This window comes from Scyliorhinus canicula, chromosome 2 (assembly GCF_902713615.1).
Source record: "Scyliorhinus canicula chromosome 2, sScyCan1.1, whole genome shotgun sequence".
In the NCBI taxonomy this organism is placed as follows: Eukaryota; Metazoa; Chordata; class Chondrichthyes; order Carcharhiniformes; family Scyliorhinidae; genus Scyliorhinus; species Scyliorhinus canicula.
In genome coordinates, this window is record NC_052147.1 from 128172830 (window position 1) to 128244918 (window position 72089).

The following is a 72089-nucleotide window of genomic DNA, read 5'->3' on the forward strand; positions in this document are numbered from 1 at the left end:
CCCTCCATTTTCCACCGACAGCTGGCAAATGGTTTAGCTAAATTTTCTCACCCCGAATGTCTGGTCCAGTATGTAGACGACCTATTACTGCAGACAGACACAAAGGCAGAGCACATCTCGCTTTAGTCAGAACTCCTAGAACTCCTGCAGCAGATTGGATGTAAAGTGAACCCCAACAAGGCCCAAATTTTGGAAAACAAAGTGGTATATTTGGGAACATTTATCACGCACGGTAAACGCGAGATCGAGCATAAAAGGATTGACTCGATTGTCAAATTGCCCCTTCCCCAGAATGTTTCAGCCCTCCGGTCATTTTTAGGACTGGTTGACTACTGCAGAAACCACATCGACGGTTTCGCCACCAAAGCAGCCCCCCTCTCCGACCTCCTGAAGAAGAAAGCTCCTTGGGAATGGCTTCCGCAGCATACGGATGCCGTGGATGCTTTAAAACGCGCACTCATCGCGGTGCTATGTCTTTTCGTCCGACGTCATTTCGTCCAACGACACTTCGTCCACGTCTTTTGGTCCAACGTCTTTTTGTCCGCACGTCTTTTGGTCCAACGTCTTTTTGTCCGATGACTTTTTTCGTCAAAGACTTTTTGTGACTTGTTACGTTTTTTTGTCGGATGATTTTTTTTGTAAAAGACTTTTTGTAACTTGACTTTTTGTAACTTGCTTAGTAGCACTCCACTCCACTCCCCACATTAACTTTTTGTAAATAGAAATCTTCTCTAATGCACATAGCAAGGTATAATATGCAATAAAGGATTTTTATTACCGGTCTCTTTCCTTTAACGAGCCTCGTTAAAGGATAGTTATTATCGTTCTCTTTCCTTTAACGAGCCTCGTTAAAGGATAGATATTATCGTTCTCTTTCTTAATTCGCCCATCCCGAAATGGCAAAGTTCATTGTGTCAACGAAGAGTAAACGGAAGGTAGCTGATGGAAATAACTATATCTACGATTTTCATTCGAGCAGTGCAAACCTAGGAAAAGAATACTGGAGATGTGAGAAAAAAGGCTATGTTCAGTGCGGATTCACACGGTCACGGAAAACAATGAGCCGAAAATTATTTATTTCTCTAATGAGCACCTTCATCCAGCTGATGTTGATTCGTTAAATGCTAGAAAAGCAGTTGCAGAAATAAAGCATGAAGCAGTGGAAAACATAGCAGCAAGTTCGTGTAGCATACTAGCGGCCAAGTTTACGCAGCTATCAGAAAATACCTGCTCTCAACTCCCTAGGTTGCCCGTCGTCTCAAGGACTATTCAAAGGTGCCGACAAAAAAATTCTGGATTTCCCGCTAATCCAGCGGCTAGACACGGTTTTGAAATACCTGACAAATATTGTAAACTTGACAATGGCGAACAGTTTCTGAGATACGATTCGGGCGCCGAGGATCAACAGCGCTTACTAGTATTCGCATCAGAAAGTGCTCTTCAGGATTTAGCATCATATCGTCATTGGGCATGCAATGGGACATTCAAGATTGTGCCACAACAGTGGTTTCAACTGTTCTGCATTCATGTACAAGTTAAAGGAAGCAGTTTTCCACGGGTCTTTGCATTACTGCCGAATAAAAGAAAGCAGACATACGAATTATTCTTTGACCAATTGAAAATTATGCAACCTAATGCAGATCCGATTGATATCATGGCAGATTTCGAAGTTGCAGTTCACAAGGCAATTAATTCATCATTCCTTAATTCATCTGTCGTGGCATGTTTGTTTCATTTGAGCCAATCTGTGTTTCGAAAAATTACCGATTTAGGCCTCAAAGAAAAATACAATACAGACTCTGAATTCTGTCTTAAAATTCAATGTTTTTCAGCATTAGCTTTCCTCCCTGTTGAAGATGTCGAAGAGGCTTATAAAGATTTGATAGACGATGAAGAAATACCTGCTGAATTCATCGTTTACTTCGACTTGACTTACATAGGCATTGTGAGAGGACGTGGTGCCAGACGAAGGAGAGAAACACCTACATTCCCGACAGCTGTATGGAATGTTAATCAGCGTGTTCTACAAGATCTACCGAGAACAAATAATGCTGCTGAGGGGTTTCATTCTGCGATAAAGCGTTCGGCGGGTGGAGCTCATTTGAATATCTGGAGGTTAATCAAAACTCTGAAGGAAGAGGAAGGGTTCATAATAGGCAAAAAGGCTCAAATTCTTCGGGGAGATCAGTCGACTTCATGTACGCGATATAAGAAAATAACTGAACGCCTCAAAAGATTGGTCGTTGAATATGATTCTACAACAAAAATTGATTTCTTGAGGAATGTTGCTTACAATTTACATCAATTTTAAGTAATTTTGGGAATTTCCAATTTACATCAATTTTAAGTAATTTCGGGAATTTTAAGTAATTAGTAAACTTTTAGATTTTTTAACTGCATTTTTAGATTTTTTAACTTTTTAACTGCATTTTTCAACTTGCATTTTACTTGCATTTTATCAATTACTTGCATTTTAGCAATTAAATTCACTTGCTGTATTGTACTTGCATTTTATCAATTAAATGGTTTTATACGGAGTTAATTTGTAATTGGATAATTGGACGAAGTGACGTTGGACCAAAAGACAGGCGGACAAAAAGACGTTGGACCAAAAGACGTGGACGAAGTGTCGTTGGACGAAGTGACGTCGGACGAAAAGACGCGACACGCTCATCGCAGCCCCCGCACTACAGGTTCCAGACCCACTTTCCCCCTACGCCATAGAGGTAGCTACCACAGATCGCACCCTTTCGGCTGTGCTCCTCCAGGAACAGCCGAACAGTTAAGACCCGTGGCTTACGCATCAAGAGTTTTAGATCCTGTGGAGCAGGGATTTTCTGCCTGTGAAAGGCACCTGCTCGCAGTTTTCTGGGCAGTTCAATATTTTTCATATATCACCGGACCAAACCCCATCACAATCCTCACGGAACACACCCCCACACAACTTTTATTAGACGGACGACTTAAGTACGGCACAGTAAGCCAGATCCGAGCAGCCAGATGGACCCTTCTTTTGCAGGGACGGGACATCACTGTTAAAAGGACTAAGACCCACACTTTCCTAGCCGACAACCTACAGTACCCAGGCACCCCCCCATGAATGTGAGATTATCTCACCACACCATAACACAGTCCCCTTCATTGCTAAAACACTTCCCAGGAAGATAGGAAGTCCACCCCAGAGCCCCCAGCACACAGACACGTGCACACCCTTGAGAATATATGTGGATGGTTCTTCCACTATATTAGACTGAAAACGCATCACAGGTTGCGGAATTTATGTAGAGGATGCGCAGGGATGCGTCCCAGAAGAAATTTTGTTAAAGCTACCAGGACACTTAGGCTCGCAGGTAGCAGAACTAGCAGCCATCGCTTAAATTGTAGATCACCCAGATTCCTTTCCCAGCCCAGCAGACATATACTCAGACAGCCTCTATGTCTGTAACAGCCTTACAGAATTCCTACCCCTATGGAAAGCAAGAGGATTTGTTTCCGCGGACGGGAAACTCCTCCCATCGGCCCCATTACTCCGACATATTTTAGAAAAAGCAAAGGACAGGACATATGGAATTATAAAAGTTCGCAGTCACCACCGTTCCTCCCCACCTGGAAATGTTAAAGCAAACGCATTGGCTAAAGCAGGTTCCAGGCATGGACATTTTTGGAACCCCCCCCCGAAAGCGCCCCAGTAAACGCAGTTCAGGTCTCACAGACCAATATTGAAGATTTAGTGCAGGCCCAGAAGCAAGATAGTAATCTCAGGGAGATTTTAAAAGGAAAATTCCCAGCCCCGTACGATAAGTGTAGGAAATCTCTGACCACACATGACGGTGTGATCCTAAAATACACCCTTTATGTGGTTCCTGAACAGGACAGGAATCAGCTTATTTGTTTGTTCCATGATAGTCATGGGCATCAGGGAATTGATCCCACTACAGCCCACCTCAGTCAGCTCTGTTGGTGGCCGAATTTAAAGGAAGACATCGCCCACTATGTTGAGAATTGCCTTATCTGTGCCCAAAACAATCCGGACAGATATGCGAAAAAAACTCAACTCAGCCACACCCGCCCCGTTAATGGCCCCTGGACTAACCTCCAGATTGATTTTATAGGACCTTACCCCCTTGCAGAAATGGTTACAAATATGCGTTAGTGGTTATAGACACATTTGCGAAATGGGTAGAGGCATTCCCATCTAGGACAAATACGGCGAAGACCACAGCCAAAATTCTGACCCACCACATCTTTACGAGATGGGGACTCCCCCGCAGCATTGAATCCGACCAAGGCTCCCATTTTACGGGATGTGTAATGAAAAATGACCTCACCATATTTGGCATCACCCAAAAATTCCACATCGCATACAACCCCCAGTCAAGTGGTATTGTGGAACGAATGAATCGGACCCTAAAAGCAACCCTCAGGAAAATGGTCCAACAAAACAACACCACTTGGGACTCAGTTCTCCCTATTGCATTGATGTTTTTGTGTAACACTGTTTCCACGTCCACAGGATACACCCCACACACTCTCATGACCGGACGCCCCATGAAAGGCACGGAATTTTTATTAGGACTTGACTTGACCAGCCCCGAAGTGACGGCCCTCACCCACGAGAACACAGTGCGACAATTAGTAGAGAATGTTAAAACGGCTCAGCTAGCAGCCGCAGTAAAACTAGGCACCAGAAAGAAACAGAGCAAGGCCTATTTCGACAAGACAGTGCATGCAACTGAGTTTGATGTAGGACAGTAGGTTATGCTCTCCATTTACAACCCCAGTACATTCCTGTCACCTAAGTATTCGGGTCCGTACTCCATTGCGGACAAAGTAAGCCCCTCCGTTTATAAAATAAAGTACCCCAACGGAAAGACTGCGTGGTTACATGTAAACCAACTCAAGGCATATGGCTCGCAGTCTAACCACGCACACCACGTCATGCTCAACGCAGCAGAACCCCTCGCCCCACCCTCAGGAAACGTATTCCTATCCTCCCCAGTACGACCAGCCCATCTACGGACTCAACCTCGACTCCGCCCCCTAACTCTAGACTCCGCCTCGGAACGCACACAAGCAGCAGCAGCAGCGGCAGCGTCTGTGACTCAGACGACGGCCACAGCACTCCTCGCTACTGTCCCCATGCAACATGCCCCACTCCCAGCGACTCTGAACACGAATCGAATGATCCCTTCCTGATCACATTCCTTAACAACCCACACCCAACACCCCCGCCCTACGATGACGACCCCGACTCCGTTAGCTCCGAACTCGACACACGTTTTTGGCACCGTGATAATTCGTACAGGCTCGTCCGGAACGACGAGATGGACCCTAAGACACACCACGCAGCTTTGGCAACCCTTCTCCATACAAGAGTATGGCATCCGGGAGAAGATGATGACGTTGAGTCTGACTCCCAAAACGAGAATCCCTGTTCGCAACAGATAACTGAGGTGTCCAGATGATGTTTTAAAAAGGAACCGCTTGGGAGAAACGGTGTCCTTTCTGATGGAACCTGCACGATATTTGTTGCATGTTTGTTTGTTTGTGTTTGTCAAATGTTCTTTGTTTGCATTTAAACAGCCTTCCACGGACCCACGCCAAATTTGTCCGCAGAAACCTGTGAGAACTTGCCAGCAGGCTTATCAGCAGAAACCGCTGAGGACTTGCCAGCACCCCATTCATAACTGCGCTTACGATTTGTTGGTAGATCCTTTACAGCAACCTCCCACGATGACTACATTCTTGCCCGTTCTTGTCGGTTACTCAGGCAGTGGAGAAACGGCAGTGGTCCCCGCCCTGTCTGAGGACCCCCCCTCTGGTCAGCTAAGCTCGGGTAGAGCACAGCCCGCCCTATCCGGGGAACCCATCCAACTCTTACCCGTCGCAGCCCATACGCACCTCATTTCGGCTCTTTTTGTTCAAAATTTTTTGTTTGTTTTAAGATGACCCTTCGGTTGCTACCCCTCCTGATATTTACATCCTCAAACATTTGGATGGTAAATCGCACAGGCTGCGAGACGGCTCGCACTGTTTCAGTATTTTTAAGTATGTCTGATCCTGAAATTTGGTTTTAAAAAAAATAAAAAATGAGGGAGTCACAGATGGTGACCAATTATAAAGGGTGATTGGCTCTAAAGGACAGACCTGCTAACATTCAACTTATTAAACAAGATAATAACAGATATTATGCTTGTATCCACAGAATTCCAGAAGCTCCAGGAAGAGAAGGAAAGAAGAGAAGAGAGAAGACAAGGTGAAGACGACCTCCATCTTTTTGTACTGGACCCTTTGCATGTGGTTGCGCGCGAACGCGAACCCCCTCACCCCAAACCCGTTCCCCCCCTCCCCCCCCCCACCCCCCCGGCCGTCAATGATTCACTCCCCCATAGCACCCAGTGCCCAGTGACGAGTAACAACACCTCAACCTGGTGTGATAGGTTTATAACGTGGTACTCCCTTTCATATGTAGTGGAATCCCTCCTAGCATTGGCAATACTCTGCAGCATCGTGCAGACTATCCGCTTGAAGAAATGGCGAAGGAGAGCCTACCGCTCTCGCATCCCGGTATACAGGATAAGATCCCCTATTTTCGGTTTCCATCAGGCCCCCGAGCCCCTCGACCTACAATAAAGAACATTCGTTTTGCGTGTGCGTCATTTAAATGTGTTTCGTTCGTGACTGTAAGATTGTAAAACTATGTTCTTGACTGCCAAGCCAGAGGAAAATGTGAATGCTGCTATTATTTTTGTATTGTTAGGGAGTTAGTATGTTTGGATGATTTAAGTGAGAGTAGTTTATGGAGGATAGTTAGAGGTTCCGTTTTTTTTGTGTTGTAATGCATGCCCCTTTTTATGACATAGCGCCACTTAGAATTGTAAGTTAAAATTTTTATTGCATAGTTATGGTCAGTGTAGAGGCCAAGGGAGAGTGCTCGCTGGATCAGGGAATGAAGACACCGCAGTAATGTGATCCTTCACATTTCTCGTTGAGGATCACAAGGAGTGTAGCCACCTGGGGTGGCCGCTTCCCAATTCCACAATGGATGCCCGCAAAGAATGCAGGGAAAATCAGCCAGGCACAGGGAAACAAGCAGTTGCAAGGTTTCCTGTGTATTGAGCGGGTGGAGGCGGCTTCGTGCAGGGGCTCCAGTTTGGAAGCCCTGGTCACGGCTCCTCTACCGCTGCCGCCGGCCAAGTACACCACCAGCCCGGTAGTGGTGGCGACCCTGCGGATATGGGGCCAGTGGAGGAGGCATGTGGGGGAGATGGGGGCGTCTGTCTGGGCGCCAATCTGCGACAACCATCGGTTTGCCCCCGGCAGTATGGATGGGGGGTTCCGAGTATGGCGGCGAGCAGGGGCGGGAAGGGTGGGTGATATGTTCCTGGAAGGGAGCTTTGCGAGTTTGAGGAGCTCGGAGGAGAAATTTGGGTTGGTAAGGGGAAATGATTTTAGATACCTACAGTTGCGGGACTTTGTTCGTAGACAGGTCCCATCTTTCCCGCGCCTCCCGCCAATGGGGATCCTAGACAGAATAGTCTCTGGGAGGGACGAAGGGGAGGGTAGAGTCTCGGGTATTTATAAGGTGCTCATGAGGGAGGAAGGGTCCCAGACAGAGGAACTGAAACTTAAATGGGAGGAGGAGCTAGGCGGGGAAATGGAGGATGGGCTGTGGGCAGAGGCCCTGAGTAGGGTAAACTCGACCGCGACATGTGCTAGGCTCGGGCTGATCCAATTTAAGGTCGTTCACCGGGCCCATATGACGGTGGCTCGGATGAGCAAATTTTTCGGGATAGAGGACAAATGCGCTAGGTGCGCGGGAGGACCAGCGAACCATGTGCACATGTTTTGGGCATGCCCTGAGCTGAGGGGGTATTGGGAGGGATTTGCGGGGGTCATGTCCCAGGTGCTAAAAACAAGGGTGGTGATGAGTCCAGGGGTGGCAATTTTTGGGGTTTCGGAAGACCCGGGCGTCCAGGGGGAGAAAGCGGCCGATGTGCTGGCCTTTGCTTCCCTGATAGCCCGGCGACGAATATTATTGGCGTGGAGGGACTCAAAGCCCCCGAAGACTGAGTGGTGGCTTGCGGACATGTCAAGTTTCCTGGGGATGGAAAAAATTAAGTTCGCCTTGAGGGGATCTGTGCAGGGGTTCACCCGAAGGTGGCAACCATTTATTGACTTCTTTGCGGGAGAGTGAGCGTCAGCAGGGTGGTGGGGGGGGGGTAGAGTAGAGTAGGAGGGAAAATATGGCGGGTAGTACGGGTGGGAGGGGAGCGGGCTTGTGCAATACGGTACGATGGAAGTATTGAAAGTACGTGGATGTTTGCACATTTTTGCCTTTTTTGCTTCCTTTCTGATGATGTCTGTAACTGTTTATAAAGCCAAAAACTACCTCAATAAAATTGTTTATTAAAAAAAAAAAAGGTTTCCTGTGTATTAAGATTTGCAAAAACCCAAACAGAACCGAAACCAGCAACAATCTACATATTAATGAGCAAAATCCAGGAACAATTGGAAACATTAAAGCGATCGGGACCAATCCAGACTCCCTGGCACCAGGGGGAGCTAGGACAAAGGCCGGCCAACGGACACATAGGGCCCACCCAACGATCAGGGAACACCTCCAGTATTGGAGAAATCGATGAAAACGATTGGGACTTGATCCAATTGATTGGGACCAGGTCCGGGGTCTGCCCAAATGGGCGCGAAACCCCTGGGGACTATAAAACAGAGTCCCCAAGTTCAATTCATCCTTCTTGGCAGGTCTTCTTGGCAGGGTCTCTCAGCAGCTCGAAAAAACTCTTGACCGTGACTCTCAACAACGAGAGACCTGCCTAGCAGCTGCACCAACCAAGTAAGTCTCCAGTCAACGCACGCTACGAGATAGGCACTCCTAGCTATTAGTCCATACCAGCTTGAAACCCGCAGATGCAGAACCGAACAAAGGCCATTGTTCCTCTGACCTGGTGGGCCATTTCTAAAGCTAAGTATAGGTCTTTTAGTGTTAGAGATAGTCTAGTAAGTAGAGTTTTATGCATGAGTAGTGATTGACTGTGTATATAATAAATGTGTTTTGATTTGAAACTTACTAACTGGTGTATTGAGTTATTGATCAGCACTTGGCTTTGAACCTCGTGGTGGTATCAGAAAGATACCTGGTGACTCTAGAGCACAGGTTATTAAACAGAGCAAATTAAGTAAAAGCACAACAAGCAACAGTTTAAACAAGCCCGACACAAATTCTGCTACCTGGGGATCCAAATAGCCCATGACTGGAAAGGGAGCCACAAATGGAACCTCACCAGTCTGACCGAGGAAGTAAAAAAGGACCTGCAAAGATGGAACACACTCCCACACTCCCTTGCGGGGAGAGTCCAGACGATCAAAATGAACGTGCTGACCAGGTACCTCTTCCTATTCAGATCCATCCCAATCTACATCCCCAAGGCCTTTTTCCAAGCACCAGACAAACTAATCAACGGGGGGGAGGGGGGGAAAGAATGCTAGGATCCCAAAGAAGGTCTTACACAAAACAAAATCCGGGGGGGCTTGCCCTCCTAAACCTACAACTCTACCACTGGGCGGCGACGGCCGAGCATGTAAGGGGATGGATCAAGGAGCCAGAGGCCATGTGGGTGCGCGCAGAGCAGGCCTCCTTCAGGGGGGACCTCCCTCCGGGCCCTCGCCACGGCAGCACTCCCATCCCCACCCAAAAAGCACTCCAGCAGCCCAGTGTGACAGCCACCCTCCAGTCCTGGAGCCAACTACGGGAGCAATTCGGCCTGACCAAAATGTCGGGTAAATCTCCCATCTGCAACAACCATAGGTTCACGCCAGCGCTAACTGACGCCACCTTCAAAAGGTGGAGACAGGACGGAGGACACTGACAGTCAGGGACCTATACACGGATGGAAGGATCGCAACACTGGACGAACTGACAGATAAATTCCAGCTAGCCAGGGGGAATGAGCTAAGGTACCTGCAACTAAAAAACTTCCTAGGAAAGGAGACAAGGACATACCCACAACCACCACGACAGACACTACTGGAAGAGCTACTGGACGCAAGCATACTAGATAAAGGAAACTAGCGGCATGTATGACCGACTGGTAAAAGGGGCCGACACCGTACTGGACACAACAAGAATGAAGTGGGAGGAGGATCTGGGGATCAAAATAGGGTGGGGACTCTGGAGCGAAGCACTGCATAGGGTCAACTCCACCTCCATATGCGCAAGGCTCAGCCTGACGCAACTAAAAGTGGTACATAGAGCCCACTTAACAAGAACACGTATGAGTAGGTTCTTCCCAGAGATGGAGGACAGATGTTAATGGTGCCAAGGATGCCCGGCCAACCATGCCCACATGTTCTGGTCTTGCCCCAGACTTGTGGAGTACTGGGCAGCCTTCTTCAAGGCAATGTCCAAAGTCGTAGGGGTGAGGGTGGAGCCATGCCCGAAAGTGGCGGTCTTCGGGGTTTCAGACCAGTCAGATCTATTCCTGGGGAGGAGGGCGGATGCCCTTGCCCATGCCTCCCTGATGGTCCGCCGTAGAATCCTGTTCGGCTGGCGATCAGCAGCATCACGCAAAGCTGCAGGCTGGCTGTCCGTCCTCTCGGAATCTCTCCATATGGAGAAAATCAAATTCACCATCCGAGGGTCAGACAATGGCTTCCACAGAACGTGGGAGCCATTCACCCAATTGTTCCGGGACCTGTTTGTGGCCAACAAACAAGCAGAAGAATAGCCAGGTAGCCAAGAACCAGCGGAAAGCAGCCAAAGCATGAGAGAGCGAGATAGAGGGGGGGGGGGGGGAGGGACAGCTAAATCTAAGAGGAAGGAAAGGTGAACCATGGGGGGGGGGGGGGGGGGGGGGGGAGAGGGGGGGGCAGAACCGGGGAGGGGGGGTTAGAGGGAAGAGACAGGGAACAATAGAGGAGAGCCAGGGAGGGGGAGGGAGGAGGCAGGGAAACGTTAACTAACCTGGCATCCACAGGAACAGAGAAAACGGGGAAGACGGGAGGGCTGCAGAAGCGGAAGTGCGCACGAGACGATAACGGCAGCGAACTCCGTCCGGGAGAAGCAGGGGACAACACCATGGACAGATGCCTACCTATGTGTGTAAATAATTTTGCCAAGTGTACAGAGCTGCTGCTGTTGAGCGGGGGCATAATACCGTCCGTTGACTTCTCGGGGAAAATTAAAACGTCAGCAGCAGCAGCGATCCATGGGGGGGGTGAGTGCTCCATTGGGAGGGTGTAGGAAGACTGAGGCGCGTGGGGTAACGTCTAGTTAATTGCTATTGTATATTCTCTTTCTGCACTATGTTAATGTTCACTCTATTTTGCTGTGTTAGGATTATTACTATTTATTACGAAAAATTTTGCAAAACTTTAATTAAAATATTTTTTAAAAGGTTCTCTAAGTGTCCTGTTAACATGCTATTAACTGGCCTGTGATTCACTGGTTTCTTTCTTCTCCCTTCTTTAAAAAATTTAGTTATATTTACTACCGCCCAATCCATGGGGATTGTTCTAGAATCTATATGATTTTAGAAGATCAGATCTAGGGGATTGTTGACTTTAAGACCTATCAATTCATTGACAAAAGAGACATGATGTCAAAGTATTTTTGTCTTGCACTCAGGACCATAAAAGGGAGCAGTAATTTATACTGTGTGAGAAAATGGCACAGATTGGTGAGCAAGTCAACTCTGATTGCTCATGGCATTGCCATGGAAAAGGCACCAGTGTTTTGCAAGGCACCTGTTGATTCCCTTATTTCCCCTTTCTTTTATTTTTGCCTTTACATTTTTGATCCATGGATAATTAATGGACATCTGTCTTTAAGGCAAGCAGCTTAGATCATAGAATTTACAGTGCAGAAGAAGGCCGTTTGGTCCATCAAGTCTGCACCGGCTCCTGGAAAGAGCACCCTACCCAAGGTTAACACCTCCACCCTATCCCCATAACCCAGTAACCCCACCCAACACTAAGGGCAATTTTGGACACCAAGGGCAATTTATCATGGCCAATCCACCTAACCTGCACATCTTTGGACTGTGGGAGGAAACCGGAGCACCCGGAGGAAACCCACGCACACACAGGGAGGATGTGCAGACTCCGCACAGACAGTGACCCAAGCCGGAATCGAACCTGGGGCCCTGGAGCTGTTAAGCGATTGTGCTATCCACAATGCTACCGTGCTGCCTCTTTAATCTTTAATCTTGTATCTTTAATTCAAACAGTAGAATCAAAAAGGTGGTGTTGCTTTAAATAGAAGCTACCGACTGGCCAACACCACTGAGAGACTATGATTGGGACTCAGTTTGATTGATTTGGCTGATGGCCAAAGAATTGGCCCAGAATGCTGTGCACTACCTGGTAACTGGTGGTGATTGGAAATTATTCCACTGGGTTTCAGTTTGTTTTCAGTTTTGATTCTGGCAGCATGGTGGAGGAATCCAGCCAACTCTCCAGAAAGATCCAGCTAACTCTTTCAAGAAATATCTAGCTAACCCTCTCCAGACGACCACTGACAACCACTGTGAGGCGCAGCTCTCTCTCCAGAAAGCCTCTGGGTGTTGTTTTCTGGGAACTGCAGAGGCCTGAAGGCAAACCACAAACTGAAAGAAAAATTTAATGTGAAATAAGGTGTCTCTACAGGAAGGTTGCAAGTACTGCACTTTTAAACTACAGAGTACGTGAATGAATGAATCTATAAAGAAGATCATTGCAAGTTGAAAACAAAAGACTTTCTTCTGACAGCTTGTTGTGAAAAAAAGTGTGCTGAAACCATCATCTGGAACAAAGATGCTTCCCTTCACTTATGATTAGTTCTCTTTTCCACCCCACTGTGTTTGTCTACCTGGTGTGGGTGTGAGTGTAGCGGTGAGGGCAAGTTAAAGTGGGTATTAGGTATTAGCTTGTCATTATCCAGTTGTATATAACAACATATTATATTATAACTCTTGTTATAAATAGTAATTGTGTTTACATTTACATACCCGGTGACTGTGATTATTGGGCAGCCAAGGGCTAAAGACTTTTGGTATTTTATAAGAATCATTGATTAATTCCCTGTGTTGTGACTCCGGGGCACATTGGACTGGAATTGACCATGCATTAGCCCAGGGTGTTATAACGTAATTTGGGGCTCGGATCTGGGATATTTGGAACGGTAGAGGGTGTAATTTTGTTTACAGTATTAATTGAAAGAAACACCAGGTTTGTAGAGGTATAACAGAATGGCTCTGGAAACTGCTAAGTGTTTTCTTCAGGTAGATGACATATCTCCGGGATTTTTTAAGAGCTTTGAAAAGACAAGCTAGTTGAATTGATAGGTGAATTAGAAATAAGGGTACCAACTACAGCTAGGAAGGTAGTGATAACTGAAGCAATTGCTCAGCATTTAAATGTGAAAGAAATGCCAGAAGCACAGCCTGGGTCATGGCAACAATCAGTAGAATTGGCTAAAATCCCGTTACAAATGAAACAATTAGAGATGCAACAGAAAAGGAAAAATGGAAATGCAGTTGCTCCCCCTTTAAGTGTTGGCATGGACCCAGCTTTCCCTTTAAGCATGAGCACAGTCCTTGCCCCTTTAAGGGTTAGGCACGGTCCCAGTTTTCCCTTTAAGGATTAGCACAGTCCCCGCCCCTTTAAGTGTTGGCACGGCCCCAGCTTTCCCTTTAAGGATTAGCACAGCCCCTGCCCCTTTAAGGGTTAGGCACGGCCCCAGCTTTCCCTTTAAGGATTAGCACAGTCCCTGCCCCTTTAAGGGTTAGGCACAGTCCCAGCTTTCCCTTTTGAGGATTAGCACAGTCCCTGCCCCTTTAAGGGTTAGGCACGGCCTCAGCTTTCCCTTTAAGGATTAGCACAGTCCCTGCCCCTTTAAGGGTTAGGCACGGCCTCAGCTTTCCCTTTAAGGATTAGCACAGTCCCTGTCCCTTTAAGGGTTAGGCACGGCCTCAGCTTTCCCTTTAAGGATTAGCACAGTCCCTGCCCCTTTACGTGTGCGCGGCCCGGTTGCGATGGGAACGCTTGGCCGGGCGATTGCGCAACATTGCTCGCCATGTTCCTGACGAAGAAGGTGGTCCTGTCGAGGGCCAAGGCTTCCGATTTGGACACTGTCAAGAAGCTCAACTGTTGGTGAGTGTGGACCGCACGGCCTCGGTCTTTCCTGCCGCCTCTGACCGGTGCTGAGGCAGCGGCTCTCCGACTCTAGCATGGCAGTGATAGAGGGTCGGTAGCCAATGTAATGGGCCAATAACTGGTCCTGACTAGTGTAGCCCCAGCTGGTCTTCAGTGTAACCTGGAGCCCGATTGCAACTCCAGACAGTAACTGCTGGAACCAGGTGTTAACCCCGACTGTTGGAACTAGTTGCTAACGGAATCCAACTGCAGCTCTTCTAATCCTGGCAAACTAGCCAACAATTACTGTAGTCTGATCATTGAAACTAGTATCACTATTGTAATATGGTCATAACTTGTTTAATGCCTGCTCGTAAACTCTATAACCTAGTGAGAATGTGTATTTTTTGATTCGGTAACAGATCCTGTTTGACTAATATAATTGTAGCAGAGAAGGTTGGTGAAGGTAATAAAATGGTGGCATTATCTATATGGATTTTACAAAATAAAAAGTTATATTTGGTAACATGGTAGCTGGTAACAGGGGCTGGTTTAGCTCACTGGGCTAAATCGCTGGCTTTTAAAGCAGACCAAGCAAGGCCAGCAGCACAGTTTGATTCCTGTACCAGCCTCCCCGGACAGGTGCAGGAATGTGGCGACTAGGGGCATTTCACACTAACTTAATTGAAGCCTACTCATGACAATAAGCGATTTTCATTTTTCATTATGAATTAGGCTGTGTCAACTTGGATAAAATGTTTTGCCTAAAGGGCAGAAAACAGCAAATCGTGGTAAATAGCAATTTTTCAGACTGGGGAATGATAGACCGTGAAATTGAGGGACATAAACCTGCAGCCCTATGGGGATTGAGCAGGAAAATGGTACTGACTGGATTGCCCTACCTGGACTGGGTTGACCAGATGGCAAGGACTAGAGGGTGACATGGTGGCACAGTAGTTAGCATTACTGCCTCACCGTGCCAGGGACCTGGGTTCAATTTTGGCCTCGGGTGACTGTGTGGAGTTTGCACTTTCTCCCGTGTCTGCGTGGGTTTCCTCCCACAGTCCAAAGATTTGTAGGCCAGGTGAATTGCCCATGCTAAATTGCCCCTTAGTGTCCAAAGAAGGTTAGGTGGGGTTACTGGGATATGGTGGGGGATTGGGCCTAGTTAAGATGTTCTTTCGGAGGGTTGGTGCAGACTCGATGGGCCGAATGGCCTCCTTCTGCACTAGGAATTCTATGATTTTTGACCTTTGGTGTAATGACTATAGCCTGTGACTCCTGCCCTACAACCCGCCCCCCCCCCCCCCCCCCAATTCAGAGTCACTAGTGTAATGCTGACCAGTAAACATTGTGAGCCCAGTTTAGTGTTCTGTGGCCAATAACAGTTGTTTAATTTTTTTCTCCTTTGATAATTTCACCTTGTTTCACCCCTTGACTTTAATTTAAAATCCTTGCTTGCTATTGCGCACTCCAGTAATAGAAGTTTTTTCACCCGTGCTATCATCACTGTTTTCTGCTCTCAATCTCTACACAAAGCGACTTTTCAGACTCCATGGGCCAACATGGTGACACAGTGGTTAGCACTGCTGCCTCAAAGCGCCAGGGACCAGGTTCGGTTCCAACCTCGGAAACTGTGTGGAGTTTGCACTTTCTCCCTCCGTCTGCGTAGGTTTCCTCCGGGTGCTCCAGTTTCCTCTCACAGTCCAAAGATGTGCAGGTTAGGTGGATTGATCATGATAAATTGCCCCTTAGGGTGGGGTTGCAGTTCCACTTCCACTTCCTTGTATCACTCTTCACCCTCATCCTCTGTCCCTGGCACCCAACTCTATTTCCTTCTGTGTCACCCCAAGAAAAAAAGCTCTATCTCAATTCAGTTTCCAAATTCCAACTGTCTGGCCTCTGTTCACCATGACATTTCTGTATCATAGAAACATAGAAAATAAGAGGAGGCCATTAGGCCTTTTGAGCCTGCTCCACCATTCAATATGATCATGGCTGATCATTCAACTAAGTAACCTGTTCCCGCTCTCCCCCCCCCCCCCCCCCCCCCCAATATCCTTTGATCCTTTTAGCCCCAAGTGCAATATCCAACTTCTTCTTCAAAACATACAATATTTTGGCCTCAACTGCTTTCTGTGGTAGCGAATTCCAAAGGCTCACCACTCTGGATGAACAAACTTCTCTTCACCTCAGTCTTAAAAAGTTTATCCCATAACCTTAGACTACGACTCCTGATTCTGGACACCCCCATTACCGGGGATATCCATTCTGCATCAGGAACATCCTTCCTCTATCTACCCTGTCTAGTCCTGTTAGAATTTTATTGGTTCTTGTGAGATTCTCTTTCTACCCCCCCCCCCCCCGCCCCGCCCCTCATTCCTCTCAGTTCCAGCATATATAATCCTAACCGACTGAATCTCTCCTCGTACGTCAGTCTTGCCATCCCAGGAATCAGTCTGGTAAACCTTTGCAGCACTCCCTCGAGAACAAGACTATTCTTCCTCAGATAAGGAGACCAAAACTGCACACAATATTCTAGGTGTGCCCTCACCATGGCCCTGTATAATCGCAGCAAGACTTCTCTGCTCCTGTATTCAATTCCTCTCGCTATGAAGGCCAACATACCATTTGCATTCTTTACTGCACCTGCATGCTTCCCTTGGGTGACTGGTGTACAAGGACACACAGGTCTCATTTGCACATTTCCCCCTCTTAATTTATGGCCATTCAGATAATAATCTTCCTTCCTGTTTTTGTACCAAAGTGGATAACCTCCCATTTATCCACATTTTACTGCATCTGCCATGCAATTGCCCACTCACTCAGATTGTCCAAATCACAGTGAAGCATCTCTGCATCCACGTCACAGCTCACCCTCCCACCCAGCTTTGCCATCTTTAAATTTGGAGATATCACCTTTAGTTCCCTCATCTAAATCATTGATATATATTGTAAATAGCTGGAGTCCTAGTACTGATTCCTACAAGTCACTTGGTTCTCTGCTATTTCTGGGAGGATTTTTTGTATCTTGTCCTTGAAGACAGACATGTTGGCCCAAATGTTTTGCTCACCAGATAGTCGGAGAACAGATGTACCCCAGAAAATGAACAATGGGACCCATGAGACCATAAGAAATAGGAACAGGAGTAGGCCATTCAGCCTTTTAAGCCTGCTTTGCCATTTAATAAGACCATGGCTGATCTAACACTCACTAAGTCCCTCCCTGCCAAGTTCAGAAACACCAAATCCAGACAGGTCCAGAGACAGCAACCCAAAAATAACTCAGTCGATGTTACCCCTCTATAGTTGAGTGGGGAGTTGTGTTGTAAGATGGCATGAAACTGGAAAGCCGCTGTCACATCGGTCAGTCAGACTGTTTCCACATGGCATTTTTTACATCTCCTGTGAAAGGGGTGCCATTGTCAGAACCAATGGATTCTGGCAGTCCAGGTATTGCGAACAAGCGGCATAGGTGTCGTTGACAGTTGCTGTCACGGTAGTAGTGTCCATCTCCTGTCCTGATAACCACTTAGAGTGGCATCCACTAGGACTAAACATCCTGTCCAAAAATGAGCCTGCATAGTCGACAAGGACTCGGTGGCAATTCCTTTGGTCCCCTCCGCAGCGATAGCAACTTTGGGTTGATGACCCTATCTGTTCCCAATTCTTTGACTTCAGTCTTCTCCTGAGGATCTTGTCTTGTTCTCTGCTGTACCTGTTGATCCTGTTGCACACCTCATGGCCATATTGCCCCATACTTAATTAACTACCCCTTCAGCCACCTTTTGGAGTTCGCTTCCATATTTTCAAGGCACTCCATCATCTGAGCGAACTCAATGGCCTTCTCAAGCGTGACCGTGGTCTCATCCAGGAGCTTCTTTTGAACATTGAGATTCTGGATCCCACAAACCAAACATGTTGCCAAGCATGGTCCTGATCTTGCAGTGCTCAGTGAACTGGCAAAGCCTGGATATGAATGTTGATATGGACCTTCAGGTCCCTGATCCCTGGATTTAATTTATATCACTGTAGAGGATGATTGAAACCCTGGAAAGTGTTTCTTAACCAGCTTGATTAGCTGGTTGAAGCTCTTGGAGGACGTCAGATTTCTTACTAGGTTATAGGTTTGAGGCGCACCAACTGTCAGAAGTATTAAGTTCCAATTTACCTATGATAGGTATTTTAACTCCTTTTTAGCCTTGCATGGATGACTCTCGCTTGCTCTTCGAATTTTTCTGGGACTTTTCCCTTCTTGGGTGCCTCTACCTCCCCCCTCGAATACGCAGTACTATTGGCTGTGATCAAACCTTTTATCATTGCCAATGTGGTGGCTAAAGACAGAGGCACAGGTAGTTTCCAATGTAAACCGAAGGGGTTTATTGTAAAAGGACAAAAGGCTAGTATGATACAGGCACATAGCAGCTATATATAGGTGTTAACACGCTGGGGAAGCAGTGGTATTGTCACGGGACCTGAAATCCGGAGGCTCAGAGTCATGCTCTCTGGACCTGGGCTTGAATCCCACCTTGGCAGATGGTGAAATTTGAATTCAATAAATATCTGGAATTAAAAGTCTATTGATGACCATGACACCATTGTCGATTGTCGTAAAAACCCATCTGGTTCACTAATGTCCTTTAGGGTAGGAAATTGGTCATCCTTACCTGGACTGGCCTACATGTGACTCCAGATCCACAACAATGTGGTTGATTCTCCAATGCCCTCCGAGATTGACAATAAATGCTGGCCCAGCACATCGCATGAACAGATTTTTTAAAATGGCTCTGGGTTTCTGGCCCCACGCAGACGCATTATTGGCCGTGTTTTGCACACTTCCGGGTGATTGGCCCTGGACCAGTCACATGGGCTGCAAAGCCCACTCCCTTAAAGGGGTTGCTCTACCACAGTTATCCAAAAGATAATGGGGTTCAAAGGCATTCCTTTGCTCTCATAGGAATTAAGCACATAATCATTACCCATAACTACAGCTGTCATGCCCTACAATACACTCACTGCTGGTTAATTCACCCATTACAGATTTCCAAATTGATGGGTTAATGTCCGATCAGATCTTGTGAATTTCTAAAGATTGATATCTAACCATCCACCTTTTAAATCTAGCCCTCCATTTTATATGAGAACCCATAGGGTTCCACATTACCACGTCCAATTGCTGTTATAACTCCACTTTAACATAAATCCCATAAATTTATGATTTTATCTTGACATGTCATTTGCAATTTATTCAACTTCAGAATTCTGGAGAATGAAAAGATGTCACTTGCCTTAGGCAGCTGTGTCCTTTGAGGAGTTAATTCTGCAGAGGACTATGAAAGGACCATGAGGCTGGGACAAAGAAAACTTGCAGCAAAATGCTTATCAGTACAAGTCACTGTGACCTTTTCATTCCCAATGACCATTTTAATAAAAGTGAAACTGATATTTGTGGCCTTCAAACGGAAACTCAATTAGTAGGCAGAATTTGAGAAATGAAAATAAGTTTAAACAAAAAAATCAACAGCTCATTTCTTACAAAAGTACTGAAATGAAAGGTGATTCAGAGTAGTGGGTTCAATGCCCAATCAGGTACAAAAAGAAGGGAAAAGAAAGTTTGGATTGGGAGAGAGAAAAAAATAAGGGGAAAAGGTGCTAATGACTTTTTATAGAATAGAATCCTTACGTTGCAGAAGGAGGCCATTTGGCCCATCGAGTCTGCACCAATCCTCTGAAGGAGCACCCTATCTCAGTCCGCTCCCCCCGCCCAATCCCTGTAATCCCACCCATCCTTTTGGACATTTGGGGCAATTTATCATGACCAATCCACCTAACCTGCACATCTTTGGACTGTGGGAGGAAACTGGAGCACCCGGAGGAAACCCATGCAGACACTGGGAGAACGTGCAGACTCAGCACAGACAGATCACTGAGGTCAGAATCTAACCCAGGTCCCTGGCACTGTGAGACAGCAGCGCTAACCAGTGGCACCTGAATTTTTTTTTCTTTATTCATTTATGGGATGTGGGTGTCGCTGGCTGGGCTAATATTTATTGCCCATCCCTAAGGGCATTTAAGTGTCAGCCACATTGCTGTGGGTCTGGAGTCACATGTAGGCCAGACCAGGTAAGGATGACAGATTTCCTTTCCTAAAGGACATTAGTGAACAAGATGGGTTTTTATGACAATCGACAATGATTTCATGGTCATCATTAGACTTTTAATTCCAGATTTATTGAATATGAATTCCGCAGTCTGCCATGGTGGGGTTCGAACCATGTCCCCAGAGCATTACTCTGGGTCTCTGGATTAGTAGTCCAGTGGGAGATTTATTGGCAGTCATTAACCATTATCACACATTATCTGATCATTGCTTTATGTCTCAAGCTTAATCGACAATTAATGTGCAAATACAGCAATTTTGTGAAATTTATGGAGATTAAGGGTGGAATGCCTTAATGAGGCTAACAACAGATTGTCTAGTAATTTGTGGTTTGCAATTTCTAGGTATCCCTTCCTCCCCTCAAGTGGCTGGGTTGTCTGCACATTAATAAAAGCATATATTATTCGCAGATAACTGTTTCATCAGTTAAACTTGCTCCTCTACAGATAGACTGTTGGGCCCCTCGTCTGTCAAGGTCCCAGATGGCCTAGTGTCTTTGCTGTGCTGTAACCATACTTCCAGCAATCCAAATTATCTAACAGCTTGCCTTTCGGGACGTATGGGAGGAAACCGGAGTACCTGAAGGAAACCCATGCAGACACTGGGAGAACGTGCAGACTCCACAAAGACCCAAGCTGGGAATCGAACCTGGAACTGTGAAGCAATAGTGCTAACCACTGTGCTACCGTGCTGCCCAATAAGGAGATATTTCATGACTCGCAACAAAGATGTATTCCATTGAGAAAGAAAGACTAATAAAAGGATGCACTGCCTAACTTAACGCTAACCAAATAAGTTAATCATGGCATAAAATTCAAAGTAGAGGCGTATAATGCTGCAAATATTAGTGGTAGGCCAGACGATTGGGAAAATGTTAAAACCTGCAAAGGATGAATTGGGAAAAATAAATGAAAATATGAGAGTAAACTTGTAAGAAATAGAAAATCAGACAGTTAGAACTTCCAGATGTATTTAAAAAGTGGGCATTGGTCCCTTAGACTAGAGCAGTGCTTCTCAAAGTGTGGTACGCATACCGGTGCCGGTACGCGAGCCATCGTCTGCCGGTACGTGGAGTGTTTCCAGAAAAGAAAGAGACAGTAATCCTGGATTGGCTTGTTTCGCTCACCGGTCCCTGGCACATTGAAAAAAAAACTGCCGGTCCGCCACATCAGATAGTTTGAGATGCACTGCCTTAGAGGATGATACTGGAGAGTTAATAATGAGAAACGAGGAAATGGCAGAGGTTTTCAAGTATTTTGTATCTTTGCAGTAGAAGGCATAAAATGATGAAGCAGAAAGTTGAGGGGCTAAAGGGAGAGAGGAACTTGAAACATCACTGTCAGTGGAGAAAAGTACTGGGAAAACGAATGAGACTAACGGCTGACATGCCCTCTATCTGCATCCTAGTGTTTTTAAGGAAATGGCTGCAGAGATAGTGGATGCATTGATTGTAATCTTCCACATTTATGTAGATTCTGGTAAGGTCCCAGTGGAATGGCAAACCGCAGAAATTCAAGAAAGGAGGAAGACAAAGCCTAATATCAGCCATTCTGAAAAGGCTGGAATCCATTTATAAAGGAAGTATCACCAGGGCATTTATAAAATCATAATACATTCATGCAGAGTCTAAATGGTTTTGTAAATGGGAAATCATGTCTGACAAATCAAATTTATTCAAGTTATTTGATAAAGTAACAAACTGGGTGGATAAAGGGGAACCTGCAGGTGTAGTGTATTCAGACTTCCAAATGACATTCACTAAGGTGCTGCTTAAAGGTTGTGACATAAGAGCTAAACTAAAAGCTCCTGGTGTTTGGGTAATATATTAGCTTGGTTAGAGGACTGGCTATATAACCAGATACAGATGACCCTGATAAATGGAACATTTCCAGGTTGGCAAACTGTAACTAGAATGTTGCCACATGGATCAGTGCTGGGGACAGCGAATGGGGCATCACTTATTTACAATCTTGGATGATAGGACCGTGTATATTTTTGTCAAATTTGCTGGCGATACAGAGATATGTAAATTTGACTAGTTTAGTGATCATGTCCTAATAGTTTCTGTACAAATTCTGTCTATAAATGCATCAATGGAAGGTAAAATTTGTTTTCTGTTACAGGGGGAGTAATCTGAAAGATGTAAGTATCTTTTCTCTCTATCCCTTGTTATTTACCTTGATCTGTGCAGTGTGATGTTTAATATACAATTTTAAAAAATAAATTACTGGAAATGAATCATTACCTAAAAAGCAATTACAATCTTGGATGGCCATCCTTTTATCTAAACCCAGGAAGGAATTTAAGAGAGTTCTTTTCTAGGGAAAATGAAAACAAAAAGCAGAAGTGGGCATATCAAGATATGCATATCATGCTCTTTATGAAAGCAGAACAACTCTTTGAAGTAATTTGTGAACACTCACTTAAAGGTTGTCTTTTAAAGCTCACAAAAAAAAATAATGCTAATCAATTATAAACCATGCCAGAGAGAGGTGAGATTATCAATGTTTAGTAGGTGAAGCAGAAGGAGGTGGTGCAATGCAAGAAGAAGTTTAATAGTTGTGGTACAGGATTTTGGTGAGACATTGGGGTGGAGGAATGTGCTGGGCTGGAGGGATATGGTGATATGGCAGGGTAGAGAGACAGTAAGGGGCTTAATGGTCATGGTTTAAAGTTGACGGTTGTGATTGGATCTATTGCTCAAGGGTGTGGTTGGGTAAAGGGATATGGTGAAAAGGTGAAGGCTACATAGATGTGGGGAGAAGGTGGTTAGATCCTGTGAGATTTGGTACGATATTGGAAATTTAGAAAGCTATGGTGAGGAGTTGGAGCAGAGGACTTTGTTGAGGTGGTCATGGTCTGAAGTGATATTTGTGAATGGCAATATGAGGTTGTGAACTGCAATATAAGAACAAAACATAAGAACTAGGAGCAGGAGTAGACCATCTGGCCCCTCGAGCCTGCTCCGCCATTCAATGAGATCATGGCTGATCTTTTATGGACTCCGCTCCACTTTCCGGCCCGAACACCATAACCCTTAATCCCTTTATTCTTCAAAAAAACTATCTATCTCTATATTAAAAACATTTGCACCCAGGTGTCTCTGCACAGCAGCATGTTTTAATATTTTATCATTTAAATAATAATCCCTTCTGCTGTTATTCCTACCAAAATGGATAACCTCACAATTGTCAACATTGTATTCCATCTGCCAGACCCTAACCACTTAAACTATCCAAATACCTCTGCAGACTTCCAGTATCCTCTGCACTTTTCGCTTTACCACTCATCTTAGTGTCATCTGCAAACTTGGACACATTGCCCTTGGTCCCCAACTCCAAATCATCTATGTAAATTGTGAACAATTGTGGGCCCAACACTGATCCCTGAGGGACACCACAAGCTACTGATTGCCAACCAGAGAAACACCCATTAATCCCCACTCTTTGCTTTCTATTAATTAACCAATCCTCTATCTATGCTACTACTTTACCCTTAATGCTATGTATCTTTATCTTGTGCAGCAACCTTTTGTGTTGCACTTTGTCAAAGCTTTCTGGAAATCCAGATATACCATGTCCATTGGCTCCCCATTGTCTACCGCACTGGTAATGTCCTCAAAAAATTCCACTAAATTAGTTAGGCACGACCTGCCCTTTATGAACCCATGCTGCGCCTGCCCAATGGGACAATTTCTATCCAGATGCCTCGCTATTTCTTCCTTGATGATAGATTCCAGCATCTTCCCTACTACCGAAGTTAAGCTCGCTAGCCTATAATTACCTGCTTTCTGCCTCCCTCCTTTTTTAAACAGTGGTGTTACGTTTGCTAATCTCCAATCTGCCGGGACCACCCCAGAGTCTAGTGAATTTTGGTGAATTATCACTAGAGCATTTGTAATTTCCCTAGACAACTCTTTTAGCACTCTAGGATGCATTCCATCAGGGCCAGGAGAATTGTCTACCCTTAGCTTGCCCATCACTACCTCCTTAGTGATAACAATCATCTCAAGATCCTCACCTGTCATAGCCTCATTTCCATCTGTCACTGTTATTTGTGTCTTCCACTGTGTAGAGCGACCCAAAAAACCTATTCAGTTCCTCAGCTATTTCCTCATCTCCCATTATTAAATCTCCGTTCTCATCCTTTAAAGGACCAATATGGGGCTGGACTAGTCTATGTTCAGGAACAGCGAGTAAGGCTATTTCCAAAGTTGCAATTCCAACTTCTAATAGTCAGCCCATTCACCTGGTATTTTGGTCTCTGGGAGGTGGGCACAGGGTTTAGTTGAGGTCACTGGCTTGAAAGGCAGACCAAAGGTGGCAACACAAGTGACAGATGATTGGGCCAGGAGCTTAGAAGACTCGCCTTCATTTATTGGCACATTAATCCACTTCAATACATGGTTGCTGGACCCTGTAGTCCCTCACATCGCAAATGATCCTTCATGCACCTCGTGCATTCTCAATGGCCACTTAACCAGTATCCATTAGATGCAGAACTCATGAGCCATGTAATAATTCTGGCAAGTACTTCAAATGTTCAATGCATGGCAGCACACTGGTTAGCACTGCTGCCTCACGGTGCTAAGAACCCGGGTTCGATCCTGGCTCCTGGTCACTGTCTGTGTGGAGTTTGCACATTCTCCCCGTGTCTGCGTGGGTTTCACCGCCACAACCCAAAGATGTACAGGGTAGGTGGATTGGCCACGCTGAATTGCCCCTTAATTGGAAGAAAAAAAGAATTGGGTACTCTAAATTTATTTTTAAAATGTTCAAAGCAATTTTGGCAAGTACTTTAAATGTTCAATGTAATTTCGATCAAGTATTCAACATTGTCTTTGGGGATAAAAAGGCCCTCTTATATTCTCATTAAGCTGTCACTCAAGGACAGGCAGTGAAAGGCCATAAAACTTTCAATCAAAAAAGCCAGCAAATTTCACAATTTCACAAATTAGTCATAGACATTTGGTTGGACTGATGCATCCCCCATGGCAGGTCCCACCATGGTGAGGCTAGCAAATCACCGGCCTAAGCTGCTGTGTTACCTGCAGCTTCCAGCTTCAGGAAAACAGCAATGAAAAGGAAACTTAAATTTGGAGCAGGCATTTAAATAGCAAACCTGGAGTGATTTTGAATGGGCATCCTGCTGGGGGCTGCTACATTTCCCAATCTAGCGGAAATGGCATGTGGTGGGAATTGGAGGGCAAGTTTAAAAGGCAGCCCCGCACGTCTACCGTTTTGTCCTTCCAAATGGTTTAAGGGTGTGAGTTGGGTGGAAGGATATGGTCTGTGTTCAATGCTGGGTAGGCGGTGAGCGATTGGGTGGAGGGATTCTGAGAGGGGGCAGGGGATGGAGGTATACGATACTAGAGGTGACCGATACAACCGGGGAGGGCTATGGTGAAAAGATTTTGAGGGAGCTGGGATATGGTTTAAAGGTGCAAGTTGGTTAGAGGCTCAAGTTAAGGATGTGACAGTTGGGAATTTTTCAAATATTTGTTCATAGGATGTGAGGAGTTACTAGCATTTGTTACTATCCTAAATTGCCCTTGAAGGTAATGGTGAACCAGCTTCCTGACTGGCTGCATTCCATGCAGGTACACAAACTGTTTGGAAGGAAGTGTTTTCTGAAGCAATTTGTACAACTGAGTATCTTGTTAGGCCATTTCAGAGAGTAGTTAAGAGCCAACTGTACTGCTATCACCAGGGATTGGGAGTTCTGAGGTGCAAGTTAGGTTGAACGATTCGGTGAAGCAGTGGGATTATGGGCTATGGTTTCAAAGTTTTAGATATGGCGGCTAAGGGATATGTTCAGAACCTGATAGGTGGAGGGATCGTCCATGAGGTTTAGTGAGGAGGCTAGGGTGATCCTGCAAAAAATGGTCACCATTTGGTAAGGTTGACATTAACACTCAAACTACTTCACGAGTCTTCTTTAGGGAGAAAAACCTACTTTCATTAGCTAGTCAGGTTTAAATTAATTGTTCAGCAGCAGAGGGAGCACCAGGATTAGAGAGGAAAAGTGACCCGAGGACAGGGAGAGATGAACAGCATTAGAATAAAGAATAGTCCAACAATAGAAGGGATCAAACAGGAGCCATGAAGGGCATGAGATGAAATGTTTGTAAGTGCAAAGTGTTGTAAATAATGTTGATTACTGTACAATTGTCACGGGAGATTATGATATAGTGGTGCTAACAGAAGTCTGGCTCAAACAATGCCATCAATAATAAATTTAAAAAATAAGTCAAACAATACCATCATTGGGAATTTAATATGCCTCGTTATTAATTATTCAGAAAAGAGAAGAGGAATATAACTTGGATGGCAGCATTGATCAACATGTTGAGAGTTCTTGAAAGAGACTTGAGTGTTCAAAGAATCTATTTGGTTAGAATTAAGGAACAATAGTGGAGCTATTCTGTTGCTGGGTGTATACTATGGGCCACCAAGCACTGGGAAGGAGACAGCCAAAAAAATGCAAGAGCTAAAGCGATAATGAGGGATTTCAATTATTCTAATACTCTGGGATGGTAACAGTGCAATTGGGAAATAGGGAGTGAAATTCCTGAAATGTGTAGAGACAACTTTCTTGATCAGTATATTTCAGGTCCGATGAAGAAGGAAGCATGCTGAAACTGGTTCTGGGGAATTAAACAGAGCAAGTGGAACTTGGTTTCAATGGTTGAACATTGTGAACAGGATCACAACATTAGATTCAGTGTAATTATGGAAGCAAATGAAGAGCAATCAAATGTGAAAATACTTGATTGAGAGGGCTAATTTCAGGGAATTGGAAAGGAATTTCAACCAAAGATTGGCAGGTAAAACAGTAAATGAGACTTTTGATAAATATTAAGTTTATTATATCATAAACAAGACAGAAACTAAATGAGATCTTTGCATATGTCTGCACTAAAGAAAAGGATTCTGCCAATATCACAGTAAACGCGACAAAAGTAGAGAAATTGCTGAGAGTATAAAGAAAGAGGAGGTACTTAAAAGATTTGTAATACTCCGGGTGGAAAAATAAGAACTAGGAGCAGGAGTAGGCCATCTGGCTCCACAAGCCTGCTCCGCCATTCAATAAGATCATGGCTGATCTTTTTGTGGACTCAGCTCCACTTACCCGCCCGCTCACCATAATCCTTTACTGTTTAAAATTCTATCCACCTTTCAAAACTCTATCAATCTTAAAATCACCTGGTCTAAGTGGGAGGTGGCTCTGGCCACAACTGTTCAAACCTAAATGGTGCATGAGGACTAGAGACAGAACAATTGCACCCCTATTCAAAAAGAGAGAGCGGGATAAACCTGGCAACTACAGCAACCAACTGTCTGTAAAAAATGTAACATCCGGGATTTATTTGCTGAATCACTTTGGTTGTGAATGCACAACGATTTGTGTAGTGTTGAGCAATGGATTATTTGAAGTAATTTACTGACTGTCCTAACTGTGTCTATGTTTACTCTACAGCTTTCTATATTAAGAGAAATGCCCAACATAGAAGTGATTACATTAAGGTAATAACACCTACAAGGCTGATGTGAATGACGAGTAGAATCTGACTGATGTGTAATGGTCAACACCTGAAAAAAATTAAATCCAAGGCAGTTTCCAGTTTGCATTGCCAGTCTTGTCCTTAGTTAAATCTCAGCTGGGATGGTGGCAGGGCATCACAGTTAGCTTAGGTTAGGGAGGATAACTTCAGGTAGTTTTCTTCCTCCTGCTTCCTAGCCAATGCCTGGTCTAAGGCAGAGGTCATAGAATTCCTACAGTGCAGAAGGAGGCCATTCAGCCCTTCGAGTTTGCACCGATACGCTGAAAGAGCACCCTATCTAGTCCCAATCCCCTGCCCGATCCCAATAACCCCAACTAATCTTTTACCATGTCAAGTTCACCTAATCTTTGGACTATGAGAAGAAACCGGAACACCCGGAGGAAACCCATGCAGACACAGGGAGAACATGCAAACTTCACACAGTCACCTGAGATCAAAATCGAACCAGGTCCCTGTGAGGTAGCAGTGCTAACCACTGCCGCCATGCTGCACTGTGCTGGTGTCTAATGGTCAACACCTGAAAAAAATTGTATGTTCAGGAAATCTTCCTTGACAATATGTTCTCAGTCCAACAGGAAGGAGGCATTGCTGGATCTGGTGCTGCAATGGGGTGACCACGTATCTGTGGGGGGATTACTTGGGTAAGAATAATCATCATATCACAAGGTATTAACTAGTAATGGGGCAGAGCTAGGAATAATCAAAATTAGAATGCCTAGATTGGACCTCAATGAGATTGGAGAAGGCCAAAGACTGTTGGATGGAACGATGGGTGATCTTTAAGGAGGAGACGTTTTGGGCACAAGCTAGTACATTCCAAAAAGGGCAAAAGGTGGGGGAACTGAAGTCAGGATTTTTTGGATAACTGATAGATAATTTGATTAAACAAAATTGATGGTGTCTGATTCATGTCAGGTGAATTCTTCAAGTGAAAACTAGACCCAAGTACAATAAATTGAGGGCAAGTGAAGAGGAAACATAAGAAAAATATACATAGAAACTAGAAGCAGGAGGAGGCCATTCGGCCTGCTCCACCATTCATTATGATCATGGCTGATCATCAAGTTCAATATTCTGATCTCTCCTTCCCCGCATGTCCCTTGATCCTTTTAACCCCAAGAGCTATATCTAATTTCATCTTGAAATTCCACAAAGTTTTGGCCTCAACTTCTTTCAGTGGCAGTAAGTTCCACAGATTCACCACTCTCTGGATGAAGAGATTTCTCCTCGCCTTGTCCTCAAACTATGACCCCACCATCGGGAACATTCTTTCTAACTCTGTCTAATCCTGTTAGAATTGTGTAAGTTTCCATGAGAACCCCTCTCACTCTAATCTCCAATGAATATAACGCTAACAAACTTAGTATCTTCTCATATGACAGTTCCGCCATCTCAGGAATCTGCCTTGACTGCATTCCCTCCGTAACAAGAACACCCTTTCTCAGATAAGGACACCAAAACTGCACACAATACTCCAGATGTGGCCTCACGAATGCCCTATACAATTGCAGTAAAACACCTCTATTCCTTTTTTTTAAAATTTAGATTAGCCAATTATTTTTTCCAATTAAGGGGCAATTTAGCGTGGCCAATCCACCTACTCTGCACATTTTTGTGTTGTGGGGGCGAAACCCACGCAGACACAGGGAGAACGTGCAAACTCCACACGGACAGTGACCCAGAGCCGGGATCGAACCTGGGACCTCAGCGCCGTGAGGCGGTTGTGCTAACCACTAGGCCACCGTGCTGCCCGAAACACCTCTATACCTCACTCAAATCTTCTCGCTACGAAGGTCAACATACCATTTTCCTTCTTTACTGCCTGCTGGACCTGCGCGCTTACTTTCAGTGACTGATGCATGAGGACACCAAGGTCTCGCTGAATATCTACGCCCCCTCAATTTATACCTATTGGAATAATTTTTTTAAAAATATGGAGTACCCAATTCCTTCCAATTAAGGGGCAATTTAGCGTGGCCAATCCACCTACCCTGCATATGGGTTGTGGGGGCGAAACCCATGCAAACACGGGAGAATGTGCAAACTCCACACGGACAGTGGCCCAGAGCCGGGATCAAACCTGGGATCTCGGCGCCGTGAGGCAGCAACGCTAGCCTCTGCGCCACCATGCTGCCCCACCCATTGGAATAATAACCTGCCTTCCCATTTTTGCTACCAAAGTGGATAACCTCACATTTATCCACATGATACTGCACCTGCCATGCATCTGCCGACTCACTCAACCTGTCCAAATCGTGCTGAAGCAATTCTGCATCCTCCTCACAGCTCGCCCTCCCATCCAACTTTGTATGATCTACAAATTTGGAGATAATACACATATTGTGAACACTTGGGGTGCTAGCACAGATCCCTGCAGTACCTCACGAGTCGCTGCCTTCCAATCCGAAAAAGACTCTTTTATTCCAACTTTTTGCTAATCAGCTATCCTATCCATCTCCAGTCACTACCCACAATCCCATGCACTTTACCTTTGAATAGTAATCTACTCTGTGAAACTTGTCAAAAGCCTTCTGAAAGTCTAAATAAACCACATCGACCGGGTCTCCCTGATCAACTCTACTAGTTACATCTTTGGAAGCTAAGACTACCAAAAAGAATGAGACTAGCTTGGCAGTTAACATAAAAAAGACCCAATAACCAATAAGGGGCTTATTGGAGTGATATACGTTTGTGCCAGGCAGGCGAGGTACTAATTAAGGGAGAGGATGCTGACAAAATATCAGCAGAAGTGGAGGTATGCGAGAAAATCAATGGAGTGAAAATTGATGGGCAGGATGTACTGTAAAGACTTGAAGTGGATAAGTCACCTGGTCCAAATGGCTTGCATAGGAAGATGGTGGTGTAGTGATAATATCATTGGGCAGTAATCTAGAGGCCTTGGCCAATGCTCTCAGGATATGTGTCTATCCCACCAGAGTAGCTGGTGGAATTTGAGTTCAATTAACAAATTTTGTAATTGAAAACTAGTCTCGGTAATGGTGCCCATTATACTAACATTGATTGTTGTAAAAACCCATCTGGTTCACTCATGTGCTTTCAGGATGGAAATCTGTCACCCTCACCTGATCCTGCCTACATGTGACCCACAGCAATGTGCTTGACTCTTAACTGCCCTCTGGAATGGCCTTGGAAGCCATTCAGTTCAAGGGCAATTAGGGATTAATGCCAATATCCCATAAAGGAATTAATTTTTAAAATATCCCAGGTTGCTAAAACAAGTGGGAGGAGAGCTATTGGGAAAGCTTGCAATCATCATCCGTAGGCAAGAAAATATTTTTTTAGTTCACTTCTGCTTCTGTTTCTGATCGCTACATTTTGAAAGGAGGGTACAGAGGAGATTTATCTGCTTCTGTTTCTGATCACTGCATTTTGAAAGGAGAGTACAGAGGAGATTCTGTTTCTGATCGCTGCATTTTGAAAGGAGGGTACAGAGGAGATTCTGTTTCTGATTGCTGCATTTTGAAAGGAGGGGACAGAGGAGATTCTGTTTCTGATCGCTGCATTTTGAAAGGAGGGTACAGAGGAGATTTATCAGACTAGTTCCAGGGATCAGAGATTTTAGATATAAGAAAGGAATAGAAAAGACTTGCATTTATATCGCAATTTTCATGACCATTGGACGTCTCAAATCGCAATGCAATCACTATCAGAATGTCGGAAATAAGGCAGCTAATTTGCACTCCGCAAACTTCCACAAACAGCAATGTGACAATCTACTTTGTGATGTTGATTGTGGAATAAATATTGACCAGGGTTAACCCCCTTACTCTTCAAGCAAGTGCCGTGGGATCTTTTTATAGCCATTCAAGCAGGTCGGTGAGGCCTCAATTTAACACTTCACCTCAGATGGCACCTCCAATAATGCAATGCTACCTCAGTACCAAACTGGAATGTTTTTTGTGCTCAACCTGGAGTAGGATTTTAATTTGGAACCTTGCGATCAAGTGGCAAGTATGCTCCCAACTGAGCCATGGCTGATGGATAGAAACATAGAAAACAGGAGCAGGAATTGATCATTCGGTCCTTTGAGCTTGGTACCTCAGTGGTACCCCTTAACCCTCAAGAGCCAACCCATCATCCTGGAGTGGTCCTCAAAGTTGACATGGATCTCTGAGTGTCCCAGGATGTAGCTGTCATGCATGCTCTCTGAGAAGTGTGCATACATGCGTATGATCCGGAGGCTATGGTCGCGCATGAGTTGAACATCCAGGGAGTGGAACCCCTACCTGTTAATGAAGGGCACTCCCATATGCCCCATTGCGTGCAAGTCAACATGTGTGTCATCGATTACCCCTTTTACCTCGGGCATCCCGACGATGGTAGAGAATTCTGCAGTCCGGGCATCTTGGTGGGCCTGGTGCAGCTCAAGGTGACCTCACTGATGCATTTGTGGGCTTTAGCTTGTCAGATGCCATGCAAGTCCCCACTCGAGCCCTAGAATGAACCAGTTGCATACAGGTTCAGGGCTGCGGTGACCTTTCAGGCTTCAGGAAAAAGAAGGAAACAGCAGCAGCAGCCTCCAGGCATTTGCAGCAGCAAACACAAACTGCAGCACCACTTGAGAATATTTTGTTTATTAGTGGTCAACGGTACCAGTATTCAAAAAGATGAAAACTAATTACTTAACAGTCCATATATCACACCAACCATTAATCAGCAAGGAATAGGCACCATACCCTACACAAAAGTATATTTTCACAACAGAATATCGGTACAAACCTAAAACTGCAACTGTTCATTTGTACAAGGAAAACAAAACACTCCCCTAGGCAGGTCATCAACAAAACGGAGGATCCTTGGGGTTTGGGCGTTTACCTATCATTCTCTGACCATGAGCCTTCATTGCACAGACATCTTAAATGGCCTAATTTATTCGGAACCAAAACTTGGCATCCACATATTCAATGGACTTTCACGTCCATTGCAGCCTCGGCGTACAATAATCAGGTTGCTCATTTGAATCACCCTGCCTCTCTCTTCCCCCTCCTGCTGCTCCCAGCAGTAGACATCTCAGCAGAGAAAAATCACACTGATGAAGAGCACACCAGAAAAGAGAGGGAGCTCCCCTTCCCCTTCTCCAGGACTGCCTCACAGATGAAGAGCCCCTCACCATCTCTTCTCTCCCCCCCCCCCCCCCCCCCCCCCGTCATGGAATGCTTCAGCCCCCGACCAAGCCCCAAATCTTGAGGGTCCCTCTGCCCTGTTCAATGGTGAGAAGCTTGTGAGGGCTCCTTTCTGGCACCAAGTGCCATTAAATACGGGCCGCGATCTTGCCAACACGGCTGTTGAGAAACACTCCGCCAATCACACCCAAAATGATACTTGGAAACGTTCCCATTAAATCGTACCCAAAGGGCTCTAATACTGTCTCCCTTACTCTGACCCCATCTATTAATTTAGAGCACGATCTTCTGACCTCATTGCGCTCTCGCTCAAGCGAATGTGGCTGGTGAATAGCGGGAAGGCCAAAAATGAGAACCACACCAAGTGCCAAACTATTTGCAATGCAACCGCCACGCTCCCATTGGCGAAATCAGGATCTCGTAGCAAGGCGAGAAACCAATTATCACCACTTAAACCCAATTTTAATACAATTAACAGGAGCCACCCCATATCCACCGGCCTCCTGTAATTCAGCGACCTCCCAAGCAAGTGCTCACGCTGGCACCGATTATTACTCCTTTTGAAAAATGTGAACCTGGCAGAAGGGCTTCTATGAGGAGCTAAGGAAGTGAGTAGCCATCTTTGGTCCAGGGTAAAGAGCCTGGGGGGGGGGGGGCGCTAGGACTGCCACCCCAGTATTCGCGGGGGGTGGTGGCGGTGCGTCAGGGACCCTTGGCTGGGAGTGGGGGACCCTCCGCAGGAGTGGGCTGCCATAGGAGGGTGGTCGGGGGGGCAACCACTTGCAACACCACCATGCCAACCCCTGGATTGTTCACCTGTTCCAAAGGCAGCCTTTGTCCCTGCCTATCTGCCCTAATGGCCATCCTTAACCCCCACCGACTGCTGAGACCTCTGGCTGTTCCGCTGAAGGCTATCGCTAGTAGGAAATGGCAATTTTAGTTAAGTGAGCACTTCACATATCCAAAGTGGATTCCCGTGGGTGGGTGGGCGGTGCATGTAGCATGCAGGAGTCATTGCCTAGAATCCCAATCACACCTTGATGCATGGACACTGTGCCTGAACACTCCAGGAGACAACACCACACAAGCAACCAACATCCGAACACCAAGGGGAGTTGGTGGGTGGATGCTCCCTTGGGGTGGGGAAGGGGCAGTGGCATTGGTGTCTTCTCATGCTGCCCATGTAGGTCGTTGACCTTCTTATGGCACTGGGAGGCCAGTCTTCCTCGTAGCACTCGGCGTGCTCACAGTTGCCGCCACCTCATCCCAGACAGCACTGGCTGCCTTGCGGCTGACTTTCCGGGACCCTCGGGGGGGGGGGGGGGGGGGGGGGGGGGCGGTGGCAGGTTGTCCCTCCACAGCGTCTAGCAGCCTCCCAGATCTGTGTGCCCGAATCTTGGGGCTGGTCTCCTGGGTACATTATTACGAGCTGGCTGGGGTTGGCTGAGCAAGTGCTGCTCGACCCGTTAGTGGGGGCGGGGGCTGGCGAGCGCCGTCCTGGCGAATCGGCTGGCGTGCCTTAATTTTGAGGCAAGAAGCCCAAGGGGCTTCATTAAGAGAACCAGTTAACGTTGAATTATGTTGCCGGCCTCGCTGGACCGAGCCCCGGGAAGCTTGTGGTAATTCCCACTCGCTACAGCACTTAGAAATTTTCCAGAGAATCGTGCTCTTGGTATTCCCTATTCTAGTGCTATCTCTCTCTCCCAATATTCAATGATCTTTGGTATTCCTCTTTGATTTTTCTTCCTGGTCCCCACAGTCCTGCACAACAACATTATTAAAATGCCCCTCCAGGATCTCCATCCTGGCACTGTTCTGGCGCACTGTCTGGCTTGTATGGATCCCACCTCCCCTAGAGCCTGTCCCAAGAATCTAAAGGCCTCAGTCCTGCACCATCTTTCCAATTCCACATTTCCCTCTCTAATCCTCCATTTTCTATACTCTCATTGGACTGGGGCTAATCAGGAGATTACTACATTTGAGATCCTGTTTGCTAATTTTACACCTAGCTCCTTAAATTTTAATTGCAGGGCCGCATATCTCTTTCTACTTGTGTGATTGTCACCATTGTGGACCATGGCTGCTCACCTCCCACCCGCGCACACACACACACCCCGCTGCCCCTGCCGCTACTCTGTGACATCCTTGCCCCTGGCACCAGGGAGGCAACAAACAATCCTGCATTCATGCCTGTGGCTACAGACACGCCAATCTAAGCCACCTGTGGTGCTATAAACTTGGCTATTGTTGGTATCATAACTAATTGTGGTACAGTGGGTAAACAAATTGCAGTGTCACGCTCGGCTATTCGGATGAGGATTTCCCTGGTCTGCATTAGTTGATCTCAGCCAGGGTCGCAGTTGGAACATAGGGACGATGAGAGTAGGACAAAGGAATCAACTAAGATCACTAGCTTAGAGCACCGAATCGGCCAAGATGACAGTTGAGGAAAACAGAATTGGGTTTAACTGAGATATCCTTCAGAGTTGTGTGAGGCTGTTGAGACTCATGGAAAAAAAACAGACATGTTCGTTGAGGTACCGAAGAGCTACTGAAACGGTGGTGGAAACAGTCTCCATGAAAGTTCTTCGTCGAAGAGTTGTTTCTGCGACTCGGTTTTTTTGTGAGTTTTCTCATTTTGACACAAAACAAAAATGTGTTTAATCTTGTATTTTTATTTTTCCCCCCCACAGTGTGAACAACATCACTTCTTTAATGGATTTTCAATACTGTCAGAATATTAGTGAGCTTTACCTCCGGAAAAACAATATCCAAAGCCTGGCAGAGATCTGCTACCTGAAGGGGCTGCACAGACTAAGAGTGCTGTGGTTGTCAGAAAACCCTTGTTGTGGCGTAGACTCCTACAAATACAGAATGACTGTCTTGCGGAATCTGCCACAGCTGCAGAAGCTGGATAACCAAGGTATTAATGTGAAATAAAAGGTACTGATGTGTTTGATTGCAGCATTATTGAGCTGTATATACTTGCCAGGGTTTATTTGTTCGAGCCTAGTTCATGACATTTGTTCTGGAATGGGAAGTGGCATTACTTGCAGGAAATGTTAAGGCACTGAGAATTATTAAAACATTGTACGGTGTTTCTTTATTTGTGACAGTGCACTGTTCTCGAAACTATTTGAAAGCTTACAACAATTTTCTCCTGTATTTACATAAACACGGAATCACATCCACAAAAGGTACTAAACTGACCAAACATTATCTTGAAAAGGAGCTTCATGGCGCACCTACGCTGGGAACTTTGCTCTGTACCTAACTGGTGTAGTACTGGCCCTTGATGAGATAGTTTCCTGGAACTTGTAAATCTCTTAAATTTTTACATTTACATTGGCCTGTTTCTGTGCCTTAGATCTAATTGGATCAACCAGCCCATGTTCATGTGTAAGCTCCAGTCCAGCCTCTTCCAACCTTTTCTCATCTAAATCTCTAACATATGCCTTCTTCCTCTCTCTTTCCTTCCTATGCTTGTCTAGTTTCCTGTTAAATGCATCTATACTATTTGTGTCAACCATCCTCTGAGGTAGCGAGTTCCACACTCGCCGTTCTTTGGGTGAGGAATGTTCTTCTGAATTCCCTATTGGATCTCCCAGTGACTATCTTATACTAATGACCTCCAGTTATGTTTTTTTCCCTCACAAGAGGAAACTTTCTCTACTTTCTCTATTTATCAAAATCTTTCATAATTTTAAAGACCTCTTTTGAAGAGGAAATATACCTAGCCTGACCTTTCCTGATGTATGTAGCCATACATTTCTGTAAATCGTCTCTGCACCCTCTCCAGTATCTCTATATCTTGTTTAGAATATGACAACCAGAATTACGCACTGTACTTAAATGTAGTCCAATAGGAGTTAATAAAGATTTAGCAAAATGTTCCTATTTTTCAATTCTCCCCCTCCAGCAATAAAACCTACTTTGCTTTTGCCATGACCTTGCTAATTTGTGGTGTAATTTTTTGTGATTGATGCATTTACACTCCCAAGATCCCTTTGTCCTTCTACCTCACCTGGACTTGGGGCCTTCAAAGCAATAAGGGACTTCTCTGTTATTATCTCATGTATTTATTTATTTTGAACATAATTTGCCAACCATTTTCCAATTGCTTAAGTTTATTAATGTCCTGTAATTTTTTGCAATCCTCCTTGTCATTGACTATTCCCCAAATTGGGGCCATCTGCAAATTTAGAAGTAGTGTTTTTGATTCCAAAGTCCAAATCATTAAAGTACATTGTGAACATCAGCACAGTGGTCAATCCTTGTGAAACACCATTTCCCATCTCCTTCCACTCTAAATAACCACCCTTCTATCCCCATTCTCTGCTTTCTATCTTGAAGCCAGCTAGCAATTTATTCTGCCAATTGTTCCCTGGTTCTACATTCTCCAAACTTGGTCCATCAATTAGCATCTTAGCAAAAAGCCTTTGAAAACTTCAAATAAATTAGATCTATTGCATTGTCATTGTCTACTCTCTCTGTTACCTCCTCAAAGAAATTCAATAAGTTTTGCCAAACTAGATTTTCCCTTTTGAAATCCATGTTAACTATCCATTGTTATATTTTTATTCTCCTTTAGTAAAGATTCCATTATTTTCTGATGTTAAACTGTCTGATCTATAATTCCTTAGACATGTTGTCGCCTTTCTCAAATATAGGAATGATGTTAACTAGCCACTATTTTTACTTTTTGAAACAAATTATTAAATATGAGTAGTAATGCCTCTGCTATCTGTTCCCTAAATTCTTTAAAAATATATGGATGTAATCCATCCAAACTGGATCGTTAACCTCTTTGCATTTTTTTAGTTTATTCAATATATTCCATTTTTATTTTAAATGCATGTATTACTCGGGTCAGCATTTGTTATGCCTATGGGTGCTATTTCCTTGGTATAAATACTCAAGTGAAGAAATTATTTAATATTTCTGCTATCTCTCTATTCTTACCTGCGTATTATCCTGTTTTTCTTTTCAGGCCCTATTTCCATCTTTGCCTTCTGTTTTTTTAAAATAGTGCACCTACAAAATATTCTGCAATTTTGTTTTATGTTCTTTGGATGATTTAATTGAATAGTTCCTCCTTGTCTTCATCATTTATTTTTTTTTCCTCTCATAATCTCTTTCCATTCCTCGTGCCATTTATTCCTCTACACTTAAGTTCTTTCCTGGCCTTCATGGATGAATAAATAGTAATTTTTATTATTGTCAAAAGTAGGCTTAAATTAACACTGCAATGAAGTTGCTGTGAAAAGCCCCTAGTCGTCACATTCCGGCGCCTGTTCAGGTACACCGAGGAAGAATTCAGAATATCCAATCCACCTAACAGCACGTCTTTCGGGACTAGCAGGAGGAAACCGGTGTGCCCGGAGGAAACCCACGCAGACACGGGGAGAACGTGCAGACTCCGCACAGACCGTGACACGCCAGGAATCGGACCTAGGACCCTGGATCTGTGAAGCAACAGTGCTAACCACTGTGCTACCTTGCCGTAGAATACCTAGAAGTCCCACAAGTGTTTAGTTTGTTTTCTCTCTTTGGTGGAACATAATTTGCTTGCACTTTGTTCCCATTTTATTTTAAGTTCCATTCTTGGCTCTTGAACAGCAGTTTTTTCCAATCATCTGTTAACTTGGTTTTCATCATTCTCTATTATTATCTTAAAGCATATAATATCATGGTCACTGTTGCCTGTAAGCTTCCTTACTTTTACTTCTCTTATCTGCTCTAGTTCATTCCCCATCACTAGATCCAATAGTGAATCTTCCCTGGTTGAGCTTTTTACAGATTCAGTGAGAAATTAATCTTGTACACATTGTAAGAACTCCATTCCCTTATCCCCTCTACCTACCTCTTCTGCCCAAATAGAAATCTCCTTTTGGTTTTGGGCAGTAGTAGAAAAGTTCCATATTACTTAGAAGTGGACTAAAAGAATTATGGAGAATGTAAAAATAGGATTAGAAATGCAACTATGTCAACGTAAAAATGTCGAAAAATGTGGTTAGTGAACTGCAAGCACAGTTAGCCATGTGGGAATATGATATAGAATATAGAACATACAGTGCAGAAGGAGGCCATTCGGCCCATCGAGTCTGCACCGACCCACTTAAGCCCTTACTTCCACCCTATCCCCGTAACCCAATAACCCCTCCGACCCTTTTTGGTCACTAAGGGCAATTTAGCATGGCCAATCCACCTAACCTGCACGTCTTTGGACTGTGGGAGAAAACCAGAGCACTAGGAGGAAACCCGCGCAGACACGGGGAGAACGTGCAGACTCTGCACAGTGGCAGTAACAGAAATGTGACTTAAAATGGTGAAAACTGGGTGCTTAATATGAGGGTATAAAATGTTCGGAAAATATAGAGAAAGAAAACGAGGTAGTAAAGGGCAGGACAGTGGTGCAGTGGTTAGCATTGCTGCCTCGCGGCGCTGAGGTCCCAGGTTCAATCCCGGCTCTGGGTCACTGTCCATGTGGAGCACATTCTCCCTGTCTTTGTGTGGGTTTCACCCCCACAATCCAAAGATGTGCAGGGTAGGTGGATTGGCCACGCTAAATTGCCCCTTAATTGGAAAAAATGAATTGGGTACTCTAAATTTTGGGTAGCAGGGTAGCATGGTGGTTAGCATAAATGCTTCACAGCTCCAGGGTCCCAGGTTCGATTCCCGGCTGGGTCACTGTCTGTGTGGAGTCTGCACGTCCTCCCCCTGTGTGCGTGGGTTTCCTCCGGGTGCTCCGGTTTCCTCCCACAGTCCAAAGATGTGCGGGTTAGGTGGATTGGCCATGCTAAATTGCCCGTAGTGTCCTAATAAAAAAGTAAGGTTAAGGGAGGGGGGGGGGGGTTGTTGGGTTATGGGTATAGGGTGGATACGTGGGTTTGAGTAGGGTGATCATGGCTCGGCACAACATTGAGGGCCGAAGGGCCTGTTCTGTGCTGTACTGTTCTATGAGGTGGGATGTCAATACTGAATATGGAAGACATTGTAGTGTTTGAAAAAAAGGGATGCCTTTGAGGAGGCAAGGACAGAATTCATTTGATGTGGTAATTCCGGTGTTGGACTGGGGTGGGCACAGTAAGAAGTCTTACAACACCAGGTTAAAGTCCAACAGCTTTGTTTCAAATCATTAGCTTTCAGAGCGCAGCTCCTTCATCAGAAGAGTGAAGAGTGATGAAGGAGCTCTTTGTACCAATAGAAGCACGGACATATAATTTCCTGGCTGGGGTTTCAGGCCTTGGCATGTCTGCCTGCCTGCTTTCATAGCCTTAAAAGTGCTCTTGAGAGCTGCTCATTGAACACAGCTTAACAAGGAGACAACTTTCTACTGACCCATATTTTTCTCCTCTATCAATTTCAGGAGACCTCTCCTTGATGTCCATAAGCTGTTGCAAAAGAGGTAAACCCGGTGGACTGATTGGTTGAGTCCCTGGTAGCAAATGGAAAAAACTCTAGTTCTTTATTCCAGTCAGTATTCCTGATCATTATTTTTGGGGTCTGGTTGTACTATCCTAAAGCTCCTTGTGAATATGGGTGATATGCAGTGGACTTTAGCTGGGTTACGCCAGGTTACCCATGGCTTACTGGAATATTCTGGACAGGCTTTCTCTTTAACTTCCAGCAATTGGCACAGTGGTGTCTGGCTTTATGGAAGAGAAACTCACAGGCTTCTGGGCCTGACTCCTTTTCTCAGCACCAGCCTTTCTGATCTGAGAAATGGACTCTCTCTTTCCAGCTGTCCCTTCCCTCCCACCGGTGCCTGGCTTCCCATCACTCTTGGGTATGTTAAAAGGAACATTGACTTTGGGATGAAGGTTAAATGACAAGCTCGTAATCATCAGCCAGGGTCATTGCCAGCCTAGCTATTTCCACTTTCAATTCCTGTGTGTTTTAATAGGGCGAGAGAGGGAGATTTTGGACTCTTTCTGAAAGATTTCTCAAAGATTATTTTTATTATTTCTCAAAGATTTTCATACATAGCCTTGACTTTAAGTGCTCATATCCACCAATCAAGCACGAGCTACTTAAACCATTCAAATTCGATGTACATCTGATGTTTTCAGAGGGTAAGGAATTTTTGACAGGGTGTCTTCAAGTCAATTCATACACATTTAAAATGGCATTCGTTGCCGCCTCATAGTTTGCCAAATTCTCACGCGACAACAGGGAGTAAACTTCTTGAGCTTGCTCTGCAACAGCAGGGCTGTTGCAGGTCATCTTAATTGCTGAGCTAGTGTTCGTTTTTTCAAAGAAGGCGGCTTTTATTTCTTCCTTGTTTGACCCTCTGACTGAGCTAGGGGTGCCTTCAGTGGACACAGGTGACCTGTCCCAAGCAGTTGGAGCATTCTGATTTCCCTTTGGAAAGCTCGCTCCTTCTCCCGACAAAGACACACACACAGGAATAGAAAGTGATTCCACTTTTCTTCTTCTTCCTCTCTTTCTTTATTTATTTTCTCTCCCTTTCTTTATTTAAATCTTCCCTCCTCTCTTTCCCGAGCTTCGAATTTTAGCTAAAGCTGTCTTTGTTCTCGCTGTAATTTCGCTAAAGCTAGGATGTCTGTTGCAATTTCTACAGCTTCACAATTCAATTGTCTGGCCACAAGGTTTAAAAGTTTTGATTAGTTGGGAAAAATTGGGAGTTTCTGCTAATGAAACACTTTTCCACAAGCGGTGGAAAAGACAAATATCTTTCTATGTTTTAAGGCAAAAGTACTGAAACAGAGCTTTGGGGCTCTGGGAGGGACCAATGGAATTAATTTTAGAAAGCTCTCTCACAGAGCCACTGCATTCACAATTGGAAAATGGCCTCCTCCTGTGCTTGATACACCTGTAGTTTGATGATTGAATCTAGTCTGAGAAGTCTATATTAGGATCTGTAAGTATATTAGGACAGGATCAGATTCAACTGTGATCATTGTTGAGAATCATAGAGATAAAGAATGGCTGAGGTACAGAGTGAAATGTGCTACTTTCAGATGAGTTGGATGAAGATAGCAGGAGGAAAATCAGGTCCCAGTGTCCCAATTAATGAAAGTTATTTAACTGTTCTTACTGAAAGTTTGTAATTCATCTGTTGTTGTAGTGGTGACAGAGGAGGAGCTGGCTCAAGCTTTAGTCGATGGAGAAGAGATGGCTGCTGTGCTAAGCAAAGAACCCATGGAGTCAACAACAAATCACTCCAGGAGAGAATCTGGCACCTCTGAACCAAGCACCGAAATGGAAAGCGACGTCTTAAGTTTCCGGATGGAAGAGACAAAGTGAGGGGGCAGGATCAGTTTTGTTTTTGAATTCCAGCTGTCTCTCACACATTGATTTTTTTTAGAAAGGTGACATTTAACAGTGAGCTGTAGATAGCAGGGCTGATTGCCTTGTAACCTGATTTTAATATTCACTCCAGATCTCTTTGGAAGATTGTTTGTTCCACCTGAAGTTTTACACAAGAAGGTTTGTGTTCATTGAAGGAAGGTTATGTTAATGCTGGAGAATGAAACACTCCCAATTTGGCGATCCATTTCTGGCAAAGTATTACAGGGGAAATATAATGCAATTAAATTCTACCTACCTGTGTCCCTTTATTTCATTAGTGTGGGATTGAATACGCCATATCCAATGGTCTCTTTCAGTTAGGATTGTCAACTTATTGAATTCTACAGCACCGAGGTCATTTGGCTTATCATACTTCTGCTGGTTCTACGAAAGAGAATTAGCTTCCCTGGTCTGACCTTTCCCCACATCGTTGTCATTGTTTCTGTTTTCAGAAATTTATCCAAATTCCTTTTGAGCTATTACTGAATCTGCTTCCCTCAACCTTTCTGACCGTGCATTCCCGATCATCATAACTCACTGCATGAAACAAAATTCTCTGCATCTCTCTCACTCCGACCTGTCTTAATCTCAAGTGATCCCACATTTAGGAGAAGTTGATTCACACCACTTTGGAGCTCCATTTTACACAACATATTCACAGTAGATCGAGGCCTTCATTGCACCTATTTGGGCTGCATTTGCATAAAAGTTTTATTTTAATGCAGGAAAGGCCTGAGGCACTTAATAGGAGAATCAGGACACCAAGCAGTAGTAAAAGAATGAAGGTTTGATAAATGAATTCAAGAGAGCAGAGTTGAAGATTAAACCAAGCTGCGTAGATTAAAATCTAATTCCCTATAAGAACTAGGAGCAGGAGTAGGCCATCTGGCCCCTCGAGCCTGCTCCGCTATTCAATGAGATCATGGCTGATCTTTTGTGGACTCAGCTCCACTTTCCGGCCCGAACACTATAACCCTTAATCCCTTTATTCTTCAAAAAACTATCTATCTTTACCTTAAAAACATTTAATGAAGGAGCTTCACTGGGCAAGGAATTCCATAGATTCACAACCCTTTGGGTGAAGAAGTTCCTCCTAAACTCAGTCCTAAATCTACTTCCCCTTATTTTGAGGCTATGTCCCCTAGTTCTGCTTTCACCCGCCAGTGGAAACAACCTGCCCACATCTATCCTATCTATTCCCTTCATAATTTTAAATGTTTCTATAAGATCCCCCCTCATCCTTCTAAATTCCTATGAGTACAGTCCCAGTCTACTCAACCTCTCCTCATAATCCAACCCCTTCAGCTCTGGGATTAACCTTGTGAATCTCCTCTGCACACCCTCCAGTGCCAGTATGTCCTTTCTCAAGTAAGGAGACCAAAACTGAACACAATACTCCAGGTGTGGCCTCACTAACACCTTATACAATTGCAACATAACCTCCCTACTCTTAAACTCCATCCCTCTATCAATGAAGGACAAAATTCCATTTGCCGCCTTAATCACCTGTTGCACCTGTAAACCAACTTTCTGTGACTCATGCACTAGCACACCCAGATCTCTCTGCACAGCGGCATGCTTTAATATTTTATCGTTTAAATAATAATCCCGTTTGCTGTTATTCCTACCAAAATGGATAACCTCACCTGACAGTGGTCAACTGTGATTTCCGAAGTTTATGAGCATTGGAAGTGGAAGAGTAGATCCTGACTGCATGGTAAATTGGTAACCGTGTTACTTTACCATTTACTTTTCAAAACATATATTGCAGAATATGTATGCACCTGAAAATACCTATTATTTTGCTTTGAGGGTGCTTGACTCTGTATTCAGTCTGTGCTGTTTAAGATCTGTGAATGTTTGATTGGGAATGTGAAAGAGGTTTTGTACTACTTAACCCAAGCTATGACTGCCCTGTGAGAATTTCATGGGTGGGCGATTTACTCTGTGTACCTTACCGGTGCTATACCTTCTCTAAAGCATGATTAATAGTACAGTATACCATGTTGTATATAACTTTGGTGTACCCAACTCCCTGTAAATCTGGGAATTCACAGCCGAGTAATTCATCAGGGAAGGCTGATTCCTGTCACTGGTCCCAGTCGGGCTGATAGCTAAATATAATAGAAGATTTCAGAATGAATGACAGAATGGCTTATGAGTTATTGACACTGGAGCTAGTGCGCTGGATTTTCATCTTCAAGGGTGTTAGGAAATTTCCTGGCTTGGCCAAAGGTGGGTTTTTCATTCCGAGCGAACGCATTCTATGTGTTCATAGAATCCCTAGAATGTAGAATGAGGCCATTCACCTCAGCAATTCTGCACCGATCCTCTGAAGGAGCACTCTACATAGGCTCACACATGCACCTTATCCCTGTAATCCCAACCAACCATCTTTGACACTTAAGGAGCAATTTAGAATGGCCAATCAACCTAACCTGCAGATCTTTGGCCTGTGAGAGGCTGGAGCACTGGAGTAAACCCAGGCAGACACAGGGAGAATGTGCAAACTCCACCAGTTACCCAAGATCGGAATTGAACCTGGGTCACTGGCGCTGTGAGGCAACAGTGTTAATTGAAGTTGGGATTCCCAGTAGGAATTTGGAGGCAGCCTCAGGAGGACTCTTAAGTTTTGTAAAATGTGATGAGAATAGATAGGGATCATTCCCCTACCACAATCAGCTGTGCCAACCTGTGCCAGGGTTGACTGGCACACACTGGGGGGTGATCCCCCTCAACTGATTCCCATTTTGCCAAACCTGTTGTAAATCTCGCTAACGACTCTGTCATTATAGAGTTCATCAGTTCTGTACAGAGTGTAGAGTAGGTCAATGGACATGGACGTGCTTAGCATGGAGGTTATGAGGCTGGAGGGACTTAGCTTGCAATGGGCTTTATGAAAAACCATGGGGATGGGTGGGGAGGCATAACTAGGTATGGAGTGTAAATAAACTGAGGGGGTTGAGTAGAGGAGCATAGCTTGGCATGAGAGACCATTGAGAATGGGTGGGGGGCATGGGTAAGATCTTTAAAAAGGTGCCCTCATCCAGACACATGAGGTGTCGTGAACGACCATTCCTTTAATCACCGGCCCAATTCCATACAAATTATGGGGGACAAGGACCTGCCTATCCGCACAATATGGCTGGCCAGGTCGGGAGAGCAGGGTACAGACTTACAACCTGCTCCAGTTTTCAGCCTTAAAGGCACCGTTTGGGGTTGGAAATCCTGGAATCAAGTCCCAGGTGCCAAGATCACCCCTCCATGGAGTTTCCCTGACTCCTATGAAAATCTAGCCAGTGTGTATTCCAATTACAGAGGGTGTCCAGTGTGCAGTAATCAACTTATTTTATCCTCAATGATGACACAGCCAAACCTCTCTAAGAAACACAACATAACGGGTCAGGTGGATTGGCCATGCTAAATTGCCCGTAGTGTAAGGTTAATGGGGGGATTGTTGGGTTACGTGGGTTTAAGTAGGGTGATCATTGCTCGGCACAACATCGAGGGCCGAAGGGCCTGTTCTGTGCTGTACTGTTCTATGTTCTATAAAGGTTCTTATGGTTGTACACAGAACAGGCCATTGATTTTTTTCAAATCTAGGGTAACATTTACTGATCAAACTGCTTTTCACTCTAGTAAAATCCGAGAGGAACTTGGAATGAAACCACTGGGAAGAGACAAATTTTCCTCCTCTGTTGCAGTAAAGGAATTAAATACCTGCAATGGCACCAAAAGGGTAAGGTACTTGCTGTGCACTTTATGATACAATCATGGAATCTACATTCATCCAATGATGTAGCATAGGAGGCCATTAGGCCCATCTTTCAAAGAGCTGCCAATTAGTCCCACAGCCTTGCAAAAACAAATCCCCTTCAAATTCCTTTATGTAAAATATTGCATCTGCTTCTCGCACCCTTTCTGGCACTGCATACCAGATCATAACCACTTGCTCATTAATAAAACAAAATCCCGATGTCACCACTGGCTCTTTTACCAGTTATCTTAATCTGAACCTCTCATTACCTACAATGATATCACTGGAAATAGTTTCTCCCTAACTACCTTCTCAACTTGTCCTGCTTCTTTTCAAGGTGTACTTTCCCTGGTCTCTCTGTTCTTGCCTCCTTTAATTTGCACTTCCTCTGCTCATTCTTCCTACTGAGTGAATCATTTTATACTCTCCGCATTCATATCAGCTAAAATGTCTATCATGCTCATTATTTTCTACATTTCTGAGTTTCATGTCATCTGCAAACCTATACATCCAGATCATTCAAGTGATATTTTTAAAAAGCAGCAATACTGACTGGTTGGGGCTCATATCTGTTCCCCTTTAGTCTAGAAAACAACTGTTCACCACTACACTGCTTTTGTTCTCTTTTTCTCAATTTGTATACATACTGGTACTGCCTCTTTAACCCCTTGGGCTTCAATTTTTTTCAAATAAGTCTACATGAAATTTTTCATCAAATATCTTTTGAAAGTGACTGCGCAATCCTCATCAACCCCCTCCATTACTCCATCAAGAAATCATTCAAATTAGTCGAGCATGATTTACATTTTAACAAGTCCATGCAGGCTGTCATTAAATGACCAATATTTTTCCATGAGTAAATTAATTTGTTCCGTAGTAATGTTTCCCCACCTGACACTGGGGCTCATTGGCATATAGTTGCCAAGATTATCCCCTTCCCTTGTATTTGAACAGGTATGTAGCATTTCTAATCCTCCAGTCCAAGACACCACTTCCAAATCTGTGGATTGAAAGATTGTGGCCAGAGCCTTCAACAGACTCACCCTTGATCCCCTCAGCAACTGAGAATGCATCATATACTTTTTCTGCTTTGAGTGCTGCCAATTGTTTATTTATTTTCTCTTCATCTATTTTCTGTATACCTCCTGCACACACATTGAACAAAAAACCCATGGTGTATTGTAAAGGGTTCGAAATGGCAGTTCAGAATGTAAAAAGCTGTCAATTAGATGAGAAGTTGTAAGGTTCTGGACAATACAAGGCAATGCCAAAGAGTGTTGATTTGAGCTGAGGGAGGAGCGAAAAACAGAAAAGATTAATCCTACTTGACTAATCAATGTTTTTGATGGAGTAATAGAGACGGTTGATGAGTCATTGAGGAAGAACATGTATAGGACTCTAGATGGCAAGCCGTGCCATGTACTTTTTGATTTTGTTATAATTAGTAAATTTAAAATTGTGGTTCATTTAATGTTGTTCTTTACAGTGTACCTCCAATGTGCTGAGCGCTGTTCTTCTGCTATTGAAAGAGCTAGATGGAGATGGGCTGGAGATCGTGCAGAGAACCACAGAGCATAAACTTCGTATATTGCACAGGAAAGAGACTGAACAGGACAGATGAGCTACATCCAACCAGGGCTCCTGTGGGTGCTGTTTCAAAATTCAGTGAAACTATCTGAGGAAATAAAAGCAAGGACTTGGAGAAGAAGTGAAAAGACTTCACCACAGACTTAACATCAGACGCTATTGGTCCTAGAGAATATTTACCAAATGCTATATACACATCCTGCCAGACAGGGAACTGCTTATTGGGATCAGTAGCTGCACACATGATGCCATCCTTGTAATAATCACTCATGGCTTAACGTGAGAGCAGAATTCATCAATTAACTCCACATTGTTGTAATTCTGACTGGAAAGGACAGTGGTGTTACTGTATAAAAGAAAAGGTAGCTGCATGCTAAAAGAGAACGGGTACAAGGAAAAATATGTGATACTATTTCATCTTCACAGGCTCAAGAATTTTATATTGCTTGTCTGGTTTTTGGCTCTTGTCCTGATATTATCTGCATCTAATGTTTAGGTATCCATTCTTGACACAAGTGTTGATCTGAATAAAAGTCTAATTTGAAAGTACTTTTTATAGTCAATGCAGCTGTTATGCAGACTGTAAGCCCTGACTAGGGTAGGAACAGGAAGGTCGAGGTTGATGTCACCCATGATATCTGTGCTTTAAATCACTATCTAGAGTTTCCTGCCTGACTAGGGTAGGAACAGAAGGTCGAAGTTGATGTCACCCATGATATCTGTGCTTCAAATCACTATCTAGAATTTCCTGATGGAAAGCAGCTGTTTTTGGACATTTGCGTTTAACCAGTGATACCCCTCCTGGTCGATCAGCCTGCCATCACTTCTTGTGTATGGAGGGAGGTTACCATGGAACTGAACCAGCAAGAGTAACTGGGGTTGATGGAGGACTACAGAAAAAGTAGTGTCAAATTAAAATCGCAGTGTAGTACAACGGGTCAAATTTATTTATTCATAGAAGTCGTACAACACTAGGTTAAAGTCCAACAGGTTTGTTTTGAATTACTAGCTTTCGGAGTGCAGCTCCTTCATCAAATGCATGAAGATGTGGGTTCCAGAAACACACATATAGATAAAGTTAGTGATGTAAGACGATACTTGGAATGCGAGTCTTTGTAGGAAATTAAGTCTTCATAGGTCCTGATGGAGCAACTGGAGAGGGGGATAATCACAGGTTAAAGAGGTGTGAATTGTCTCAAGCCAGGACGGTCGGTAGGATTTCTCAAGCCCAAGCCAGATGGTGGGGGGGTGAATGTGACATGAATCCTAGGTCCCGGTTGAGGCCATACTCAGGTGTGCAGAACTTGACGTGCCAGATCATCGACATGGGTACCGCCATTACACTTGAGAACACCACCCACAAGGTACCCGGTACATACTCGTGTGACTCGGCCAACATTGTCTACCTCATACGCTGCAGGAAAGGATGTCCTGCAACCTGGTACACGGTGAGAACATGCAGACGCTGCAACGATGGATGAATGGATATCGCCTGACAATCACCAGACAGGAATGTTACCTTCCAGTCAGGAAACACTTCAGCAGTCAAGGGTATACAGCCTCTGATCTTCAGGTAAGCATCTCCAAGGCGGCCTTCAGAATGCACAACAACGCAGATGCGCCGAGCAGAAACTGATAGCCAAGTTCCGCACATGTGAGTACGGGCTCAACTGGGATTCATGTCGCATTACATTCACTCCCCACCATCTGGCCTGGGCTTGCGAAATCCTACCAACTGTCCTGGCTTGAGACAATTCACACCTCTTTAACCCGCGATTATCCCTCTCTCGAGTTGCACCGCCTGGACCTTAATTACCTGCAAAGACTCGCATTCAAAGTATCATCTTGCATCATTGACTTTGTCTATACATGTGCTTCTGGAATCCACCTTTCACTCCCCTGATGAAAGGACTGTGTTCTGAAAGCTAGTGATTTGAGACAAACCTGTTGGACTTTAACCTGATGTTGTAAGACTTTTTACTGTGCCCACCCAAGTCCAACGTCGGCGTCTCCACATCATGGCTATTTATTCATACCACTGATTCTGTAAACTAGTTCAGCTTTTCCTTCCTATATAACTTGTAATCTAAAATGAGACTGGAATCCATTACCCTCATTGTTCCCAAGTGTTATGGCATCTCCCTAACATTCCTGGCTCAATATATGGGGCCGAATTCTCCGTTTGAGAGACTGAGTGCTGACGCCAGGACTGAATCACGAGTGTTCTACATGGACAAAAATGATGCCAGTGCCGGAGTGATTCAGGGCTAGCACTGGTATCACATCGAACTCTCACAAATCCAATACATGCCAACCCAAGATGATGACACTGGTTGTGTTGGAGCACACCCATTCCATTGATGGGTCGGCTGAGGCCAGAGGGTACCTGGTGTGGTGGCCGGGGGAGGGCACCCAAATGATCCATGGCACTAAGTTCCCAGTGGGCAGTCAGCGGCGGGCGCAGCCACATGGTTGCCTTGCAGGCTGCAGCAATGCTGGTCTGTGCCCATCCACCTCGACCCCGCTACTCTTCGTGCCCCCTCCACGCCTCTGCCAGTGGCACAACTGTCAGCACACTACAGCAATGTTGGACACTTTGTACCCCCTCCCATACCCTCAGGGCTGCGGTCGTGGCTGATGACACCTATCCGGAGGCCACAGACTGACGTGGAGATCCGCTATAACGATGCCCAAGCAGCGATCAGGAGTGTGATTGAGCGGTGCTTCGGTCTCCTGAAAATGCAGGTTAGGTGCTCAGGCTGCTCTGGAGGGGCCGTCCAGTATGATGCTGAGAGAGTCGCCCGCATTGTTGCTTCTGCTGCGTCCTCCACATCACGTAGCAGAAGGGGGAACTGCTGGAGGAGGATGATGAAGGCCAGGCCTCGTTTAATGAGGAGGATGCAGGGGAGGGCGAGCATGGAGCCCAGGGAGGCATGGGAGGCCGCACGATGTGTGCGACAGAGACAAAGCACACCGGACGCACTGATCGGGTCCAACAATCGACTGGGTGGGGGGGGGACTGGTCAGGGGCATGGATGCCGCATCTCAACCCCAAACCCCCTCACTTCCCACCCCAGCCACCACCACCAGCTACCACCACCTCCAACCCCCCCCCCCCCCACCCCGCTCCTGGACCCGCACCGTGATACATAACTGCCGCACCAGAGGGTTGGGGCCCTGGGTTGACAGTAACACCGGTTCTGGTCCTTGTGATGGAGGATGACAACAACCCGCTCTGCGAATAGCTCTGGTGCTCCGCATTGTATGACAATGTCTGACTCCTGCCCACAGTGGTACTTTCCACCTGGGTGATCCCTGCATGCGAGTTGGCCATTCCATCATAAGGTCCCATGGAATCGCTGGGGTGGCAGTGGTGGGGACAGTCGGGAGGAGGGTGGGGAGCACGGGCCACCCACAGGGCCTGCACCATTCCTCCATGTCCCCCCCTATCCCTGGCCAGCCCAGACTAGCCCACCCCTCACACCCATCAGACAGAGCACTGGAAGAGGTTGTAACAGTGGTAACAGGTGTTTATTGTGAACAGATATATACAGATTTGAGCCCTAGCCCCTGTAACTATGTTGTGCCCTGCACCCGTGCCAACTCAACTGGTGTCTAACATTTGGGCCTTACGGGCTCTAATGCTACGTCTAGGTGGATACCCAGATGGTACACAGGAGTGAAGGCGGCCTGCTGTGACTCCAACCCTGCAACAAGGGGCGGGCATCTTCTGGGGCGACCAGGCCAGGATGGGTCCAGCCGCTACTCGGATGTCCCAGGTGGCATGGTGCAGCCCTGTTCTGCCCGCTGCCCAGGGACAGGAGGGGGGGGGAGGAGTCCGAGGTGCGACATTATTCCAGCACGTCCCCTGCAAGAATCACCAGTATGAGCTCCATCACCTCCTATTTCAGGGTGCCCGATGGCCCGCAGGCTACTTCATGGGACGGGGTTGCAAGCAGAGCTGCCCCCCCCCCTCCAGCCACCTGGCACTGCCAGTCCTGGAGGTCTGCTCTGGTGTCGACCAGGGTCAACACGCTCACGGCCATGGAGCACAGGGAATGATCGATGTCCGTCTGGGACTGTACCACATCAGGCTGCAACTGTGCTACCACCTTCTGGGTTTCTGTCATATCAGCCAGTGACTGTGCCGCCTCCCTGCTGTGACTGGGCAATGCTCAGGAACGCAGCTGCGATTTCCAGTTGTCTCTGGGACACGGTCGCTTGTGAGGTGGCAGCCCTCTCCTAGGCCCCAGCCAATGCCTGCACAGAGTGCCCCAGACCTTGGACATGCTGATCCATGGCCAAGATACTCGCCCCCAATGCCTCCACCGCGGACGCCATCTGTGCAGTGTTGGCTTCGGTGGCACGCATGATCAGCACCACCTCCTGCATGCGGTTGGGCTCCTCCACTTGCGCCTGCAGGTACTGGATGCTCATCGACAACCCCTCATGCACTCCCTGGCTCTGCGACTGCATCTCCACCATAGATTGGACTGTCTAGTTCCAGAAGCCCGGAACACGTCTGGACAGCAGCTGGTTCCTGGGATTGGCCTGCCCTCCGACTGTCCGTCCCCTCAGGTTCTCCTACCTCTACCTGCTGTGCTGGGTCAACTGTGTGGTGCGCACCAGAGAGTGTCCCAGGAACCTCTTCACTAAAGTTCCCAACCGAGGTGCGTGTCTCTGGGATGGTGGAGGTTGTAGGAGACAGCTGTGATGGAAAATTACATCCTCCGACCCGAGCTCCGAGGTCTACTGGGTCTCGGACGGAGGGCTGGCGTTGGAGCAGCTCTCAGCCTCGCTGCTCGGCTCACGGGGGGGAGGGGGCTCCGGCTGTGGCATTGGGCGGGGGCGGCCAATGGATCCGCCGCACCTCCAGCAGGTCCTGCAAGACACAAGACAAAATGTATGATTAGACCGCGGGGCGAGGTGGTGGGCACAGGCAAGGGAGGGTGGGTTGGTGGTGTAGGGAGAGGGTGGTATGGAGGTGAGGGTGGGGTGCCAACAGACCTGCCATGGGGAACTGTAACTCAGCAGAATTTCACTTCCTCGTTCGTGGCTGCACTCCACCTCGATGACCTCCCGTTCCTCTGGGCCGCCGGCCACGTCCAGGACGCTCTGCTTGGCCACGGTGAGGGGCTGCAGGTCTGGTGGTACCCGCCTGTCTTCCACTCCCGGCGGTGAAGTACAGCCTTCTCCTCGCGGAGAGGAGGAGGGGCAGGAGACAACAGTGTTAGACAGTCCGACGCATGCAGCCCAGGAGTTTGGTAGCTGGTGACCTCAGTGGCCAGGGCACCCGGCCATTGTGGCTGATATAGGTGCTGGCATGTGGGGCAGGGTGGGGTTCGGCCGTCCTCCGAGGGGGGGGGGGTGGTCGGGGTCAGCGCCAGGGACACAGTGTTGCTTTCTCACCCTGGCTGCCCTGAGGAGGGCATGAAGTTTCTTCCAGCACTGCAGGACGATGGTGCCCACGGCACTGACCAGTTCTGCCACTGTGCCCAGGCACAACGAACGGCAGCTGACAGCCTCTTTCCCGGGCCGGGGTACTGGGTATCATGGGAGTGTCTCTTTAAGAAATGTTTCTGTCTTATCACATGGCTTCAGTGATGTCATTGTGTGGGTGGAGCTGGGCTGTGGCTCTGGGAATTGGTTTTACTTTCGCTTCGAGTTTGAACTGGTTTTGTTCTGCACAGGTTGAAAGAAGGTTTTTTTCTGTATCTGCATTTTAAAAGCTGTTTCCAGACTGCTTGATAACTTGAAAAGAAATAACTATTCTGGAAGGAATTCAAACCTGCTGTTTTGAAAAGGCAACAAGAGTATCCATACCAGGTCTTGAGTGCTGTCTGCTTTTGGGTCACAGCTTTGAAAAGGGGGGACTGGTTTATGGGATCCTGTTATTAAATTGGAACAATTTAAAGAGGGAATTTATTGAGGGTTATACATAGAGTACTGTAGCTGTGTGGGGTATTTATGTTGGTAGTTGATAAAAATGCTAACTGTGTGTGTTTATAAAAATGTTAACTAAATTTGTAGAGTAAACTTTGGTTTTGATTAAAAGTGCTTAAGGCCTCTGTTGAATAGCACCTGAAAGACAGGTCCTTGTGCTCCTTGTAACCAAAATAAAGAAATAGTTTTAGGTCAGGTGAACTCCATGATATACTTTAGAGTTTTCTAAACCCTGGCCCATAACACAGGGCCATCCACCTCTCACCACGACCTCCAGGAAGGTCTCCAGTTCGGCATCAGTAACGCTTGGGAGCTGCTCTCCTTACAGCCACCATGTTGGCTGGGATGGTGTGTTTGGAGGAAAAGTCATTTATATGCAGCTGCAGCTTGTCAGCCTCCTGAGTGTCAATCATGTACCCGTCGGGTCCGTGGCCGCGCATGCGCACGGTGGCGACCTACAGCGGTCGCGCTTTACAACATGGTGGCAGCCTGCCAGATAGTGTCCCCTGTAACCCCCTCGCCACCCTCGGACTAGACCCCCAGCCCCCGCCAAAGCCATCCCGGCCAGCAGAACGGCTTGCCCCCCCTCCCCAACTGTGGAGGCACTGGACAGACGCAGCCGCCACGCGAGTTTGACGAAACATAAGAACATAATACATAACATAAGAACTAGGAGCAGGAGTAGGCCATCTGGCCCCTTGAGCCTGCTCCGCCATTCAATGAGATCATGGCTGATCTTTTGTGGACTCAGCTCCACTTTCCGGCCCGAACACCATAACCCTTAATCCCTTTATTCTTCAAAAAACGATCTATCTTTACCTTAAAAACATGCAATGAAGGAGCCTCAACTGCTTCACTGGGCAAGGAATTCCATAGATTCACAACCCTTTGGGTGAAGAAATTCCTCCTAAACTCAGTCCTAAATCTACTTCCCCTTATTTTGAGGCTATGCCCCCTAGTTCTGCTTTCACCCGCCAGTGGAAACAACCTGCCCGCATCTATCCTATCTATTCCCTTCATAATTTTAAATGTTTCTATAATATCCCCCCTCATCCTTCTAAATTCCAATGAGTACAGTCCCAGTCTACTCAACCTCTCCTAATAATCCAACCCCTTCAGCTCTGGGATTAACCTAGTGAATCTCCTCTGCACACCCTCTAGTGCCAGTATGTCCTTTCTCAAGTAAGGAGACCAAAACTGAACACAATACACCAGGTGTGGCCTTACTAACACCTTATACAATTGCAACATAACCTCCCTAGTCTTAAACTCCATCCCTCTAGCAATGAAGGACAAAATTCCATTTGCCACCTTAATCACCTGTTGCACCTGTAAACCAACTTTCTGTGACTCATGCACTAGCACACCCAGGTCTCTATGCACAGCGGCATGCTTTAATATTTTCTTGTTTAAATAATAATCCCGTTTGCTGTTATTCCTACCAAAATGGATAACCTCACATTTGTCAACATTGTATTCCATCTGCCAGACCCTAGCCCATTCACTTAACCTATCCAAATCCCTCTGCAGACTTCCAGTATCCTCTGCACTTTTCACTTTACCACTCATCTTAGTGTCATCTGCAAACTTGGACACATTGCCCTTGGTCCCCAACTCCAAATCATCTATGTAAATTGTGAACAATTGTGGGCCCAACACGGATCCCTGAGGGACACCACTAGCTACTGATTGCCAACCAGAGAAACACCCATTAATCCCCACTCTTTGCTTTCTATTAATTAACCAATCCTCTATCTATGCTACTACTTTACCCTTAATGCCATGCATCTTTATCTTATGCAGCAACCTTTTGTGTGGCACCTTGTCAAAGGCTTTCTGGAAATCCAGATATACCACATCCATTGGCTTCCCGTTATCTACTGCACTGGTAATGTCCTCAAAAAATTCCACTAAATTAGTTAGGCACGACCTGCCCTTTATGAACCCATGCTGCGTCTGCCCAATGGGACAATTTCTATCCAGATGCCTCGCTATTTCTTCCTTGATGATAGATTCCAGCATCTTCCCTACTACCGAAGTTAAGCTCACTGGCCTATAATTTCCTGCTCTCTGCCTACCTCCTTTTTTAAACAGTGGTGTCACGTTTGCTAATTTCCAATCCACCGGGACCACCCCAGAGTCTAGTGAATTTTGGTAAATCATCATTAGTGCATCTGCAATTTCCCTAGCCATTTCTTTTAGCACTCTGGGATGCATTCCATCAGGGCCAGGAGACTTGTCTACCTTTAGCCCCATTAGCTTGCCCATCGTGACTTCCTTAGTGATAACAATCATCTCAAGGTCCTCACCTGTCATAGCCTCATTTCCATCAGTCACTGTTATTTGTGTCTTCCACTGTGTAGAGCGACCCAAAAAACCTATTCAGTTCCTCAGCTATTTCCTCATCTCCCATTATTAAATCTCCGTTCTCATCCTTTAAAGGACCAATATGGGGCTGGACTAGTCTATGTTCAGGAACAGCGAGTAAGGCTATTTCCAAAGTTGCAATTCCAACTTCTAATAGTCAGCCCATTCATCTGGTATTTTGGTCTCTGGGAGGTGGGCACAGGGTTTAGTTGAGGTCACTGGCTTGAAAGGCAGACCAAAGGTGGCAACACAAGTGACAGATGATGGGGCCAGGAGCTTAGAAGACTCGCCTTCATTTATTGGCACATTAATCCACTTCAATACATGGTTGCTGGACCCTGTAGATCCTCACATCGCAAACGATCCTTCATGCACCTCGTGCATTCTCAATGGCCACTTAACCAGTATCCATTAGATGCAGAACTCATGAGCCATGTAATAATTCTGGCAAGTACTTCAAATGTTCAATGCATGGCAGCACACTGGTTAGCACTGCTGCCTCACGGTGCTAAGAACCCGGGTTCGATCCTGGCTCCTGGTCACTGTCTGTGTGGAGTTTGCACATTCTCCCCGTGTCTGCGTGGGTTTCACCGCCACAACCCAAAGATGTACAGGGTAGGTGGATTGGCCTCACTAAATTGCCCCTTAATTAGAAAAAAAATAATTGGGTACTCTAAATTTATTTTTTAAATGTTCAAAGCAATTTTGGCAAGTACTTTAAATGTTCAATGTAATTTCGATCAAGTATTCAACATTGTCTTTGGGGATAAAAAGGCCCTCTTATATTCTCATTAAGCTGTCACTCAAGGACAGGCAGTGAAAGGCCATAAAACTTTCAATCAAAAAAGCCAGCAAATTTCACAATTTCACAAATTAGTCATAGACATTTGGTTGGACTGATGCATCCCCCATGGCAGGTCCCACCATGGTGAGGCTAGCAAATCACCGGCCTAAGCTGCTGTGTTACCTGCAGCTTCCAGCTTCAGGAAAACAGCAATGAAAAGGAAACTTAAATTTGGAGCAGGCATTTAAATAGCAAACCTGGAGTGATTTTGAATGGGCATCCTGCTGGGGGCTGCTACATTTCCCAATCTAGCGGAAACGGCATGTGGTGGGAATTGGAGGGCAAGTTTAAAAGGCAGCCCCGCACGTCTACCGTTTTGTCCTTCCAAATGGTTTAAGGGTGTGAGTTGGGTGGAAGGATATGGTCTGTGTTCAATGCTGGGTAGGCGGTGAGCGATTGGGTGGAGGGATTCTGAGAGGGGGCAGGGGATGGAGGTATACGATACTAGAGGTGACCGATACAACCGGGGAGGGCTATGGTGAAAAGATTTTGAGGGAGCTGGGATATGGTTTAAAGGTGCAAGTTGGTTAGAGGCTCAAGTTAAGGATGTGACAGTTGGGAATTTTTCAAATATTTGTTCATAGGATGTGAGGAGTTACTAGCATTTGTTACTATCCTAAATTGCCCTTGAAGGTAATGGTGAACCAGCTTCCTGAATGGCTGCATTCCATGCAGGTACACAAACTGTTTGGAAGGAAGTGTTTTCTGAAGCAATTTGTACAACTGAGTATCTTGTTAGGCCATTTCAGAGAGTAGTTAAGAGCCAACTGTACTGCTATCACCAGGGATTGGGAGTTCTGAGGTGCAAGTTAGGTTGAACGATTCGGTGAAGCAGTGGGATTATGGGCTATGGTTTCAAAGTTTTAGATATGGCGGCTAAGGGATATGTTCAGAACCTGATAGGTGGAGGGATCGTCCATGAGGTTTAGTGAGGAGGCTAGGGTGATCCTGCAAAAAATGGTCACCATTTGGTAAGGTTGACATTAACACTCAAACTACTTCACGAGTCTTCTTCAGGGAGAAAAACCTACTTTCATTAGCTAGTCAGGTTTAAATTAATTGTTCAGCAGCAGAGGGAGCACCAGGATTAGAGAGGAAAAGTGACCCGAGGACAGGGAGAGACGAACAGCATTAGAATAAAGAATAGTCCAACAATAGAAGGGATCAAACAGGAGCCATGAAGGGCATGAGATGAAGTGTTTGTAAGTGCAAAGTGTTGTAAATAATGTTGATTACTGTACAATTGTCACGGGAGATTATGATATAGTGGTGCTAACAGAAGTCTGGCTCAAACAATGCCATCAATAATAAATAATAAATTTAAAAAATAAGTCAAACAATACCATCATTGGGAATTTAATATGCCTCGTTATTAATTATTCAGAAAAGAGAAGAGGAATATAACTTGGATGGCAGCATTGATCAACATGTTGAGAGTTCTTGAAAGAGACTTGAGTGTTCAAAGAATCTATTTGGTTAGAATTAAGGAACAATAGTGGAGCTATTCTGTTGCTGGGTGTATACTATGGGCCACCAAGCACTGGGAAGGAGACAGCCAAAAAAATGCAAGAGCTAAAGCGATAATGAGGGATTTCAATTATTCTAATACTCTGGGATGGTAACAGTGCAATTGGGAAATAGGGAGTGAAATTCCTGAAATGTGTAGAGACAACTTTCTTGATCAAGACAACTTTCTTGATTTCTTTACCTCACTGCAACAAATTACCAAGGTCCAACTTCCCACTCTGGATTTACCTCACTCCGGATGTGTCTCCTTGAAAAGCGCAACAAGTGATCCAAGCCGTTGGGAAGTCGGCCCATCGGAGGAGGACCTTCAGGCGATGTCCTGAGGCCGCCCCAATGGCGTGCGGCTCACTCACTGATTACGCTGTTTTGGAGGGGGTGGAGCATCCGAAAACATCATCGGCCCCGATTTCGGCATCAAAAGGGATTCTCCAGCCAATCGCCAAATGTGATTTCAGCAGAAGCAATCGGACAGTCCAGCCCTAAGTCTCAGAAATGGAGAATCCAGCCGAGAGTCCCATTTGATAGTGGAAGTGCTGAGAAACACCCCTCTAAACATGTCTAAAATGGGACTCTGGTCACGATTTATTGGGAATAAAATTCTGCTTCCACCAACCTTTCAAGAAGAGAGTTCCAACGACTCATGACAATCTGAGAGAAAACAAAATCACCTCCTCTCTTTCAAATCGGCAACTCTTATTTTTAAACAGTGACCCCTAGTTCTAGATTCTCCCATAAGAGAAACCAGTGACATATCTAGGATTTTGCATTGATGCAACCCTGGGAAACCGATCATGCTAACATGTAATGCATCTCCTCCCTTCTAATAGACAGTCTGGACATCCCGCCCACCCTTCCACTCCCACAGGTCGGACAGCAAACCCACCCTCCCCACTCCCACAGGTTGGACAGCCCTTCCACCTCCCCATTCCCACAGGTTGGAAAGCCCACCCACCTATTCACTCCCACAGGTTGGACAGCCCACTCACCCCCACTCCCACGGCCACAGGTTCGACAGTCCAACCACCCCCCCACTCTCACACCCCGCCCCAGGTTCGGCAACCCACCAAATTACTGAATGTACTGTGTTATATTTAACACACTTTTGAACATTAATATTTATTTTCTACTGACTTTGTGTAAATTTTATAGGTAAACAAATACATTCCAAATAAACACAGAGAAGTTTTTAAAAATATAAATTTAGAGTATCCAATTCATTTTTTCCAATTAAGGGGCAATTTAGCAGGGCCAATTCACCTACCCTGCATATCTTTGGGTTGTGGAGGCGAAACCCACTCAAACACAGGGAGAATGTGCAAACTCCACACAGACAGTGACCCAGGGCCGGGATCGAACATGGGACCTCGGTGCCGTGAGACAGTTCTAACAGACAAAGTGGGAAATATTTAAACTGTGGAGTGAGCCACTGTAATCATAGCCACAGAAACCCAGGGAAACCGGATGCTAATGGCTACAGAAACCAAGGGGAAAAAGTGCGAATGGCAGTCCCCAGAGAGGACAAAAGATGTGAACGGTCAAACAGCAGGAAAACTAACATCGCTTTCTCTGTCTGTTTAGCTTTGACAAAGAATCCTCAGACTCGAAACGTTAGCTCTTTTCTCTCCCTACAGATGCTGCAGGACTTGCTAAGATTTTCCAGCATTTTCTGTTTCGAGCCAGGTACACACCCTGTCAATATAACTACCGCTCAGAGAACCAGGTACACACGCTGGCAGTATAACTACCATCCAGACCGCCAGGTACACACCCTGTCAGTATAACTACCACCCAGAAACCCAGGTACACACCCTGTCAGTATAACTACACTCAGAGAAGCAGGTACACACGCTGACAGTATAACTACCATTCAGAGCGCCAGGTACACACCCTGTCAGTATAACTGTGGTGAATGTGATTCACACTATATATAGTTGCCAATATCACTCCATGTATATATGTTCGTTATCTACCAGTTGTAAGATCAATGCTGTCTACATTTGCCAATATAACTCTGTGTATATATGTTCACTATCCACCATTGTAAGTGCAGTTGCACTATCCGACCACCAGGGGGAGTCACTCTGGGAGTACGCGAGAGTTTGTACTGGGCTCCCCCCTTGGCTCCGCCCAGGACTCCTCCCCCTGGGACCGATGTATAAAGATCAGTGCCTTAGAGCCAGCCTGCAGTTCATCTGAAGTTCAACGACAAATAGGCTGGCTCTGTTGTAAGTGTCTTAAAGCCTCTGTTCAGATCCAACTACGCGTGTTTGCTGAATTGATGGTTCCATCAATAACTAACACCCAGAGTACCAGGTACACACCCTGTCAGTATAACTACCATCCAGAGCACCAGGTACACACCCTGTCAGTATAACTACCAGCCAGAGAACCAGGTACAGACCCTGTCAGTATAACTACCACTCAAAGAACCAGGTACACACGCTGACAGTATAACTACATCCTGACCGCCAGGTACACAGCACTGTGTCAGTATGACTAGCATCCAAAGAGAGGCAGGGAAACAGCACCCTGACACTGCGATGTCACCCCTCATCTGGGATGAAGTGCTGACCATTACATGCTTGCCAAAGAGATTTGTCGCCTCTGCATCCCTCCCAACAGGCTGCCGTGGGTGCTGATGGAGCTTCAGAAAGGAGGCCCAGGCAAGACACTGCTTGGCACTTTTCATTTTATTTTTCACCCTAAATGCTGTGTAGAGTCAATATGTTATTGACTGGTTTAGCTGGTTTAGTAGGGCTGGTTTAGCACAGGGCTAAATAGCTGGCTTTTAAAGCAGACCAAAGCAGGCCAGCAGCATGGTTCAATTCCCGTACTAGCCTCCCCGAACAGGCGCTGGAATGTGGCGACTCGGGGCTTTTCACAGTAACTTCATGTGAAGCCCACTTGTGACAATAAAGCAATTTTCATTTCATTATCCGAAAGAAGTCTCAACGACTAATTATGTATTCCCTTATGGTGGGTGTCCTGCTAATTTTGGCATCTGCTGAACAAGCATATTCCAGGGCAAAACGGGGGGGGGCGGCTGGGGAGTGGGCAGGAATGTGGTCGGCTAGCCATCTGATCTAGTTGTGTGTCACCCCACTCCTCCCCCCCCCCACCAAACTGGGTATCTATCGCTCCGCCCCACGATGGGAGGGCTGAAGAAAACTTTCTTCCGGCTTGCGGGACTGGGCGAGGTTCAACTGAAGGAGAAGGCGGCTGGGCAGAGTTGAAGTTGCAGAAGCTGCGGGGAGCGGCTGTGTGACTGCCATGCAGGCCATGCAGTCGCCGCTGCTGCAGCGCTATGTGGCGGCCATGGTGCTGAGCGGGGTGGGGGACGCGCTGGGCTTCAAGAACGGCAGCTGGGAGTTCTGCCGGAGCGGGGAGCAGATCCACAGCGAGCTCCGCGGGCTGGGCGGCCTCAAAAACCTCTCCGTGTCCGGCTGGATGGTCAGCGACGACACCGTCATGCACCTGGCCACCGCCCAGGCTCTGGTGGCCACTGCCGACCCCCAGGAAACCATGGAGCAGCTGTACAGGAGACTGGCTCGGGAATACCGGGAGAGCATGGACGACATGACAGGCAGAGCGCCAGGTACACACCCTGTCAGAATAACTACCATCCAGAGAGCCAGCTAAACACCCTGTCAGTATAACTACCATCCAGAGAGAGCACCAGGTACAGACCCTGTCAGTATAACTACCATCCAGAGAGCCAGCTAAACACCCTGTCAGTGTAACTACCATCCAGAGAGAGCACCAGGTACAGACCCTGTCAGTATAACTACCATCCAGAGCGCCAGGTACACACCCTGTCAGTATAACTACCATCCAGAGAGCCAGGTACAGACCCTGTCAGTATAACTACCATCCAGAGAGCCAGGTACAGACCCTGTCAGTATAACTACCATCCAGAGCGCCAGGTACACACCCTGTCAGTATAACTACCATCCATAGAGCCAGGTACACACCCTGTCAGTGTAACTACCATCCAGAGAACCAGGTACAGACCCTGTCAGTATAACTTCCATCCAAAGAACCAGGTACACACCCTGTCAGTATAACTACCATCCAGAGCGCCAGGTACACACCCTGTCAGTATAACTACCATCCATAGAGCCAGGTACACACCCTGTCAGTGTAACTACCATCCAGAGAACCAGGTACAGACCCTGTCAGTATAACTACCATCCAGAGAGCCAGGTACACACCCTGTCAAAATAACTACCACCCAGAGAGCCAGGTACTCACCCTGTCAGTATAACTACCATCCAGAGAGCCAGGTACAGACCCTGTCAGTATAACTACCATCCAGAGCGCCAGGTACACACCCTGTCAGTATAACTACCATCCAGAGAACCAGGTACACACCCTGTCAGTATAACTACCATCCAGAGAGCCAGGTACACACCCTGTCAGTATAACTACCATCCAGAGAACCAGGTACATACCCTGTCAGTATAACTACCATCCAGAGAGCCAGGTACACACCCTGTCAAAATAACTACCACCCAGAGAGACAGGTACTCACCCTGTCAGTATAACTACCACCCAGAGAACCAGGTACACACCCTGTCAGTATAACTACCATCCAGAGAGCCAGGTACACAGCATCGTGTCAGTATAACTACCATCCAGAGAGCCAGGTACACACCCTGTCAGTATAACTACCATCCAGAGAGCCAGGTACAGACCCTGTCAGTATAACTAACATCCAGAGAGCCAGGTACACACCCTGTCAGTATAACTACCATCGAGACCGCCAGGTACACAGCACCGTGTCAGTATAACTACCATCCAGAGAACCAGGTACACACACTGACAGTATAACTACCACCCAGAGAGCCAGGTACACACCCTGTCAGTATAACTACCATCGAGACCGCCAGGTACACAGCACCGTGTCAGTATAACTACCATCCAGAGAACCAGGTACACACACTGTCAGTATAACTACCACCCAGAGAACCAGGTACACACCGTGCCAGTATAACTACCATCCAGAGAGAGGCAGGGAAACAGCACCCTGACACTGCAACGTCACCCCTCATCTGGAATGAAATGCTGACCATTACATGCTTGCCAAAGAGATTTGTCGCCTCCCCATCTCTCCCAACTGGCTGCCGTGGGTGCTGATGGGGCTGCAGAAAGGAGGCCCAGGCGGGACGTTGCTTGGCACTTTTGTTCATTTTATTTTTCACCCTAAATGCTGTGTCGTGTCAATATGTTGTTGACTGGTTTAGTAGGGCTGGTTTAGCATAGGGATAAATAGCTGACTTTGAAAACAGACCAAGGCAGGCCAGCAGCGCGGGTTCAATTCCCGTACTAGCCTCCCCGAACAGGCGACTGGGGGCTTTTCACAGTAACTTCATTTGAAGCCCACTTGTGACAATAAGCGATTTTCATTTCATTTCATTATTTGTAATAAGCCTCAACAACCTTTAATTATTTATGCCCTAATGGTGGGTGTCCTGCTAATTTCGACATCTACTGAATGAGCATATTCCAGGGCAAAACGTTTGTGTTGGGGGGTGTGGGTCGTTTGGTGAGTGGGCAGGAAAGTGGTCGGCTAGCCATCTAATCTACTTGTGTCGCACCCCCCCCCCCCCCCCCCCCCCAAAGGAAAGCATGCCCAGTGGGGCATATAAAATCCAACCCTTGCTTTGATCTTCGTTTCGCTTGAACAAGTTGCTCACTTTGCTTAGGCTATTGCGGCATAATTGGAAGGTGATGAGAATGACATTCAATGATGCATGTGTTGGCTTAACAGTCTCTATTTGTTAGTGGTAGTCATTTATTTCATAATGGCTGGTGTTAATGTTGTGCTCTATATCTTTTTTGCCAGGTGTAACATGTATGAAAGCTGCCAGCTTATTGAAACCGGATTGTTCTGATGGGTGGAAGATTTCATTCAATCCTGCCGGGGGTGGATGTGGTGCTGCAATGAGGGCCATGTGCATCGGACTACGATTTCCCCATCCTGAGGAATTAGACAAGCTGATTGAAGTAGCTGTCGAAAGCGGTCGGATGACTCACCACCACCCCACTGGTTACCTGGGCTCGGTGGCTGCAGCACTGTTCACAGCATATGCTGTGAATAACAAACCTGTAGTGAGCTGGGGAGCAGGCCTGATGGAGGTGTTGGACAAAGCAAAGAGCTACATAGCAAAAGCTGGGAGTTATGCTGCTGAAAATCTGGCCGCGTGGTGTGTGCAAAATCTCACATTGTTCATTTTCCATTTGTAATTATCATGCCCCTACTGACCCCCCCCCCCCCCCCCCCCCCCCCCCCCGCCCCCCCGCCCCTTTACTGGTTGCACCACATATCTGGAACTGGTTGCATCACATATCTGGAACTGGTTGCACCACATATCTGGAACTGGTTGCACCACATATCTGGAACTGGTTGCACCACATATCTGGAATGACCGGATCTGTCTGGCAGATGAAGTGCAACTGCTCCTCTGGTCAGCTTGGCCCTGGATGTAACAACCTGGGTCAGTGGATAATGGATTCCAGCTCACTATCTGAAGAGGCTGTGCCACATTTCACAGGTGGTGTCCATTGGATGAGCTACTTAGCCAAGGCCTTTGTCAGCCTGGTTTGAATACAAAACAGAGGCCCCCATTCCAGTGCAATTCCAAGGGAGTGGCTGCAGTGTTGGAGGTGAAGCCTGTTTGATGAGACATGAAACTGAGATTCTGAATACTCTTTCTTGAGTGGACAGATCCTCTGGTACTATTTAAAACAGAAGTTGGCGTGTTCTCTCTCGTGTTCTGCCCATTATCCTCCATCAGCTGTCCAAAATTGACCGCCATATTTTCTATGCCACAATAGTGCAACACTTCATTCTACAGCCAATTAAGTATTTTTGTTTTGGGGTGTCTTGTGGTTGTGAAAGGTATTTTTTGATATGGACCAAGAGTGAGGGGGAATAACTCCAAAATATTGAATGACTCCTTCTTTTCATTTTCATTCAGGTCCTACTTTGAAGACCAATGGAAGAAGTATCTTCAGGACAGAGGAATTCTGGATGGGGTATCCAAGCCGACTTTCCCTAAGCAATACGATGTGATTGAACGTGACAAATTCTACACCTCTGTCAGCTACTCGGGCTGGGGTGGGGCCAGTGGACATGATGCCCCCATGATAGCTTATGATGCCATCCTGGGCTCAGGCAGTTCCTGGGAAGAGCTCTGTAACAGAGGAGTTTTCCACGGTGGTGATAATGATTCTACTGGTGCTATAGCTGCAGCATGGTGGGGGGCAATGTATGGATTTGATCAGGTTCCCAAATCCAACTACAAAGATCTCGAATATCGGAGCAGGTTGGAATCACTAGCAGAGAAATTGTACTATTTGAGCCATCCAAATTCTTGCTCATCACAAAAAAGTCAGAAGAGTTGCATTGTTGAGTAAGGCTCTTGTTTTGCCTTCTGAACCCTGGCTTTGGTTCCTCTGTTACACCTTCATTGGAATGTAGCGAGCCTGTAGCTGAAACATGGCCTAAAAGTTCCATTGTAAGTTTTCCTGTCTTTGGGTCCATTTTATCCTGGCAAGATCCTCTTCTCATCCTATTGATGTTAGCCTTCCTCCAATTTGCATGTTCTACTTTACCTAAATATTCCCGTAGAGAGACTTGGTCCTCTTTACCCACCTCATGTCCCAGTACAAAATCCAGCAATACCTCTTTTTCTAGTTGGGCTTAGAACCTACTGATCAAGGAAGTTCTCCAGAACACATTTCAAAAATTCCTCCTGCTCCTTATCCTTTACTCTAACAATATCCCAGTCAATATTTGGTTAATTAAAGTTCCTCACTCTATTGTTTTTGCACATCTCTGGCTTCCCTGCAGTTTTGTTCCTCTCCTTCTCCTCATTTGGAGGCCTATAAAATACCGCAAGCAGCTTGAGCTGGTGATACTTTTAGTTGATTTTTAACCTTGCCCCTTTATGTTCATGCTCACTCCATTCTGCGGTTGTGTCCCAAAACTTTTTCATCTACACAGCTCCGAGTTTTCTGGGCAACCAAACATGTTCACTAATGTCCTTTTTGGAGAAAGACATCTGCTGGCCTGACTTGGTCTGGTCTACAGGGACACTATACTCATAGTCGTGTGGTTGACTCTTAAATGCCCTCTTCAAATAGCCTAGCAAGAACAACAAGCAAATAGTTGTACCTGCAGCAAGTCCGAGGACTGACCTCCAACAGCTAAAATCCTGTGTGCAAAGTATGACTCCACCCAGTGGAAAGTTTCTCCCCCCTGCCCCCGATTCCCATAGATTTTAATTTTGCCATGGCTCCTTGATACCACATTTGATGAAATGTTGCTTGATGTCAAGGGCAGTCACTGTCACCTCAATCTGGCTCTTTAGTTAATGTTTGGATCAAGGCTGTAATGAGGCCAGGAGCTGAATGATCCTGGAGGAACTCAAACTGAGCATCAGTGTGCAGGTTTGCTAGGGACACAGCTAGTTCTGGAGCACAAGTCTGTCTTTGCCAGAGTGTGGTCAGTGCCTTCAGCTGTTTTTGCTATCACATGGAGTGAGTAGAATTGTCTGAAGGCAAGCATCTGAAATGCTGGCAACCTCAAAAGAGGAGGCTGAGATGGATCATCCAATGTGTTGGATTCCCCTAATATTGCAGATGAGGATGTTGGGTGGAGCATCCTCACCCTTTTGGGTGTTTAATTGTCCACCACCATTCATGACTGGATGTGGCAGGACCGCAGAGCTTTGGTTTGATCCCTCGGTTGTGGGATAACATGGTTTTGTCTATCGCAAGCTGCTTCTGCTATATGGTATACATGCCGTCCCATACATACAAACTTACAAATTAGAAGCAAGAGTAGGCCACTCGGCCCTTCGAGCCTGTTCCGCCCTTTAACGGGATCATGTCCGATCTGATTGTAACCTCAACGCCACATTCTTAACTACACCTGATAACCTTTCACCCCCTTGTTAACCAAGAATCTATCCACCTCTGCCTTAAAAATATTCAAAGACTCTGCTTCCAGTACCTTTTCAGGAAGAGTTCCAACGACTCAGTGACCTTCCGAAGGAGGTTCATCTCTGTGTTAAATGAATGAACCCTTGTTTTTAAACAGCGACCCGTAGTTCTAGATTCACCTCACTCAGCTAAATCGCTGGCTTTTCAAGCAGACCAGCAGCACGGTTCAATTCCCGTACCAGCCTCCCCGGACAGGCGCCGGAATGTGGCGACTAGGGACTTTTCACAGTAACTTCATTGAAGCCTACTCGTGACAATAAGCGATTTTCATTTCATTTCAAGATGAAACCTGTCTCCACACCCACTTTGTCAAGCCCCTTCAGGATCTTGTATGTGGTATCATGTATCCATCTTGTCGCTTTACTGACTACACCTCATTTTTAGGTATGTCTGGGTACTACTGCTGACATGCCCTCCTTCATTATACCAGGATTGATCCTCTGTTTTGATGATGATGGTAAAGAGTATCGATGAAGGAAATGCATTTCCAAGTCAGGTGTGAGTGTTAAATGGAATTTGTGTCTGACTTGAGGTGATGGTTTTCAATTGCCTGCTATCTCTGTGCTCAGGTTGTGGGTTTGGGAGGTGCTATAAAAGAAACTCTTTTAGAATCCGGTATAAGCCTTTGAACAGAATTTTCTTTTCTAACTATAAAATGATGGATATAATGGCAAGGAATTTAAACTAAACCTTTATAAATCACTGGTTAGGGCCCAGTGAAATATTGTGTTCAATTCTGGCACCAGAGAAGAATGTTAAAGCCTTTTAGAGGGTGCAGGGAACATTTACCAGAATGTTACCAACGACGTGGGATGTCCGATTCACTGTGACTAGAGAAAATGGGGTTAACACTGATTATAAGATGGTGCTGATTATTTCTAATTGCTGCTCCATTCCTGTTTGAATCATGCAACCTTTTGATGTTGGAATGGGATGGACAACAAAATCTAAGCTTAGGTCTGTAATACCTTCACTAAACAAATGCCCAATTCTGTACCAATTCTTTGCATTAAAAGCTTTGCAATGATGACCACTAGGCACCAGAGTTTTGTTTCCAGTTCTTTCGATCATGTGTGTTTTTCAACCAGGTGCACTTGTGAATGTGTCTCTAATTCACTTGTCTCTCAGTCCGGAAGAAATGGTCTCGAACACGTTCGTACTTTAGAATATTCTTTATTGCGATCGGGGCAGCCCTCTAGGTATTCCAAAGAAACACCTCTGAGAGTGCCAAAGTATTGCTCAAAACATCCTGTCTTTATATGTTTTTTTAAGGGGCTGTCCCTTACATTCACTTGAGCTTGCCCCCATTACAAAGCATAGTTTGTTTTTGCCATAGTTTCGATACATGATTTTACAGACTTTAAAGTTACCTATTGGCACATGAGTATATAGCAATTTTAGCAAAAACAGGAGGTGTTATCCATAATTGCAAGCGGCTCCCACATTTCATATTCCATCATCCAGCCATCTTCCTTGTTTCCCAAGGCTATTTGGCTTACAGTCATGAGTCGGCTCACAAATTCAATACTAACTCCCTTATTTGTAACTTTCCACTAATGTGTACCATTAATTCTGGATTGTTCTAGTTATTAACCCTTGCTTCACATTCTCATTCCCCCCTTTGATCATTCCATGATCACACAGCCCTCAGGCACTTATCCTTGAGAGTCTGAGGAATTCCTCCGGGAAATCATCCTTTGGTCCAATGTCCTCATACACATTTCCGGCATCTACTAAGTCCTGCTTGTCTAACTGGCAAAGCCGCTGCAGCATCTGTGGCATCACAGAGGCGCCTAAACGATTACAAAAGCATTTAACACAGGTTACAATGATACATAGCAAAAGGCAAATAACGATAAAGATAATAAATTCATGAAACAGATAGGTGGTCCAGGAGCTAGACCACAGCCATCCCCACCAGTCGTCCGAGGAGGACTGGCGGAGTCTCTTTACCCCATCCCTAATGTGGTCCACTAGGTGAGTAATGTTCTCCGAGCTATCAGGGATATATGTACAGCACTCAGAACCCACTACAGCACATGTACCTCCCTCGCTGACGAGGAGGTAGTCTAGAGCCATGCGGTTCTGTAAGGCAACCGTCCGAACAGCTACTAACTCTACGTTGAGCTCACTGAGTCCTTCCGCGGTATCATTAGCCGCCTGCTCCAATATATCCCGGAGCTCTAATACTGCCGAACTGCGGCCAAAGGACAGTAGCTATCACCTCCCAAGGCACAAGGGACCTAGTGGTTCGGGCATGGGGATGTTTGTATAGATCTGTATAATGGGTGATGCCAGGGACTACAAAGCCCATATAGCAAGAACCCGACCAATTTTCCGGCAACCAGGGATATGCTTTATGTCCGCATATATAATAGGTATCATTGTATGAGGTCAAGTTCCCCTTGGCATCCGTCATCATGATTCTAGTCGGCTCCCCCCTCCAGGGGCCGCCACCAGTATGGTTTTCTATTGCTGACCAATTAAAGGTGAACAAACCTTTTTGTGTAAGGTTAGTTATGGGTGGTTGCCAAATCAAGGTCTGGTTACATTGGCTGGTACCTACCGGGTGGGTCCCATTGGCATGATCCTTTTTAAAACATGTACTACCTTTGGAAATTTAGCATACTTGGGGAGGATCAGGTAGGGCGGCTGACGGGTTGCAGTAAATTTTGGCCACCACCATCCTTTAAACATGTTCATATTGAACCCGGCCGATCGCCAACTATCATATCTTGTGTATCATTATCAGGATCGGTGCGATTACGTCACAGAGCCCATTCTGCGACCTCCTCGATCAAATAGGAATGAGGGACCAAGGGAATACCCCCATGGGCATGGCTGGGAACATGCGTACATACCCAACAAGAGGAGACATTCAATTTCTTTGCATAAGTATAAGACATAAACAGGAATGAATTTGCAGTCACATGGTGCGTTGCCCGCTTCCTCCTGGTAGGCGGGTTAGTATGGATAGTCTTACATTCAGGAACTCGTGGCTTGCCTTTCCCTCGTACACCGGTAGTCCCACCGGCAAGCGTAGTGATCGCAGGTCAGGGATCTGCGGGTAGTCAGGAACCGAGGCTTCTGCTCGTCTTGATGAATGATGGCGGTGCAGGTATCTCCCGGGGTCGCCACCCACAAGGTCTCATCTGTGGTGCTGTTGGCACAGCTAAAGGTGTCCTCACGACAAAGGTGCAGAATTCGTCCGCCGGGTCTACATCGCCGGTCGCTAGTGAATGTAAACTGGATGGCACTGGCGAGGATCACTAGTAAAAAGAGCAGCTTCATCGTGGGGTCCTGCTCCTAGTCCGAGTAAGGTCGTATGTACCTAAAACTTAAAACGAGAGTTAATAATCACGAAAACTTCACTAGCTTACAGTGGTGGGTGTGAATCCACGCAATGCGTCCTTCAACTTTGACTGCCGTGGGGGTGGTTAGGAGAACTTGGAACGGTCCTTCCCAACGTGGTTCCAACCCCTTCCGTGTCCAATTGCGGATCATCACATGATCTCCTGGTTGTACAATATCGGAGCTAGCTAAGGGTGTCACTTCCTCTTGCGCGGCATGTACTCGTAAGTGGAGACTCTTTAATACTTTAGTCAAGGCTATTATGTAATTAGCCATTTCTGTAGTCATGTGGTGGAACTGGACCTCTTGTGGAATCTCACAATCCCATGGAGTGCGGAGTGCAGTAGGTAATAGATTGAGCCAAGTGGCTCCAGTCTCAGCTTGTAATTTAAAAAGCTTAGTCTTTAAAGTCTGGTTAGCTCTTTCCACTATCCCAGCTGCCTGGGGTCTGTAGGCGCAGTGTAACTGCTGTTTAATTCCTAGTTGAGTGCAGAATTCTTTATTAATCTGTCTTTCCACAAAGTGGAGCTTAAACGATAGGGAATTCCAAATCTTGGTACAATTTCATGCATAAGAACTTTTACTACAGTTGAAGCCTTATTATCTACAGTAGGATAGGCCTCTATCCATTTACTAAACACATCAACAATCACTAATACATGCTTATAACACTGGCATCTTTCCAACTCAATGTAGTCCAGTTGCAGGGTCTCAAAGGGACCCTCGGGCAATGGTGTTTTCCCCTGCTCACAGGGCACTGCCTTACCAGGGTTATACTGCTGGCATATCAAGCGGCGATTGCTAATTTGTTGGGCTATCTCCTGCAGTCTGGGATGCCACCAGGTTTGTAACAACATATCACCTGTAGCGCGAGCACCACAGTGAGTTGCAAAGTGTACACATTCGGTCACCCAGGCTGCTAAAGCATCGGGCATACATGTCTGCCCTGCTGGGGTGACCCACAGCTTACTTTCTTTATCATATGTACATCCTAATTCTTCCCATAACTTTTTATCGCTAGCAGGAGCGTCCTCCTGCAGCTGGATTACGTCAGTAATGGTCGGCATAGGTTTTTCAGAGGGAGACTTGTCTTTTGAGCTTTTAGTCTGGCTCATCATTTTAGGCACTACCATTTCCTTTGAATGGGAGGTTTCTTTTGCTTGGTGGTCTGCCTGCCTATTTCCTTCATCTACTGGAGTTTTTCCTTTCATATGGGCAGTACACTTTATCACTGCTACCTTTTCTGGGAGCATAAGAGCTTGGAGTAACTGGGTTACTAGCTGCTGATGGGAAATTGGGGTGCCAGCGGATGTTAAGAATCCTCTGTTCTTCCATAATTGTCCAAAATCATGTACGACTCCAAAGGCATATCTGGAGTCTGTATAAATATT

The 72089-nt window shown here is 45.8% G+C and overlaps 2 protein-coding genes across 4 annotated transcripts; both read left to right on the forward strand.

Moving 5' to 3' along the window:
• Nucleotides 1-13942: 13942 nt before the first annotated feature.
• cfap410 (cilia and flagella associated protein 410) lies at nucleotides 13943-48206 on the forward strand. Of its 3 annotated transcripts, XM_038786293.1 has the most exons (7): nucleotides 13943-14148; nucleotides 22414-22432; nucleotides 27770-27816; nucleotides 35692-35921; nucleotides 42090-42264; nucleotides 45953-46052; nucleotides 47557-48206. In XM_038786293.1, exons 1-7 carry the CDS (start codon nucleotides 14072-14074, stop codon nucleotides 47689-47691), a joined length of 783 nt encoding a protein of 260 aa, XP_038642221.1. In that variant the 5' UTR covers nucleotides 13943-14071; the 3' UTR covers nucleotides 47692-48206. The 3 variants fall into 3 exon arrangements, with proteins under 3 accessions (XP_038642221.1, XP_038642228.1, XP_038642236.1); XM_038786308.1 differs by lacking the exon at nucleotides 22414-22432 and having other exon boundaries at nucleotides 14030-14148; XM_038786300.1 differs by lacking the exons at nucleotides 22414-22432; nucleotides 27770-27816 and having other exon boundaries at nucleotides 13976-14148.
• A 13273-nt stretch (nucleotides 48207-61479) lies between these two features.
• On the forward strand, nucleotides 61480-68385 carry adprh (ADP-ribosylarginine hydrolase). Its single transcript, XM_038786321.1, has 3 exons — nucleotides 61480-61933; nucleotides 64184-64544; nucleotides 65319-68385. Exons 1-3 carry the CDS (start codon nucleotides 61609-61611, stop codon nucleotides 65755-65757), a joined length of 1125 nt encoding a protein of 374 aa, XP_038642249.1. The 5' UTR covers nucleotides 61480-61608; the 3' UTR covers nucleotides 65758-68385.
• Nucleotides 68386-72089: the final 3704 nt, after the last annotated feature.

Excerpts from the sequence above, each read along its gene's own strand:
- cfap410 (XM_038786293.1), top strand. The coding sequence starts at position 14,072 with ATGTTCCTGACGAAGAAGGTGGTCCTGTCGAGGGCCAAGGCTTCCGAT. Across the intron at positions 27,817-35,691 it reads ATAGAAGTGATTACATTAAG|TGTGAACAACATCACTTCTT; the intron begins GTAATAACACCT and ends TCCCCCCCACAG. Across the intron at positions 46,053-47,556 it reads CCTGCAATGGCACCAAAAGG|TGTACCTCCAATGTGCTGAG; the intron begins GTAAGGTACTTG and ends TGTTCTTTACAG.
- adprh (XM_038786321.1), top strand. The coding sequence starts at position 61,609 with ATGCAGGCCATGCAGTCGCCGCTGCTGCAGCGCTATGTGGCGGCCATG. Across the intron at positions 61,934-64,183 it reads CATGACAGGCAGAGCGCCAG|GTGTAACATGTATGAAAGCT; the intron begins GTACACACCCTG and ends CTTTTTTGCCAG. Across the intron at positions 64,545-65,318 it reads GCTGAAAATCTGGCCGCGTG|GTCCTACTTTGAAGACCAAT; the intron begins GTGTGTGCAAAA and ends ATTTTCATTCAG.